Genomic DNA, 72,089 nt, shown 5'->3' on the forward strand with positions numbered 1-72,089 from the left:
GTGACATAATGTGTAACACCCGAGTCAGTGAACCACTTGTCAGTAATAGATAAAACTCTCATTGCTATAAGAGAGTTGACATGTGTTGTGTCATTAGTTTCACAATCATCGGACAGATTGGTTCCTACAGGAGAACTCACAAAGGGATTGTAACATTCATCAGAAGTCTTAGTAGAAAATTTACAAACATTGGCTTGACCATCAGTATTGTTCTTAGAACATTGGGATGACTCATTCTTGAAATTCTTATCAAAGCGATACCAGCATCGCTCAACCAGATGGCCCAGCTTACCACACAGTTGGCATTGATGTCGAGGACGGTCTTTGTACCGATTGCTAGGCTGATTCGTCCCTTGGCTATTAGAAGCCTCATAACTTTGAGCATTATTTTCGGCAGAACTCTTGTGGCTAGCCATGTTTATATTGGTTGACACCTTCACAGGTTCCCTAATGTAAGATTTTATATCAATAAGCACAGAGGTTACAATATCAAACGTATATGGTTCTCAACTCACTATTATAGCTGCCACAAACGGTTCAAATTCAAGATCATTAAGAAAAGTAACAATTTGATCAATCTCAGACACAACACTCCCACTTGTGTTCAACAAATCAAAGATCTCTTTGAGCTGTGTGCAAAACTTACAAACGGATAGGTCACCTTTTTAAGCGATCGAAGCCTATCGTGCAACATCATGATCTAGTCGTTAGATTGGAATACATGCGAAGAAACGTGTTCTAAATCTGAGTAGAAGTCTATGCCCCTATCAGTTGAGGTAAGAACGAGGGACTAATGGTGGATAGCAACCAAGAAGCAAGAGAAATGTCTTGGTTCTTATGAACACGATACGCTGGATTTACAATCATCATTCTCATCGACCGTCATCTACAGAGGAAAATGAGTCAATTCATCTAGGAGGTTCTCCAATTCATGGCCTCGTATCATCAAAATGACTTGTTGCTTATGGAGAAGGAAGTTGTGATCATCCAACCTAATGTTGACATATTTGTTGGCAAAAGAACTCTCTACTGAATGACTGTTGATCGGAGACTCAGGTATGAAGAAGACATAAAGACAGAGAAATTCACCATAGGTACATAGATCTTCAGACATCTGATACCATGATAAAACGAAGAAACAAATTACAGAGAGACTATACACAATAAGGAAGAGTAAACATTTAAGCTTATGAAGAAATAAAGACTTCATTCTGTGCATGAACCATATGGAGAAGGGAAATCTATTGTGCTACAACTGTCATGCATCAAACAAAACATTAAAAGCAATATAGGCCAAAGATGTCACACCCCTAGTTTTAATCTAATTAATTTAAATTTATTTAATTAATTAAATGAGGACTGATTTGAAAGATCTTGAAAAGATTAGGGGCAATTTTTAAAATTCTCAAAAGTTAAGGAACCCAAGCTTGAATTTTCTTGTAACACCCTACACTGGTACGACACACAATCAGCCGATTTAAGGTGCTACACGGAACTACCGAAGTGGCTAACCAACTTTAAACTTATTTTCTCATGCTTTAAAACATTATAACTAACCATAATATAAAGTGAAATATATTAAAAATCTTTTCACTGAGGAGCTCAAAAATAAAATATTTACACTTCAAGAATATTACAAACCAACTTGACTAAATCTACGACTCAACTGGACAATAATGTTTACAAATATGCATGCCTAAATAAAACGATGAGACGTACATCTGATCTGCACTGGATTGGTCTGGACCTTAGTCTATCTACTGCTTCCCAACTGCTTGATCTACTAACTTGCCCACAGAAATATCTGAAGTAGCTCAGCGCCACACTAACGGCTAAAACATACTAACTTTAATTCACTGAAAGGATTAAACATTCAAGTCTACTTTTTTTTCTATCTGGTCTACTGATCTGTTTTGTACTGCTTTAGTGAGTATACTTGTATACTCATTATCTACTCTATGGTAGACATCATGGTGTGGTTGAGGGTTCTGCATCTCGGAGCTCACATACCCCTCTAGTTTACCGAGAATGTAGCCTTCGGAATCTCTGAATTGGACACCACATTCTCGACTAACCCACTCATTGAGTGTTGGACCTTGCTCCCAAACTAGTCAACTTAAATTGCCTTGCGCACTCCCTAAGGATATATCCGGACTGAATCTATATATTTTCAACTCTACTATCTTTTCTAAAGGAACTTGGGTGTCCTGGTCATTTTCCCGAGCATTCAAACAAGGCTAGTCTTATTTCACCCTACTTTATTCTCGTTTATACATTTGAAATTAAACATTAATAAATGTTCTCACTTGTAGTCTTATTTGAGAGAAATTATAAGCTTTTGGGAAACCTCACTTACCTCTATATTTTCTCTTGACTTAAAGTCCATTTCTCAACCTTGGTATCAATACTGACCTTACAATATCGATACCCTCGTTTGCCTCTACACTTACTCGTGCTTTAAAGCTCAAACCATACCCTTGTTATCGATACTGGCCTTACAGTATCAATATCCTCTCTGCAGTATCGATACCCTTCCTAAGGTATCGATACCCCTACAACTATTTCATCCATTTCACCCTTCCTGACATTTTGGCCAAAACATACTGAAAGTATTGATACTAGCCCAAGAGTATCAATACTCATGTAGAAGTTTCGATACTTTATATAAGTATTGATACTTTTAAACATTCTGTTCTGCCCAGTTTCGAAACTTTCTTGGAGTTTCGAAACTATGACCCAAAGTTTTGATACTCTTGAAAGAGTATTAATAAATTTATCCAGAAACTCACGAACTTTCCCAAAACGAAGAACATGTATCGATATTATCCTTATAATATCGATACTCTACCTGCAAAAGTCATAAAACAAGTACGAAAAACTCTATTTCTCAATCCCAAAGACCTTAGTGAGGTCCCCAAACATACTTAAAGTTTTATGTGAATACAAGGAACATAAATAAAGTTTTATATCATGTTTATAACATCAAATGAACAATCTACCATGAAAATTGCTAAACATGATTTAAACTTAACTTTCTAACATATCTTAGCTTTTTTATGATCTAACTTGGTATTAGAAATCTATAAGTCTGTTACCTTATTGTCTTGGCTTCTAAAACACCTCTTGAATCAACTAGGAGCCACCCTACTTTTAAGAAAAACCCATTTTGAAATCAAAATCTAAAACTCACAAAATAGAGCTTGAAACAAAGCTTGAAGGATTAAGAGAAACATTCTCACCTTAGCTTAGCAACCCCACACTTAGAACTCTTAATATCTCAACTTTGAAGGAATAAGAAAAAAAGGAATTATAGAAGAAAGAATACTTCTTGGTGAGAAGGTAATGGGGGTGGTTCATGTATAAAATATAAAAATGAATTGGTTTTTAGCTTTTAGTTTTAACTATAGGCAAACTACATTATTTGTCCCCCAACTTCTAAATCATAAAACTCATATCACTTAAACATAATTCCCTTGGGCCTCAACTTAAGCCCACTAACACTAAACTTGGTCCAACTAATTTATAAAGTCATTTGGGCTTAACTTTTGGTTTTGGGTTGACCCGAACTACTAACCCGGGATTTGGGGTGATACATTGTCCCTCCTCTTCAGCCAAAAAAAGAAAGGAAATTGTGAGATATTTTATTATGTGAGGTTGAGGGGATTCGAGCCCCTAACTAAAAGTATGGTTTCCCTAACCCTATCATTTAGGCTAGGACACTATTTAATTTTTTATTATAAAATTCCCCTTTTAAATATTTCCCAAAATTAATTTGAGCCAAATCCCTAGAAATCAAAATTTCCCCAAAGCTTAAACCATTTTTTGCTGCTCGACCTTGCCATCATTTCTATCGTCACCTCGATCGTTGTGTTTATCACTGCCATCACTGTCATCACTGACGCATTCGCCGCCACTGTCCAAGTAAAACCCAAATGGCCCTTCACTGAGATTCATCATCATTTTCTGTGAATCGATGTTCGAAGTGTTCATAAAGAAAACCATCGACCGACGCTTTGTTTCATCGTTTTCGACCAATTTAGGCATCGATTAGTTTCATCGCCTCCACCACTGGACTGCTTAGTATCTTCTGATCGAAACCCAACCAGTGGGTCACATCACCGTTGTCTCCACCATCTGTCATGTAACACCCCTGACCCGTACCCGACCCAGATATGAATCTAATGTGTCACATTTGACTTTTCAAAACATACGAAATTCACAAATAGGAACAAATTAAAATTTGTTGTCTCAATAAAAATAAAGAAAATATAAATCATTCGAATAGGATAATCATTTTACATAAAATCTTAATAATTTACATAGATATCCAAATGAAAGAGTTTACAAAATCGATCAGTGCATTTCAAATTAAAAGTATAATACATGCCAATAGTTTACAAAATTAACCCAAAAACCTACATTTAATTTGTCTTGATCTGATCTTCCGGTGATATGCTATCCTCTACAACTCAGTTGTCTAATCTCTTCAAACCTAAGCATGAGAAAAATCACACGCTAAGTCGATGACTTAGTGAGGCAATACTAACAGTGCTAACTTAGTATCAGAAATCTTATTTTTTTTATTCAAAATAGTTCACAAAGAATTCTCTTTAATTCTCATATCAAAAGTATAAATATAAATAGTTTCACTTTATATTTCTTTATTTTAAATGCTCAAGGTATACTACTGAAAACGCTAGGTATTTGAGTACATTGAGGTTGTGAACTAATGTTGTCACCACAGCTCATAATTTGCACCGAAGTGCCACATATTTGTCCCGAAGGACCACATAAGACCCTCGACTCTTGGCATGCCAACTATACCTTTAATCCTCATACATATACTTTGGTCTATTAATCACATAATGATGCTCAAACATTATTTAAAATGTTTCTTATTCACATAGTTTCTCTCTCATAGAGTTTGTTCATATTCATTGATTCAAAGTTCACATTTCCATGTTCATATGATCATAAAACATAACTAGTATAAAGTAAATGGAATAAAACATTGAAATATAACAGAAAATAAATATAAAGTTTTCGATCGAAAACACAGAGATTGGCTTATCGCAAGCCTTTCTCAATACTGTTACAAAACCGAGAAGTTGCACTCACTTTTTCCTCACAGAAGTTCTAATCCAAATTTTTGACACCTTTCGATTTGATATTGAATATGTCAAGTCGTCGGAAATTGAATACGATCAATCACTATACAAAACAATCGAATATCAATATCATTCTTCATATCGATTATATCAAATCATAATAACTTAGAATGCAAGAAACCCTACATTTCCATTTCATGTTTAGAAGTATCGGTACTACTATAACAGTACCGATACTTTCCTTCAAGGGTATCGATACCTCCTCATGGTACCAAAGTAACATTCAATGTTCAAGGGTATCGATACCTCCTCAAGGTATCGATACCAATTTGGCATTCGATTTTCAAGGGTATCGATGCCATCCTTCGGGTATCGATACTGTAAATACTACCTTTACAGTATCGATACCCCTTCAACAGGTATCGATACTACCCTTAATAATTTCCCATATTTTACCGTTGAAGTATCGGTACTGTTCTAATGGTACCGATACTCAAAGCCCATAATTGTCATTTTCACCTCAGAAATCACCCAAAAACCTTCCTATATGCCTAATATCATCACTCCAAAAGCCTTAAAACTCACTATTATACTTCCACACCAACTTGTATTCAATTACTACTCCCAAACATACAAAATTTCACTAAAACACTTATATCTAAAAATCATACCATGGTATCAACCAAGCTCTTATGCATTTCTAACACCCCTAAACCTTTAATTAGTCAATTTACAAGTCAAATATCATATTAAAACTTCAAAAACTACTCCATATCAAAATATTTCATTTCAAAACCCATTTTACAAAATCCTTTCAATTTCACTTATCTTGTTGTTTTAATCTTATATAAGCTTTACTTAAGTTTATATAACACCCCTACTTCCATTACCAAACCAAAAATTAAAGGAAACAATCAAGATTCAGATTCTTACCTTTAAAGATGGAGCTCACGTGGAAGAAGAAGAAAACAAGGAAGAGTTACCAGACCCTTCTCCCTTTTTACCACATACTTATCCAATAATAAAACAATTAAAATAGCATTCCCTATAATTTACCATTTTTCCCTTGTTAAACATCCATATTTGTTATAATACCCAACACAAAATTCCTCTATAAATCTTTGAATTATCAAATTATTCTAATTCAACCACTGAGTTTAGAAGTTCTTACATTTTGATCACTGACCCAATGATTGGGTTGTTACACGTCATTAAGGGTAAGTTGATTCATATTTTTTTTATCATTTTACGTAGTTTTGGCTAGATATTTTATATGTTTTGGGTTGATTTTGATGAGTGATTGAATGAGGAGTAATCGACAGTTTCCCCTGAACCTAACACCAATGCACGCTCCGTCCTTACGTGTGATGCTTCTCGGTCAGCCTGAATATTCTAGAAATTGAGTCAACCGAACTCGAACCAAATCGATTCAACCCAAATCGGCCTAAGCAAGTCGAATTCGGTTTGAACTATTGCCTTTGATCGAACCGTTGACTTTGAATGGCATTGACATTGACGAAAAATTAAAATTTTCTGAAAAATCATATTTTACTTTTTTCAACGTCTTGAGTCCGAACTTACAATCCGTTTTTCCAAATTCTAACCCGAAAGTCCCTTAATCGAGGGTAAACCCTCAATATGTATATATATCTAATTATTTTATTTAAGTGATATTAATTTAAGGACAATGGCTTATTTATGTTATTGATTATTGAAGGTACTCGAGACTCTCCTCAATTTAAGTGATTATTGATCCGTCCGACCGCGTGAGCTTGTGATTACTCGTATAGTTATGTAAACCCTATAAATATATAGATTTACATATTTCTTCAATAGTAACCCATATTCGTTATGATTTGGGTTCGAACACTAATTTTTTAGGTGTGTTCCTTGTGTGCTATATACTTGTTTTACCTGTTCTAAAATATGATAGGTTACCTGAATTGATTTATAAATGTTTTACTTGATCGATATCATGGTTTCCTGATTTACTGGTTATGAACTATGTTTGTCCGATACATGCTCTTTAGTTATCTGTTTTTACTAGAAAATATAATATGCCTGATTTATGGATCATGAAACTACTGTTTACTATCTGAATTGTTTTATTGGATACTGTCTGGGTAGGATTCTGAAGCATGTAGGTTCAGCTCTGATCAAGTTAGTAAATCCTTATGGACCTAATGTGATCCTTAGGTAGGCTCTTAGGTCTCAAGGTACTCCCTTAGTTTCACTCATACGCCCAATAATCCTAGGGTAAGTCCTTATGGATGCAGTTATGGGAACTGCATATAGTGTACGGTTATAGGGTAAATAAATGCTTTTGCTAAAAAATTTACTATCACTTTTATGAAATTTTTACTGAACTATTTTCTGAAATTACCAGTATGATTTATCATGCACTTATTGGAATACACTGAGCTCTCTAGCTCACTCCACAAACTTTTTCCCCTTTCAAATATTATTGGGTAGGCACCCCAGACTAGGCATTTGGAGGATCGACACATTACGTACTATACCTTTTGTTGTAATGTTTTCATCTTTCGAACTACCTTTATTTTGGTGGCATGTGCCTATATTTTCTTATACTTGTTTTACAACATATTTTGTTCTACTATTGATGTGTTGTTGATTGCTACACTTGATGTTATTTGATATTTATTTTACTTATGATTTTCATGTTTTAAAATCGTTTTGGATATATTATTATTTTAAAGTATCGAAGAATGTTTTAGAAATTTAACGTAATTCATTAGACTTAATTGTAACACATAAGTTGAATCTAGAGGGTTAAAAAAAGATGATTAAGGCCTTTTATTGATGTGTTGATTGCTACACTTGATGTTATTTGATATTTATTTTACTTATGATTTTCATGTTTTAAAATCGTTTTGGATATATTATTATTTTAAAGTATCGAAGAATGTTTTAGAAATTTAACGTAATTCATTAGACTTAATTGTAACACATAAGTTGAATCTAGAGGGTTAAAAAAAAGATGATTAAGGCCTTTTACTCTTAGGCACTTTTATATAACCTCACTCTAGTTTTATGGGTATCACTATGAGTTTGTTCCCACATAAGCTAGCTAGGCATAACAGTTTCAACAAACGCCAACAACCTTTAACAGCAAAACCGTAACATGCTTGACCTTCAATATTTACTCTGCTTCAACCAGCCGTCAACAAGATTTTGACTAACTATTTAAAATATCAAAACGAAATAAAAATATAAGTTTAAGTATTATTTAAAAAGAATATATCAAAATGAAATAAAAATATAAATTTAAGTATGATTTAAGTAGAATGGTAAGAATAGTTGGATGGTTAAATAAGTATTTTATGTTAATGTTTTCTACTTTCACGATTTTTTCCTTTGAATAGTTGGATGGTTAAATAAGTATTTTATGTTAATGTTTTCTACTTTCACGATTTTTTCCTTTCTATAATGGAAGAACAGTTCATCACTGAGCTTTAACGACTGACCACTGAAGGGATGAAAAGAGAGATCAGTTTTGTTTTCCACCATAATTGATCCATAAGAGGGGAAAAATGGCTTCTTTAATGAAGAAGAAGAAATCCAGTTTAATTATTCAACTTTCAAAAGCAAATCTCTCCTTGTTTCTCTTCGTTGCTCACAAATCATCAACCCCATCTCCTCTAACCCCCGAAATTGACAGAGTCACTAGAATAATCAACGACCATCCCTTCCCTGAGAAACCACTCCAACCGACCCTTCTACGGAAAATCCCACCGGTTTCCCTTTCTCAACCTTTCGTTGAAAACGTTCTCGGTCGACTCTTCGCTGCACACTCAAATGGAATAAAAGCATTGGAGTTCTTCAATTATTCAATCCACCATTCCCAGCTCGCTCCCAGCGTGGATGCTTTCGAGAAAACGCTCCATATCCTCACACGGATGCGCTATTTCGATAAAGCTTGGGAATTGATGATGGATATGAAGCGTTCCCACCCTTCTTTGCTTACCCTTAAATCGATGAGCATTATGTTAGCCAAAATTGCTAAATTCCAATCCTATGAAGATACCCTCGAAGCATTCAAGAGGATGGAGACAGAGGTTTTTGCCGGGAGGGATTTTGGTACCGATGAGTTCAATGTTCTGCTTCGAGCTTTTTGCTCGGAGAGGGAGATGAAAGAAGCAAGATAGGTTTTCCAGAAGATACCATGACTATTTTGCTCTTGGGATTCAAGGAATCTGGCGATGTTACTGCAATGGAACCCTTTTACCACGAGATGGTTCGAAGAGGTTTTAAGCCGAACTGTATGACGTACAACATTCGAATCGATGCTTACTATAAGAAGGGATGTTTGGGGGATGGTTTACGGCTTCTTGAAGAAATGGAACGCCTCCATTGCCTGCCAACACTCGAGACAATCACTACTCTGATTCACGGGGCTGGTGTTGGTTGAAATATTACGAAGGCGAGGCAGCTGTTCGATGAAATTCCTAAGAGAAACTTACAGCATGATACCGGAGCTTATAATGCCATGATCAGTTCCCTTATTAGGTCCAGAGATATAAATTCCGCAATGGAATTGATGGACGAGATGGAGCAAAAGCAGATAAAGTCCGATGGCGTTACGTATCACACGATGTTCTTAGGAACGATGAAGGCGAGTGGCATAGAGGGTGTTTGCGAGCTTACGATAAAATGAGCAAGAGAAATTTCGTTCCCAAGAGCCGGACAGTGGTGATGCTAATGAAGTTCTTTTGTGAGAACCAGCATCTGCAGCAGGGTTTACATTTGTGGGATTATTTAGTGCAGAAAGGGCAGTGTCGATAATTTGATTTTTTTAGGTATCCAATTGGAAGGCTGTAGGCTATTTGACTGTCTCGTAGCAAAAAAGCTGAGATGAAAGGGAAAGAAAGTTGGAAACTTTACTCTGTTAATAAGGTTACGAATCAAGAATGGGTTTCTCGTTCTATTGGTTTAGAGCTTCATCAAGGCAATAGTATCTTTGCAGCAAGTAGAAAAGTTTGAGTTTTTCCTGAAGAGCATGGACAAGTGGAGAAATCGTAAGTTTCATTAATATTTCTAGAGTAGGCTCGGCCCAATACATCTGCCACATGGGCGACGGCCCAGGGCAGTATGTTTGGGGGCAATTTTTTAGGGTTTAATTTTTATGTTACACGGTTTTACTCGCCTAAACCATTTGATTTTTGTAACACCCCAATCCGTATCCGACCCGAATACGAGTTCGATATGTCACATTGGCTTTTTAAAACAATATTATTACAAAATAACAAAACGTTTGAACTTATATTAAGAAAATACGATAATATACCGTTGAATTATGTTCGTTATAACAAATTTAAGGAAAATACGTTTTTATGAACAGTAATATATTGTATGAACAGTACTGTGAACAATAATGAACAGTATCAAATACTAAAATTTTCCAGAATATTACAGGGATATCGATACCCTGTTACAGTGTATCGATACCCTTGCTACAACAATTTTGTCCACTTATATAAAACTCATAAAATTTAAACTTTCATTACTATATATTTACCATTTACATAAATACGTTTAAAATATTCCAAAACTCGATCAGATCACATATACTTAATTTAACGACTTTGTTTACATGTCAAACTATTTATCACATAATAATACATACTATTTAAGTTTCTTCTGATCTGGTAGTTGTAGAAGTAATGTTGTCCCAGTTGTCTAACCTTGCTTATCTATCTTCTCAGATCCTACGTGTGAAACACTCACACGCTAAGTCATCGACTTAGTGAGGCATAATAATAATGACAATGAAATATAATGATAATGCCGTCATGAGATGAAGTGTGACAAAATTACATATTTAATCCATGCAAGTTACATAACCATATATCTTACCTGTAATCTCATCAAATTAACCATCATGAATTCATATAATAAGTTCATTGGCCCATGATATAATACTGAGAACCTGAGGTATGTGAGTACCGTGAGGTTGTGCACTATGTTGTCACCACAACTCGTATAAATTTGCACCGAAGTGCCACGTAGAATTTATCCCGAAGGACCACGTAGAAATGCACCGTAGTGCCATATAAGATTTGTCCATAAGAACCATATAAAAATTCCTTAAGAATCATATACATATACCAAGGATCAAGTAGGTGTCTCAAAAGACCTCATACATGTTCCAAAGAATACATATATGTCCCGAAGGACCGCGTAAACCCTCTACTCTTGGCATGCCAACTATACCTATAGTTCTCATCTACATAACATGGGCTTTTACAATTCACATAGTTTATATCGCGTAGACATATAACTTCTTACCTTATCACATGGCTCATATAAACTTTTCATACATATTCACTTAGATCATTTTCACATAATGCATATGATATGATTCATGTCATTTATCATAATATGAAATGTAATCATGTACCAATGATATTGGAACTAGACTTATAACAAGTCTAGAGTTTAATAGGTTATGATAACCATGCTATTCATATGCACTCACCTATATTTCTTTGCCTTTCCCTCGATCAATCTTACTTGCCAATTGTTCCGGAACTCGTTTAGGCTCTGTATCTACAAAAATATAATTTTCAATATGATTATCATAAGCCTAAACCTTATACTTCGATGCTATTAACTTAAACAAATTTAATGAATCAATATTCAATTTTTCCTTTAGGGGTATCGATACACCCCTTGAGGTATCGGTACCCTTACTGCATTCTGTTATTTTTTGTTCAAGAGGGTATCGGTACACATACATAGGGTATCGATACACTCTGCTCAAAACAGGCTTTTTTACCCCGAAAATTCATCTACACTATACCCAAATTTTCATGTATACAACCCTTATTATGCTATTAAACTCATCTATAACAACTTTAACTAATTTCTATCATTCTAATACTTTATAATCTCCCATATTTCATCCAAATTCTTAAAGCTAAGAATCATACCGAATTTTCCATGTTATCCAAACTTAATTCTAACGCTTATAACTTCTTATTCTCATAGATGACAAGTCAAATTCAACCTACAAATTCGTTTAAACCATCTTATCCAAAATTTCACTTATCCACTTCTTATTTTTAATCTTTCATAACTTACAAATCTTTGATTTTCTATAACCCTTTTCATCTCCATCATGTTTCCTAAGTCTTCCTTAACCAAAACCATACTTAAATTTCAAGGATTAACTAAAAGAAATCCAACTTACCTTGGCTTGGTTGCTTCACGTTGGAAAGAGAAGAAGATGAAGATGAGAAATATCTGGAACTATGTTTCCCCAATTATGATTCACGTGGGTTTATAAAATACCCACCATAATTATTTAATTATTACCCCTTGTTCAATGACCCTTTTACCCTTTTACCCTTTTACTCTTCCTTCATTTATTAATTCATCCTACACCAACATCTTTCAATTATTTCCTTCACTTTTCAATTTATCTAATCTGGTCATTGAATTTTTAAAATTTCACACTTTGGTCACTAACTCGGTATTGAGGATGTTACAATTTTTAGTTGGTTTGATCGCCAAAAAAAGCTTAAAATCGATCAAATTGTAAGCTATTTATCTTTTTTTCTTTTTGAACAAATCGATCACAGAGTGTAGTTCGTTTTTGTCATTTTTTTTCTATTGGGAAAGAAAGAGGCAAGGTAATGAAAATTTGATTTCCCCCCCTCAATTTTTATTAGTATGGAAACGGTTTCTTTTGATTGATATTCGGGTTATGTTTTTTTTTCGTTGATTTGCTTGTGTAAGTTGGAATTTGACGTTGATTAACTTTCTAGGGTTTTGTAAAAACTTACAATTACTAAAAATTGATGAATGAGAATGATTACTTGATTAGAGCTAAGATTGAAGCAATTTTAATTCACTTTTGCGTGTTTTACTTTGTTTTTATTCAGATTTTTTTTCCTGTTTGACCTTTTTAAAGATCATTACTTGTTTAGTTGGAACTGGAATAGATCACAGATGTTTGTGCATTTTCATGTTTTACTTTTTGAGAAGTTACCAGTGGTTAGACAATGATTGGGATCTAATAAGATATTTAGATACATGTGCATTGAGATTATATACATTAATTATATGCTATACCTCTTTTAGAATACTGAATAAGACATTCAGAATGAGAGAATCACTAGTTACTTGGAAATTAAATTGAGCTTGTTTAATAGATGTATGGAATTGGTGGAAGGGAAGAATAGAGTTAAAAGTGATGGCATTTTATTTTATGTTGTTGTTTTGTGTTCTAAGTAGAAGGGAGAATTTTTCTCATTGCCTTTGATATTTGCTTATTCTAGTTTGAAGTTCAGTATATAATTTTATATATTTATATCGATTTTCTTTCAATTTGGAAGTTAGAGTTTTCAATTGTCCAAATGTAAGAAGGAAATCATATGTGGCAAACTTAGTTTGATGAAAAAAAATAATGGCTAAATATTTTCGTTCAAGACATTTTTTAAAGTGATTCCTTCTGATTATTTTGATTTCATAATTAATTTTCCAGATCAGTTGATTGTGAGAAAGAACAAGTAAACAACATAAACTTCGGTCACCGGTCAAGTTGTATCTTTCCTTGCTAATATATATGTTTTATTGTTTACTTGCTACTATATTTGTTTTATTGATTATTTTTAAATATGTTACCTCGAAAACAACCATCGGGTGCCCAAAATAGAAAACGAAAAAACAAGAACAAGAAACGGCTAATTCTTTACATGAGTCTTTAGATAGATTTATTGTTAGACCGATTAAACCTTCTAATAATCCGATTGGAAATTCCAATGATTCACCTAATGATTCGGTTGATAATTCTAAAGATTGTGAGAATAATGAATTTGTTGATAAAGATAAATCAAGTGATTTTAATATTTTTTATCCTAGAGTGTGGGATGACTTAGATTCAAAAATGAAAGATTTACTTATAGAAAAAGGGCCTAGAGAAATTGAACCTAATACAATTTTCCAAAAGATGCACATGATAGACATTTTTCTTGTGATTTTTTTATTCGTAAATTAAGAAATGGTGATTCTTGTGATAGAAAATGGTTAGTGTATTCAAAAGAACTTGATAAAGTTTTTTGTTTTTGTTGTAAGTTATTTAAACCTATCGGACTAAAAGTAATTTGGCAATTGAATGAATAAATGATTGGATACATTTAGGTGAAAGATTAAAACAACATGAAAATTGTTCCGATCATATGATTAATTTAAGAACTTGGACTGAAACACAAATTAGGTTAAATAAAAATGAAACAATTGATAAAGAGTTACAAGAAATGATAAAAAAAATATATTGAACATTGGAAAGAAGTGATGGTTAGAATTATTGATGTTGTGAAATGTTTAGCAAAAAATAATTTGGCTTTTTGTGGCACAAATGAAAAAATTTATGAAAACTCAAATGGTAATTTTTTAGGTATACTTGAAAAGATTGCTGAGTTTGATCCTGTGGTGAAAGAACATTTTCGATTAATTCAATACAAGGAAACACATAATCATTATCTTAGTCATAAAATTCAAAATGAATTAATCGAAATGTTGACATCGGATGTAAAAAGTGCAATTATTAAAAAGATTAAAGATGCAAAATATTTTTCTATAATTCTTGATTGCACTCCGGATGTAAGTCACAAAGAACAAATGACTTTAATTATAAGATGTGTGGATGTGACAAGTGTTCCAATAAAAGTAGAAGAATTTTTTTAGAGTTTTTAATTGTAGAAGAAACATACGGTCTAAAACTTTTTAATATTTTACAAGATTCTCTAAAATCTCTTGATTTGGATATTAATTATGTTCATGGTCAAGGGTATGATAATGGAGGTAATATGAAAGGAAAACACAATGGTGTACAAAAACGATTGCTTTATATAAATCGTAGAGCTTTTTATATGCCATGTGGGTGTCATAGTTTAAATTTAGTTTTGTGTGATATGGCAAATTCTTGCCACAAGGCAAATATTTTTATGGTACATGTCAAACAATTTATAATGTTTTGTCTAGTTCCATAAAAAGATAGAGTGTTTTACTTGAATTTATAAATGAACTAACACTTAAATCATTATCTGCTACTCGTTGGGAAAGTCATATTGAAAGTGTTAAAGCAATAAAAACTCAATTCTCTCAAATAAGAGAAGCTTTAATAAGATTAGCCGAAATTAGTGATGATGGAAAAGTGTGTCGAGATGTCGAATCACTAGTAAATGGTTAACTTTCTAGTTTTGAATTTATTTTAAGTTTAGTTATATGCCATGAAATTTTGTTTAGAATTAATTTGGTTAGTAAGAAATTACAATTCAAAGATATGCTTCTTAATGTTGCGGTTAAAAACTTAGAGGGGTTAATTAATAACTTTGAATAATATAGGAAAATTGGGTTTGACAATACTATTAATGAAGCTAAAGAAATAACATATAATATTGGAGTTGAACCTCAATTTCCTAAAAAATGTATTTTCTTATAAAAAAAACAATTTGATGAAATTCCAAATACCGAAAGAGAACAACAATCTTCTCAAGAACCATTTCGAAAGGATTATTTTATTATTCTTGTAGATATGGCTCTTGTTCAATTGAAAAGTATATTTGAACAAATGCAACATTTCGAGTCTATATTTGGTTTTTTGTTTGATGGTTCAAAGTTAATTCCATTACTTGATGACAAACTAAAAAAATGTTGTTTAAATCTTGACTGACAAATGGTGAAGAATTTGATATTGATGGAAAAGATTTATTTATGGAGTTGCAAATTTTGCAGAAAATGTTGCCGGATGAAGCACACAAAGGTGAAAGTCCATGAACATATAATGGAATTTGCAAGAAGAATGGATATGTTCCCTAATGTGTTGATAGCATATAAAATTTTGTTGACGGTATCGGTTACGGTTGCTTCCGCGGAAAAAAGTTTTTCAAAATTGAAGCTCTTGAAATCCTATCTTCGAAGTACGATGACTCAAGATATATTAAACGGATTAGCAATTCTAAGCATCGAAAGTCAATTTTTACAAAGTCTTGATTATCGTAAAATAATAGAGGTTTTTGCTTAAAAAATGCACGAAGACATTGTTTTAGGTGATATTTGTAGCCTTATAGGTTTGGTTTGTATCAGTATTGATATTGTTTAACTATAATTTCTATTACATTTTTGTTTTAAAAAATTATTTATGTTTTGTCTTATTCTGTACAAGTATAGAGGTATAAAATTATTATGTTTGTTGAGTTTTCATAGATTTCCAGTTTCATAAGAATTTATTTGATTGCATACCGTTTAGCATTCCTTTCTTTGTTTTCTTCTGCACGCATCATATCAGAAGCTTCTTCACGAATTCTGCAATTAATTCGATGTCTGCATGATGCTTGCTTAATTTGGAACCCAAAGCAAGCTTTATTTATTTACAAAGAACCCAATGCATTGTTAATTGAGATTGAAATCATTATCTGTAGGCGAAGGCAGCAATCAATCAACAAGAAGAGGCATTCTGCTTGATGATGCTAGTGGTGATTTGGGCAATTTCCACGGTCACTCCAAGTCTCTTCAGGATTACTCTAGGGACTTATCTGATAAAAGTTATATAATATCTCTTGCTTGTAATTATAGAATTTTTATTTACGCTCTGAATTTGGTTTTTTTGGATTTCCTTTTAATAATTCATTAGATTTCCAATTGTTTACATTGTTTTCAACTCCGTTAAAATCTTCCCTCTTGTTTATTTCAAAAATGCAGGGCATCACTAAGGGAGGAAGCACTTTCATCGATTCTCAAGGCTTTAACTGTCAACATAGAGCAAAATTTTGTTGACCGAAAGTAAACATTATTTAGAAGCCCAAAACTTCATTCTCGAGAAGAATCTAATTGTGGTTGCTAAAACCTACGGTTTGAAATTTCTTTTTCTATAAATCATATAAACCAGGTAATTTCTCACTATTATTATCATCTTGTTGCAGCTTTGTAACACTAGTATATCAATGCCTGCATTGCATTAAAAAGGGTTCTCCCAAGGAGATGAAGCAAGCAGCACATATTATCGGTAGGTTCATCCTTCAGGATAGTTTAAATATTTGTCAATGTCATTTTATCTCACTTTGAACCTTAGCTTACAGTTTTGATACATGTTCTTGTAGGATTGTCTTCAATGATTACTACTTCTGCTGATAAGGTGCACGAAGCATATGATTATGTACCGACTGCACTTTCTCAAGGAGAACTTAAAGCTAAGTTTAATACCTTGGAGGTAATACGAGTGTATGCTATGATGATATGAAGTCAAAGTTAATATGATAATTAATTGCTATTTGATTTTCTGGATACCTCTTTCATGATTATGCTTAATGGACTTCTGATATAAGTTTCTTCTTCCGTGCAGATTCTTGGCTGTTTGGCTGTTGTTACCTTTTTTGGCGCAAGCAATTCAGATGAGACTGAACAAGCAATGAAGTTGCTTTGGGACTTCATTAATCCTGACCCTGGTCATAGTGTATGAATATCAACTAAAACTCTTACTGTTTCCTTTGGCTGCTAACCTAAGCTATTTGTGTTCATATGTTTTGTAATTTTCTTAGTCAATTCTTAAACTTAATTAACCGTAAATTGGAGACTAGAAGGATTGAGTTTCTTTTACGTCTCATCAGATTGAAAGGAAATATTCTCCAGCTATTCTTTCTTCTTCTTTCTACTATTGATGGATGGAGACTGAGTCACAAAACTTGGAATGGGTGAGTCTTTTAATTAAAAAGTTCACGTATTTTGGATGTAGTTTGATGGTTTAATGAAACAGTTGCGCACGTTAAATTTTCCTAAAAGTGCTTTTTCCCATGGGCGTATCATATCGTTATTGTATAACTAGGGTTTTCAAGAAGAAAAGCTTTTATTTTATTCACATTTTCCGTACAAGAGGATACATTAGGGTGTCTTATACAAGAGTAGATAAGAGTCCTAGATAAGTTAGAAGTTATCTTTTCTACAAACTAGGATATTAGAATTAGAGAATTGGATGGGCATGGAACCCGAACTCGACGGATTTCAACCCAATTCGATGGGGTCAAGATTTTAAAAACATCGGGTTCAGGTCGGATTCGGGTTTAGGGTGAAAAATACCAGACCCAACCCGAAAACATATAATTTTATCTTATATATTTAGGAATAATTACAATAATACCCTCTATATATTATTTTTCAATTAAATTAATGTTTTTATTGAATAAAAATAATATTTTTATTCAGAACGGGTCGGGTTCAGATTTTATCTCAAAAAGTCGGGTCGAGTGAAGGGTATATATTTTTCGGGTCGGGTCGGGTTGGGTGAAGGATGTAGAATTTTCGGGTCGGGTCCTGTTGGTCGAAACCTGACCCATGCCCATCCCTAGTTAGAGATAAGTTAGGAAACTAGAGTTAAATCGTAACACAACTCACACTCCCCCTCAAGCTGGGGAGTAAATATTTTAAAGACCCAGCTTGGATATATTTTCGTCGAAAGTAATCCTTGGAAGTACTTTGGTCAAGACATCGACTAACTGATTTTGTGAATAGACATAATTTAGTTTCACTGTTTCGCCATTCACTTTCTCTGCAATAAAGTATCTGTCGATCTCCACATGTTTTGATCTGTTGTGATGTACTGAATTCTTAGCAATGCTTATTATTGATTTACTGTCCCTCTGAAGCTCAAAGTGGTTGTTTTCGCACATATTTAGTTCGGTTAAAAGCCTTTTTAACCAAACACTTTCACAGATCCCGAGTGCTATTGCCCGATATTATGCTTTTGCACTGCTCCGGAAACTATGGCTTGTTTCTTGCTTCTCTAAGTCACCAAATGTTCCCAAACAAACGAACTATGACCCGTAGTTGACCTTCTATCAGTTAATTCTCCAGCCCAGCTTGGATCTGAGAAAATCTTTACAGTTCTATCTTCATGTTTTTTGAAAATCAACCTATGTCCCAGTGTCATCTTGAAATATCTCAAAATTTGATTTGTTGCCTCCAAATGTTCTTCTTTAGGATCATTCATGCATTTTGGCTCACAATGCTAACGAAGAATGCGATGTCTAGCCTAGTTAAGGATATATACATAAGCTTACCAACTAACCTTTGATGTTGATCCTTGTTTACCGGATTTCCATCTTTTCTTAACTTCAGATTCACTTCCATAGGAGTTTCCGAGGGCTTGCAACCGATCATTCCAGTCTTAGAAAGTAAGTCTAGAATGTACTTTCTTTGATTTATGACAATTTCTTCTCTTGATTTTGCCACTTCCATGCCCAAAAATTATCTCAAGGTCCCCAAGTCCTTAGTTTCGAATTCCTTTTCTAGTAACGTCTTCAATTTCTCGATTTCTACTAAGTCAACACCCGTGATGATGATGTCATCAACGTAGACAATCAAGGTCATTTTTTCTTGTCTGGAGCAGTTTTTACAAATAGAATGTGATCAAACTAACATTTTCTATAGTTGTCTTGCAAAAATACATTCGTGAATCTTTCAAACCAAGCCTGAGGAGTTTGTTTTAGACCATATAAGTACTTCAATAACTTGCATACTCGCTAATTTCCAGATAAAATTTTTACCTCTGGTAAAACTCGCATGTAAACCTCTTCTTCAAGATTGTCTTTGAGGAAAAAAATTTTGACATCTAGATGATGAAGCATCTAATCCTTATTTATAACCAAGGATAATAGTACTCGAACCGAATTGAGTTCTACAACCGGAAAAAAGTCTCTTGATAGTCTACTCCATGAGTCTGAATAAACCCCTTTGTCATAAGCCTAGTCTTATACCTCTCAACACTGCCATCTGCCTTGTATTTCACAATAAATATCCATTTGCAGCTAATTGGTTTATATTCTTTAGGATGATTGATAATAACCCAGGTTTTGTTGTTTGCAAGGGCCGAAAGTTCTTCTACTGCCTGCTTCCACTCATGATTTTTAATGTTTTTTCTATGGTCTTTGGAATGCGAATACAATCAACCTGAGTTGTAAATATCTTAAAACCAGATATTAGTTTACCATAAGTAATAAATATATTGATAGGATGAGTTGTACATCGTCGTACTCTCTTTCTTTGAGCAATCGTTAACTCACTAGTATCAATCATCACATCCCTTGTCAAGGAATTTTAACCTAGTTTTGGCTTTTGACAATGCATAGGTTGCGTAGTGATCTATAGGACATGTTTGGATCGTCATTTGTAGTTAAAGAGATCGGTTTGGGAAATAAGGAGTGTCATATATAGTCTTGGTGTTTTAGGAGATTTAGTTGGATTAGCGGTCTAGTTTTCAACATCTGATGTGGTGGTGTTAGGTGGTGTTTTAGTGATGTCAAGTGATGGTTGAGTAGTGGTAGGTTCAGTAAGAGATAGATTGATGGGTAGTTTAGTATTAATCGGAAAAAGTTGAAATTCATACCCACTCTCTCTGTATTTCATCTTTTGAGAAGAACGATTTATGTTCTTGGAATGTAACATCCATAGAAGTGAAGAACATTTTGGTAGAAGGAAAGCAGCATCGATAACCTTTCTGATGAGATGTGTACCTCACAAAGACACACCAGATTGCTCGAGGATCAAGTTTAGATTTAGTGTGGTTATGATCATGGAAAAAGATTGTATAACCAAGGACACAAAGAGGAACAGATGTGGTGAAAAGTTATGATCATTGATTTAGTGTGCTCTAATACTACGTAGAATTAGGGTTTTCAAGAACAACTTTTATTTTACTCAGATTTTCCGTGAATTACAAGATGATACATTAGGGTTTTTTTATATAAGAGTATATAAGAGTCCTATATAGGTTAGAAGTTATCTTTTCTACAAACTAGGATATTAAAGTTAGAGATAAGGAAGATTTAATTGTAACACAACTCTCAGTATTTTGCAGTCTTAACAAAATTCTCCTTTTCTCAAACTAAAAGTGTAATTCTGGTGCAGGGCAATTTCATTCTTCTCAGACCTACTAGACACAACAACGATAAATTTGTGTGTACAACAGCTTGTGAGGCCCTGGCTTTAATATTCGAAACCAAGTGTCTAGAGAAAATTTCAACTGAAACCAAGGATTCTCGTCATGAAGGTGATACATCTAGCAGAATACATCCAAACAAGGAACTGAATGACAGTATTATAAAAAAGCTCAGAAGCATGATTGAAACAAGCAATGAAAGTATTCCTGATCAAGCTTCAAATACAGGGTTCAGTTCTACCTCAGATGCTTTAAATTTTCTAGGGGTACTGATCTTCTTTGTTTTATGCACATATTTAATTCATTGTATCGTAAGCTGTTACAATAACGTTAATAACTTTCAGGATGGGAAATGTTTAAATAACCATGTGGCAATAGGTGGGCAGAAACTCACTTTATCAACATGGTCTCAAGTGATACAGGTAATTTAATTTCTTCAAATCTCTTTGATAATTGTTTTAATAATTCATTTTGTGCATATCTTGAGAAGAAGCTAAACTTATTCCTGCTTCTGAGTGCAGCTACAGTTTATTAAGAAGTTTCTAGGGAAAGATGGATTTACCAAGTGTAGACACTCGTTTTTGTCTAAATCGAAAAATATTATTAAATATTATTATTATTATTATTATTATTATTATTATTATTATTATTTAAAACCACTACCACCTTCACCCACTTCCAATTAAACAAATCTTCCACTAACTCCACCCATACCACTATCCATCAAATCATCCACTAAATATTTAAAAAATACTCCACTAAACCCACTAAACATTAATAAAGCCCCCACTTATTCACTATACCCACCATATCTCATAACCCATAAAACCACATGCAATTGAGGAAGAAAGAGGAAGCCATACGTGGAGGGGAGGTCATACGTGGAGGAAAAAGAAAATTGAAGGAAAAGAAAAAAAGCTTCTGTGATTCTGCCAGATTTTTCACTGGTGATCGGGATCTCCGATCAATATTTCGAATGGTGAAAAATTATGCAAGGCCAACACCAACAACATACTAAAAAATCAGGACAATCGGACGGTGGACGGCGGTGGATCGGAGAAAAGAAATCCGAACGGTTTTTGGCCTTTTTGCGATGATCGGGAACTACTATCAATGTTCCGAACATTGAAAAGTTGCACAAGGCCAACAAGAACAACATATGAAAAATCAGGACGATCGAACTGTGAATGAAGGTGGATCGAATAAACTTAATCCAAATGGTTTTTGGCCATTTTACGACGAACGGAGATGATTTACGCAAAAACGACTCTAGATCCAAGATGAAGAGGCCAAGACGGACTTCTCGGTGAAATTTGGTAACCATCGGCCACCGGTGACGGTGGTGGCACGGCGGCACGACGACGATCGACGGTGGCGGCGTGGTGGTGCGGCGACGGTGGCCGGCGAGTCATTTATGATACATGTTATATATTTTTGGTATAATTTCTATTTAGTTTCTGAACTTTTATGCATGTTTTTCATTCCAGCACATGAATCTTTGTGTTTTTTCTGATTTTAACACTTTAGTTTATGTTACTTTATTTTAGTCACTTAAGTTTATGCTTTTGCTATTTATGTCCTTTAAATTTCTGTTTTAGCTGTTTTAGCCTTGTAAGTTTCTGTTTTTACCATTTTAATCCTTTAAGTTCATATTTTTGCTAGATCTATTATTCGAGTAAATAATTTCTTTAATTAATTTTGAAGCAAGTTTATCAATATTTAATAAATGGATTATATTTTAACTTGATATTTGATTCAGGATTTCTACCATTACGACAACGTGTAAGCGAAACAGAACCAATTTTGGGCGATGTGGGGGTGCTAATCCTTCCCCACGTGTAACCGATTCTCGAACCCGTTTTAATCGAATCTTTGGTAAACGCATACCAACTTTTGTCTTAAAAAATGATTTTTCTTAAAATTGTTTTTAAAAGACGTTTTTAGGTATTCGACCTACCTAACCCAAAGGTTGATGGTGACTATCCAATTTTATCCAACTTAATTCAAAATTACCCATTTTCCAAAATTAAAAAGTCGTAGTTGTTTTTAAAATAATATTTAATTGTTCCGCCTAAAAAATGGTTATGACGGCTTGGCGACTCTGCTGGGGATTATTTTTAGAGAGTCGGGCTGAAAGTTGCTTACACATTGTCGTTTGGTGGAAATTATGAGTTCTAGTCTTTAGTTAACCTATGATTCATTTATTGGAGTTTGTAATTGCTTCATTTTTTTGTTATACTAACATTTTGATTTTTGCTTTCAAATATGTCCAAGTTTTTATCGAGTGGTTTCGTTTTCCTTTTGAGTCAAAGGGTTAAATGTTCCTCCTTACACATATCACAGGCATTTGCATAACATAAGCTCTATACCTGAGGTTCGAACCCTTTCTAAGTGGGGGTGAAAGCGACGCCTTTGTGAGAATTTATTCTCCGTGCTGGCCTATCAAGTAACCTTCGGGAGTCATATACCTTATGTCTTTGTGTGAATTTATTCACCGTGCGAGCATAAGAGAATGTATCACCTCGAATTGAACTCGATCCGTTTAAGCATATAATGGGTGAGGATCGAGGGTTTGACAGCCCAATGGGGCACCGACATCAAGGACAATTCGAGTACCTTTTCCTCATAGAGTTGAAACCATGCATATAGTGAACCGTAGAACGGTCACTATATGTATAGTCATACCGAACCTCTATCCGTCAGTAGGTAGCCAAATTAAGTGTACATAAAGGAGGATCATTTCTGAACCTTTTCTTTTGCTTTAAATTTTATTGAATGACAGCATGCGAACTAGATACCATGCGGTTAGGATTAATTTCTTGTAAATACATCTTTGTGGGTAGAAAACATGTTTGGGTAGGATTACTATCTAATAAAAGTATGCTCGGGTAGATATCATGACTGGTAGGTGTTATATTCATCTTTGAATGACATTTTTATCTGTACCAATTATCTTACATGTATTAACTAATTTCACTTTTTTTGTTTGAGTACACTAACTTATCTCCCTTCTTTGGTTTGTGTCATTTTTTTCATTATTCTCTGCATTGCATTTGCATTATCATAATATAATGCAAGAGGTGTTGATCCACAAAAACGTGTTTGTTAAACATGAATAGTTTGCATTAATAGACAAAGGGGTTGTAATACAAGAGGTGAAAAAGCATATAGGTCCAGTTAGGGTCAGGAAGACAATCTGCAAGACCATTCAACCAAGAAGACATGGTACCCACAATTGAAGAGTATACCACTCTGTTGCATTATAAAGGACTCAAAATAAACCGAGTTTACACCGAGCACATCAAAAGTCAACCTTTTGAAATGGCAAAATTTGCAGGGGCAAGACGAGAAGAAGGCTACTAACCTGGAGAGTCCCTTCAAAGACAACAGTGGCAAAACAATAGCTGAAATTGGAGGCCATTGTTGACGAATTCAAGAAGTAAGCAAGTAAGGTTCAGATACTTCTTTCGATGGAGGGCTCCAATGATGTATTCGTTGGGAACAAGTTTAACAAAAGATGAATGCCAGAGATGTAGTCATTCAAGACTTCCTGGAATAAGTGCAAAAAGCAGCTCAACACTTGCACAGTTTAACCAGAGAAGCTGGAGCGGTTCGACAGTGTATTCAACTGGCGACAGACAAAGGCAGAGGACTAGTTAACCTGTTAGAAGCCTTTCGGAGGCTAGAGGATTTATTCAGAATATACCTTTGATATTTTTGTCTCTTAAAAGATAAAACACTTTTGTCCCCAATAAGGATTATTTATAATAACATACATGTTTTCGGATCAATGCCTCGAACATTTCATGCATTTTTGCATTTTGCACCTACATTTTATTTTTATGCATTTTCATAAACATGAAATTTCTTCATGGAGGATTCGATGAAGTGGTCCTAATCACGTGACAGCACATGGAATCAAGATTTGAACAATTAAAGAAAAAAACTGAAATTAGTACAGTGGAAGTTTGTTCAACAGGTTGTAGGATTGAATCTTCTAGGATGATCTAAGAGAATAGTTCTCATTCCCTACGGTTTATGATGTTGAAGCTGTGTGCAGTTACCACATAGGAAGCTCCATATATTCCTCTGAGAACTGTAAGGCACTAAAGCGCAAGATCCAAAACCTGATTGATTCAGGTGCATGGACAATCAAAGAAGAGGGCATTGCATCTACCATTTGCACTGAAAGCATTGTTTTGTTTGAACGCGTTTTTGATCTTTCATGTTTGCTTAATCTTTAAAACGACTGAATTTATGCTACCTTCTTAGGTGGAATAATTGAACGAGTTTTAATCTTTAGTTCTTCGAATATTAAATAAATTAAATATTCTTTTAATTCTTCAAGAATTATAGATTTTTTACATATGGGAAGATCAGACCTTTCTTATCTTGTCAAAAAAATTCATCGATTTTTTTTACCCAGAATAATTCATGGAGATACAAAGTCATACCGATACCTTTGAGTTAATAAAGTCACACCTTCGTCTTTTTAGACGCAAAACTGACATCTTTATACCAATAAAACCTAAGGCATTGAGTTGTTCACTTGAGCATGAACCTTCCTACCATAAGACACAACATGGGGCATCTGTCATCAACTTCCTGAAGATGAACCTAAACAATTGAGATATGTTGGAAGAAAGAAGCAAAAAAGAGAATTACTTCGAAATAATTCTATCATGCATTAATTACATTATTTTCATGTGAATAAAACTTAATCCTGAAAATCTATCCCCCTGGGGATACCTCTTCTGTGAAGACTTTTGTGTATGAGATGATGAACGGCTTTGTTTCATTTATCCATTTATATATATATATATATATATATCCTTTGTTGTCCCATTTTGAGCTTATAATATTTTTCTTATGATTCAACCCTAACCAAGGACATCAATCCAGAGGAGATATCAAAAGGTGAATCAAGTGCCAAGTGTGAAAATCCAATTAAAACAAAGAGAAAAAAGGAAAGAAGAAAAAGAAACAAAAAACAATGGAAAAGAAGGAAAAGAAAAAGGGACGAGAATCGACTCAAATGATACATCGAGCATCAAACTATGAGATTGATCAAGCACAGTTATTCCAGGATCACTTCACTCGAAGATCATAGAGCATTAAGAGAGAGACACATACGAGTAGATTCAAACTGAGCAAGACAGGATTGAAGGCATCAGAATGAATTGATCCTTGGTTCAATACCCTGAAACACTTGTTTGGGCCTATTTATCCTTTTCTTTCATAACCATGAATCATGGCCTACATTACATGCCTTAAAAAGTCCCTTCTAATCATACATGGATTTCTAAACAGAATAGACTATCTTCATATTTCATCCTGCCCATCAGGATTAATTTTTATTTACAAAAAGTTTTCTAAAATCTTTAATGCATGATAGAGAAAAATAACAAATGGGGGTTCAAGACTTAAATTCTAAATGACATTTTAAAACCAAAAGAGGATTCGAGTTGAAAACCTGAAAAGGCGGCTCGAATATAAAAATGGTGCAGCTGAGGCGATTGCACAAATTCTTTGATAAGGCATTGCACAATCCGAGTGTGACCATGGGAGTTGGGAGCCGGAGAACACTTCCAGTGGAGAAGCATACAAGCTACCCCATCAAATCAGTAAACATCAAAGAAATAAGAAGGCCAAACCATTGACCAAACACAATAACCTGAGACTTTTTTATCCTTTCCTTACTTAACCATTTCCCAAAGATAGCTTTGATATTGACACTAGTCAAATAGCTATAATTTATTTAAGAATTAACAGTGTAATTAATTATTTGATGTCCAATGAACTCTAGTTTTATGATTCGTCTCAATTATGAAACCGAGAGAGGGGCAATATTTTCAAAACTTTTTTATCAAACATTTTTCAAAACTCTTATAATTGATATTTTCAGATCTCGAAAATAAAAGAAAAACACTTTTCAAACAAGGCAATCTCTCTAAAGGGCATCATCGAAATCGGTCATATCCTGGGAATTCAATATCCTGGTACGAATTATTAGATCTTCTGAAGGTATTTCCTCCATATGCAAGAACAAGCAGACAAAGCACAAGACTCCGCCTAGGAGATAAAACAAGAGTTAATTCGTATTGCATGCATCTTAGACATACTTAAAAGCATCACATTCATCATTTTTTGCACACATAATTTTCTGCAGCTTTTAGAGCCAATTTAAACTTCACAGCGAATGATATTGGACTCAACAAACAACTTTCCAGCTTTCAGAGCCAATTTCAACTTTACAACGAAGGATATTGGACTCAACAAATAACTTTCCAGTTTCATTAAGAGTCAATTTCAACTTTACAGCGAAGGATATTGGACTCGAAACGACACCATTTACTCGAGATTGGATTTCAACTTCACAACGAAGGATATCCAACTCAAAAACAATAAATTGGATTTCACCTTCACGATGAATGATATCCAATTCGAGGCTCGACTTTATAACGAATGAACCATCCTCGATTTCAACTTCACGACGAAGGATATCGTGTCCACCATAAAGAACGATCAGACTATCGATCGCCACTGAGATTGTTTCTCTCGAAACAAAGTGTCGTCTCGCTAGAGATTGCTTTTCTTGAAAAATAAAATTTTGACTCGCTTGAGACAATCTCATTTAATACAGAGGATTTATCTCACTTGAGATTGTTTCCCTTGAAACAAATTTTGTCTCCCTTAAGACATTTTCTCTTGAAACATAAACTTTGAAAAATGTTTCCCTTAAAATGAATTTTGTCTCTCTTGAGATAGTTTCCCTTGGAACGAATTTCGTCTCTCTTGAGTTAGTTTCCCTTGCAACAAATTTTATCTCCCTTGAGACAGTTTCTCTTGAAACATAAACTTTGAAAACATTTCCCTTGAAACACAAAATCTTTGAATCAGTTCCCCTTGAAACAAGTTTTGTCTCTCTTGAGACAGTTTCCCTTGAAACACCCACATTTGAGATTGTTTCCCTTGAAACATGTTTTGTCTCTCTTGAGACAGTTTCTCTTGAAACACCAATCTTTGAGATTGTTTCCCTTGAAAAAAGTTTTAGTTTCCCTTGAGATCGTTTCTCATGAAACAACAACCAAACTTTGAGATGTTTCTCTTAAAACAAATCCTATTTTCTTTGAGATTGTTTCTCATGAAACAACAAATATCTTTGAGATTGTTCCCCTTGCAACAGATTTTGTCTCTTTTGAGATAGTTTCTCTTGAAGCATCATCTATAAGTCGGCTTCTCTTGAAATCGTGTTGCCATCCCTAATGATGGTCTGCCATCCTCATCACATAGGAAGCATGTCATCACCCGACCTGATCTCTTCATCAAGTAGGAGCCATGTCAACCTTAGATAACCAACCGTCCTCATCACGTAGGAACCGTGTTATCACCCTTAGATGACCTACCGTCCTCATCACCTAACAACCGTGTCATCACCCGACCTGACCTCCTCATCACGTAGGAGCCGTGTCAACCCTTAAAAGATCCAAACTCTTTAAGTCTCCAAAACAGATAAGAGAACTGGACAAAAACTGGTTGTCTTTTTCGCCTTTACCCTATTCTTATTAACACAAGAATGTGCAAAGAGGGGCAGCTATAGACACCCGTTTTTCTCCGGGTTGAAAAAATATCATTAAATATTATTATTATTACTATTATTATTATTATTATTATTTAAAACCACTACCACCCTCACCCACTTCCAATTAAACAAATCCTCCACTAACTCCACCCATACCACTATCCACCAAATCATCTACTAAATATTAAAACAATACTCCACTAAAACCCACTAAACATTAAATAAAGCCCCCACTTATTCCACTATACCCACCATATCTCATAACCCATAAAACCACATGCAATTGAGGAAGAAAGAGGAAGCCATACGTGGAGGGGAGGTCATACGTGGAGGAGAAAGAAAATTAAAGGAAACGAAAAAAAAAACTTATGTGATTCTGTCGGATTTTTCACCGGCGATCGGGATCTCCGATCAACATTCCGAATGGTGAAAATTTGCGCAAGGCCAACACCAAAAACATACTGAAAAATCAGGACGATCGGACGGTGGACGACGGTGGATCAGAGAAAAGAAATCCGAACGGTTTTTAGCCTTTTTACGATGATTGGGAGCTCCGATCAATGTTCTGAACGATGAAAAAACGCACAAAGCCAACAAGAACAACATACTGAAAAATAAAGACGATCAGACGGTGGATGGAGGCGGATTGGAGAAACTTAAACTGAACAGTTTTTGGCCTTTTTACGACGAACGGCTCCGAACGGTTTTTGGCCTTTTTACGACAAACGGAGATGATTCACGCAAAACCGACTCTAGATCCAAGATGAAGAGGCCAAGTCGGACTTCCCGGTGAAATTTGGTAACCATCAGCCACCGATGAAGGTGGTGGCACAGCGGCACGACGACGGTCGGCGATGGTGGAGCGATGATGCGACGGCGGTGGTCGGCGAGTCATTTATGATACATGTTATGTATTTTTGGTATAATTTATGTTTAGTCCTTGAACTTTTATGCATATTTTTCATTCCAGCACATGAATCTTTGTGTTTTTCTGATTTTAACACTTTAGTTTTGTTATTTTATTTTAGTCACTTAAGTTTCTGCTTTTGTTATTTATGTCCTTTAAATTTCTATTTTAGCCTTGTAAGTTTTTGTTTTTACCATTTTAACCCTTTAAGTTCATATTTTTGCTAGATCTATTATTCGAGTAAAATAATTTCTTTAATTAATTAATTTGAAGGAAGTTTATCAATATTTAATAAATGGATCATATTTTAACTTGATATTTGATTCAAGATTTCCACCATTACGACAACGTATAATCGAAACAATACCAATTTTGGGCGATGTGGGGGTGCTAATCCTTCCCCATGTGTAACCGATTCCCGAACCCGTTTTAATCGAATCTTTAGTAAATGCAGACCAACTTTTGTCTTAAAAAACAATTTTTCTTAAAAAAATTTTAAAAGACGTTTTTAGGTATTCGACCTACCTAACCCAAATGTTGATGGCGACTCTATCCAATTTAATTCAAAATTACATATTTTCCAAAATTAAAAGTCGTAATTATTTTTAAAATAATATTTAATTGTTTCGCCTAAAAACGGTTACGACACCAAGCATATGATGGTAGGGTTAATGATCTTAATTGGTTAGCATTTTTATGTTTTTCACTTTTATTATTTAACGTACTTGTTCTTTAAACAGGAAAATGGAACTTCCATAATGTATTTGGTTTTATCCCAAAAAGAAGGAACCGTTCAGGCAAAACGCTATACGTACCTGAAAGAGAAGAGGTTAGATTACGAGTTTTCATTTTAATGGTTCATGCACCACCATGTGCATGTGTAATACTTTTGCTTTAATATTCACCATTCTAATTCCTGCTAATTTTACAGGTTTCTATTCGTTTTTTCCAACCTACAGTTCCTAGGCACCAGGATTGCTCGCTGCTACCATTCGTAAGCAGAGAAGAAAAGCAGCTAGAAAAGGTAGCTTCTATTACTCTGATGTATTCGCCTGTTAAAAGAAAATTCATGTCGATATCGACATGTAATGGATGAAAATGTTGAGTTGTGTGCTTTGTTTTAATCAAATCTTCTAACTCCCTTGCAGAAAAAGACCATGTCTCCCAATCCCGCTTGAGCAAAGCAAGGACACAATTACTGAGAAAGCAGCGGCAGTTATTGTCGAAGGTAACCTCGTTTTGCTTAACGGCCACTTGATAAAAGTCGGTCACTATGAAATAGAACTTGATTACGAGAAAAGGAAAATCTTACAATGTCAAGAAAATCTATGATCATCAGCTCCAAAGTCAATAATTAGATTTGTTTATTGATGAAACCTTAATCACGCTGTTTTTCATTAAACAAATCATCTGTCTTTTTAACTGCGTTTGAGTATGGTCTTATTTTACATGCAGGAGAGAGATGGATTGCTTTGATTCTGCCTGATGAATTCAGGTAGTGCTGATGTAGTTCATATATTGCAACCTGTTTCAAATGATATTCTTGACTCTGACAGTTATTTTCTCCTTTTTTTTCAATTTATATAGAAAGTAATATCTAATAAATTCTCATCCCAAGTATAAATAATCGCAAGCAATGCCTTCTGTTTTTACTTTTTACCAAAAGAAAAATGAATTGTCCTATTTATTGTGGCTCCATTTCCATAACCGTCTCACTTGTACTGTCTGGGCTAGATTTATTAATAGACGGTCCATATTGCTCCACTTGTATGGACATGTCCTAAAATAATAATCACAATATTTCCACGTGCCTATATAAAAAATCATCAAGATTTTATTTTAATAAATTAAGGTGTAACATTCAACTCATACTGTCAAATTCAATCAATTATTAGTATGGAAATTTTAATACATATAAATTTTGTGGTTGTTTGTTGTTAGCAGTGTAACCATTTCCCCAGACAATTAAGTGAAGCTACCAGTCAACTTGATTTTATTTGAAATTTTAGTTTAACTAACTCATACTAGAATTCAATTTGATTTGACATCAAAATTCAACAACCAAAATATTGAAAATTCTATTACATGTACTATATCGTAACAAACCATTAAAATAACGAATCAAAATATACCACTAATTGAATTGTCCTTATTAAACGCCACTAGTTGAATTGTCCTTATTAAACGTACCACTAGTTGAATTGTCCTTATTAAATAAATATTGAAAAGCACAAATTATAGTTTTATACCTAAATTATCATTTTTTATTTAATTTTAGTATTTAGACTTCAATTTTTTTTTAAATCATTCACAGTAATGCTTATGTAGCACGGAATATCAATTTTTTTATTTTATTATTATTACATCACTTTTTTTATTTGTCATATTTTTTAATTAATTTTATTCAACCAATTAGGTGGTATCATATGTCACCACCTATAGGTTAAAAAGTTATAAATCAATGTTACTCCTAGTATGAATTGATCTTGAGTATCTTACATGAGAAACAATTACTCAACCATTGAGCTAAACTAGTAATTTGATTATATTTCAGTACATTTTAAATTTAACTTATATAACAATATCAGCAAAAAAATCAATATTTTTCGATGATTAAAAGATTCAAATTTGAGACATTTTAAATTAATCACTAAAAGCTTAGTCACTCAACTATAGTGTGATTTTTTATTATACTGAATTTTATACTTAATTATATCATTATTAAATTAAAAGTTAATTTTCACTTTATTTAGAAATAAAAATTAATTAAATAATTCATATATTTTTATAAAAAATATATGAAATAATTATAAAAAATGTATATTTATAATATTATAAAAATATTTATTTATTTTTTAAAATTCATTTATTTATTTGAAAATTTTTATTTTTAAATTGCCTATTTAATTTTAAATTTAAGGTAAATTATAGTTTACTCTCCAACTATAACTTTAGTTCTGTGCAATATTATTAAAATTAAATAGATAATTTAAAAATAATAATATTTTAAATAAATAATATAATATAATTTTCAAAAATAAATAAATATTTTCATAATATTATAAATAAATATTTTAGAATAATTTAATATAAATTTTATAAATAAATAAAAGTAATTATTTATTTTCAAATAAAGTGAAAAAGTACTCTTTAACTTAAGAATGATATATGCAAGTATTAAGTTTTATATAATAAAAATAGATTCGCGTTATACTTGAATGACTAAAGTTTCGATTATTAATTTAAAGTGCCGCATATTTAAATTTTATAATCATGGAAAAATATTGATTTTGTAGTGATATTATTAAATAAGTTAAATACATAATATGATAAAATTATTATAAATTACTAGCTTAATTCAATGGTTGAGTGTCTTACATTTCATTTAAGTTGCCTAGGTTTAATTCATGCTAAGAGCAATAATAGTTTCTTTTATTTTATTCTCATAATTAGTGACACATGTTATTATTTAATTGGTTGAATAAAATTAATTAAAAATATTGAAGTATAAATAAAAAAATGATGTGAAAATTAAATAAATTAAATAAATTAACATGTCATGTCACATCATATTATCATTAATGTTTTTTTAAAAAAGCTTAAAATTTAAGTACTAAAACAAAATAAAAATGATAATGTAAGTATTAAACATGTAATTTATCATTTTGATATTTATTTAATAAAGATAATTTAACTAGTTGTATATTTTGATACATCATTCTAGTAGTTCGTAAAATATAAGAAATATTCATTATTCCTTTAAAATGGATATTTAACTGCATTTTTTCTTCTCTCGTCTACTTTAATTTGAAACATCTTTAAAATAAATCATGTTTAAATCACATACTTTATCCATAGTCAAAACTGACACAAGCATTTGTTGATAAAAATGGAATCTGAAGGCAAAATGAATTAAACATTATTGGCGTGTTTTTTTTTAAAAAAAAAGCATGACCCATATATATATACATGGGATAGAATTTATTGATAGAGTATAAATTTTCTAAATTTAAATTTTTTTAATATAAAAGGGGACTAGGAGGAAGACTATAAATCTGACATCCGAGCGGGATGGATCGTAGGATGAGTAGAGCAGTATTTTCCATAAAATTTTAAAATTATTATATATTTTAAATTTTTTGTATATTTTTTTATTAAAAATATATTTTAAATTGTTGTGTTGTAAAAAAATAGTCACCATTCTGTTCTCCCGGGTGATTGTAAATTGGCATATAAGACATGAAAATTGTCATCTCTAGAAAATTCATGTTGTCACCAATATTCTGGTCTCCTGTAGGATTGTAAAATTCGGATTTATATGCTTCAAGCTCATTATCAACCAATTCATTGTGTGTTGAGCTGTCACCCATTACTGGCTCCTTTTCCCATGTGGCCATAGGTATTGCTGGAATATCTCCCTACGCAAACGACTAAGGGCTTGACAACTGTTGTGTTGCTACATCTTCATTGTGAGATGATGTCGCTTCACTCAGAGATGTGCCTACTCCACTCGTACATAATTCACTGCTATCACCATATTTATTTTTATAGTTGTAGCATTCATCCCGTTGTTCGATCGTTGTCAAGTACAGTATTTCATTCGCATTATAATAGATCAAGTACCCTGAATTATCTCAATCAAAATCGTCATGTTCAATAGGAGTACGACATGGCAATAATAAAGATCTGTCATTCCACATGACAATATAATAAGCATATATGACTTTCTAATTACGTTCGAACCTACCCCGTCTATCTACATCATGAAGATGATCATAATTCACTGGAATTTATGGAATGGGATGGTGGAAGTCAAACTCCCTCAACACCCTATCTGCAAATTAAAACTCGACAACATAAAAGTAAATCATTGGTGTAACAGTACAGCAGAAGGTAGAATCCACCATCAAATAATCAAGTACATCTTAATATATGTCATCATTGTTGTATAATCTCCAAATAAACTGTAAATATTTTAAATAAACGACTACACACCAAACTAAATTATAAATAAATTATATATAAAATTAGCTTTTCATTCATATATATATATATATATAATCTTTGTAGTACAAATCAATCCTCGATCTACATACCCTGACATTGTTGTGCACTAATCTCGTGTATTGTTTTTTCGTACACCATCTGCAAACAAATAATATGTGAAACTAACAAATAATATGCGAAATATATTTTAAACTAAAGTAATAAATTTTAAATTAGAATCAAAATATTACCTTGCAACAAGAGGAAAACCAGTCAAACTTGGAGTAGTTGGTGTAAAAAATGTCAGTCGTTGTCAAACCCACGCTTGCAATAATAGTAGGCATCCATTAACGTTCTTTCTTTTTTTTACCATTTTATAATAAGGATGCCTTGCACAACTCACGATATAAGAACGCTAATATTGTCAAACTCCAACTATATTCAACAACTTCCCAAGCCTCATCCATAAATTGGAGATACTTTGTGTGAACCAGATTACCAGAACTATCCAACATCAGTATCCTCCAATGAGTTGCATAAGATATGCTCGAGCTTCACGCTTAATCTCCTCTATCGTACTATAATAGGTGATTTTAAATTCCTTCTCCAACCAATTGATTCTCATACGATAACATTTCATATTTTCCTCATATGGCACCTTCCCAATATATTTTAAGCAAACTGCTCAACATTGAGATCGGTATAAGCTACCAATGGCTTTCCATTTATCGGGCATCGATTTGCATAAACACGTCTTCTAGAGTAATGGTGCATTCTCTCCATGGCAAATGAAAAGTATGAGTTTCCGGTCTCCACCTTTTAATTAATGCAGTAATCAATCCCGACGCTCTTCCTACTCTTGTTTTGGTCGATCGTGGAGGTACCCTTTTCCTAGATTTTCATAATTTTAATTATTTTTGTTGGGTTCACTTATTTTTATAATTATTTTTTCTTGTTTTAGCTTGCTCAGTTTACTTGGAATGATGTCCTTTTCCCTTTTTATCCTATTTTTTTTTCTGAAATTTAGGGTTGAATTTTTACCTCTTACTTTTTTCCCCTTAATTAGGGTGTAGTTTAAGTTTGATTGGTCTTATAATTAACAATGGATTACCCTTTGTTTGATTTGGGATGGCATGCCTATATTTTCTCTTTTGTAATAGGCTGCATGAATAGATCTTGATGTTTATTAAATTAATACATTCTCTGATAGATGTGAGGAAATAAATTCACTTTTATGTGGCCAGTACTCGGTGATGATATCTCGATACTTTGATGCAATTTGGCCTTTAATGTATGTTCTTATTATTTTCCCAGCCTGCTTCTTTGCTTTGAAGGTCTGGAATGTGCAGAAGGCCGGTGCTTCCGCTGTTCTTGTAACCCCCTAGACCCGGCCTACGCGTCTCGACTAAGTCTAGTGGATCACATTATGATTATTAAAGATATTTTTCGAAACCGTTATTCCATCAATATAAAATCACATTATAAATAACATGAAATTATAATTAAATTATACTATCAAAATCCAACTCGTAAATATAGTACGGATAAGTAATAAATTAATTTAAAACATGTCTTCAATTTCAAAATCACAATAAACCGAACAGTAATAGCAAAAGAGTCATTATAAAATCCGATATTTTAAAATAAGGTCAATGTCACCAAAATAAAGTCAACTTGCAAAATAAAAACATTACAATCTGATTTACTTCAAGAGATATGTTGATCCTCCAAGTGCTCGAACCGAGGTATCTAACCAACAGTATCTGAAAGGGGAAAAAACATTTTCGAAAGGTGAGCTAGGCTCACTGTGTCCCAACATTTCCATAAAATCACAATAGGTACAAATCATAGTCCAGTAAATCTCATAAATTCATAAAAGAGTTTAACTTTTGAAAATCATAGTTTAAACCCTTATCTGGTACACCATCAGTAGTTCCCAAAATTATTTTCCATATAGCTTACTTTATGCACATAGCAAAAAGAAAGCCGACTTAAGGATAGGCTATGAAGCTTGTATCCTTAAGCCCAAGTCAATAAGTCCATATAGCTTACCCTAAGCACACAGCAAAGGAAAGCCGACCTAATGAAACATCTTGGGGCCCTCAAGAGTCACATTAGGCCCATTTAGCTTGATCAGAGCTATTCCATCGTAATTCAATTCCAAAATTCAATTGCACCGTGACATAAATTCCATAAATCCAAAAACATGGTAATCATATACCATTTCAAAACAAAAATTAGATAGCAGTCATATTCCATAAATTGTCACATTAAATTGGTGCATCCATAAAACAATAACCAATGAATTCGGTGTACCACATATTAAAACCAATAAAACAGTTTAGTAATAAGTAGGGAACACACCTCGACAATAGGTTCAAATAGCAAATCTACTTATTGTTGGTTTCACCACGCTCTGCTACAGTTTTCGAACGGGTGAATACTGGCACACGTGGTTTAATTGATCTAAAAGAGCTGGGTCGAGCTGTCGAACGATCCGAAGAGTCTCTTGTACCTTCAAATAATAATAATTTATCAGTCTCAATTCCTATTTAATTGTTCAAAGCTAAACTTCTTAAGTATATAAGCCATTTTCGGGTTTGACTATCAATTTGGGATATTTCAAGTCTGAATTTGGCCAAATGGATTGCGGAATCGGAATCAAGACGTCGAAAAACATAAAGTATGACTTTCCGAAAATTTAAATTCTTGGTCGAAGTCAAAGTCAACCACTTTGACTGTCGATTTGGAGGCCTTCGGGTTCAAATTTGACAAAACGAACTTCGGAAACGGATTCGGGACGTCGAAAACCATCAGAATAGGTATACTCAGAAAAGATTAACGGTCGTTTAATGCTCGGTCAAAGCCATTTTAAGTTTTGGTCAAAGGAAGTCAACGGTCAACGGTCGGGTCGGGTCAACGGTCGGGTTGGGTTGGTCGGGTCGGGTTGGGTCAGTCGGTCAGGTCAGACCGGTTAAACCGGTTCAGACCGGTCAAAACGGTTCAGACCGGTCAAAACGATTCGAACCCGGTCAAAACGGTTGAAAACCGGTCAAACCAGTTTCCAGCAGCGTCCACTCTCCCTGTGGCGGCGCGTGTGGCGCGTGAGACCTCCTCCGGCGGAAATATCCCGAAAAAATTTCTAAAAATTATTTTGAGCGATTTCGAGATACTTACAACGATCGGTTCAAATTTTTGAACGGTGGAGAGCTCGATTTCAACTCGGCCGAATCTTTGACTACTCTACCTCCTCACGCGCCGCCGTCGACGGCGAACAAGGTTGACACCGACGGACTCGAAACGACATAAGGAACACGATGGTGCAGGAGGTGTCGTAAACGGAGCAACGATCGGCGGTGAATTTAAGATTTTCCCGGTAATAGAGCTAATAAAAACGTCAAGACTTTGACTGTAAATTCCTGACGTTTGGCAGCGTTTCACTTCAATTAAATTGAAGGGTTTGTTCCTCGCTCGATAATGAACACAATGGTGGTTTCAAAACGACGATCGGAATTCGGACGGCGTCTGGATCTGGGTCGAAAACGGACGTAGGGGAAAGTAAATTTGGGGTGGTGGTTTTCTGTTTTGAAACAGAAAACCACCCACGCATATAACATATATAACCAAAATTCACCTAATTTTATTGGGTAAATTCAGGGCTTAGTCCCTGAATTTTCTTTAACTCTAACACAAGCTCCAAATTTTAAAATCTTTCAATTTAGTCCCCAATTTTTGCCAATTTTTACAATTAACCTCCAATTTCAATTAAATATTATTTTTGTAAAAAAATTCGGGTTGTTACAATTCTCCCCCTTTACAAGAAATTTCGTCCTCGAAATTTACCTTATGAGAATAGTTGAGGAAACTGAGCCTCCATTGACTCCAATGTCTCCCAAGTAGCTTCTGAGGGGCCTTGATTACTCCATTGAACTTTGACCATTGAAATGCGCCTATTCCGAAGAACTCTCTCATCTCTTTCTAAGATATGAATGGGCTCTTCCTCATATGACAAATCAGGTCTCAGCTCTACTTCCTCAACCTGAATGATATGACTTGGATCTGGACGGTATCGCCTTAACATAAACACATGAAAAACTTCATGAATATGACTAAGATGGGAAGGCAACTCGAGCTGATAACCAACAGGTCCAACTTTCTTCAAAATATGATACGGCCCAATAAATCGCGGACTCAGTTTACCCTTACGTCCAAATCTCAATACTTTCTTCCAGGGTGAAACTTTTAAAAAGACCTGATCTCCAACCTCAAACTGTATATCTTTCCTTCTCTGATCTGCAAAAGATTTCTGCCTATCAAATGCCTCTTTCAGACGGTCACAGATCAATCTGACTGTGTCCTCTGTCTCCCGCACTAACTCAGGTCCCAAAGTTTTCCTATCACGCAACTCAGTCCAACAGATCGGAGTGCGACATTTACGCCCATAGAGTGCTTCATAGGGTGCCATACGAATGCTGGTATGATAACTGTTATTGTAAGCAAATTCAGCCAACGGCAAAAAGTTCTCCCAACTACCATGAAAATCGATTACGCAACCCCGCAACATATTCTCTAGAATCTGAATTACTCTCTCAGATTGACCATCAGTTTGTGGATGAAAGGATGTACTATAATCCAATCTTGTTCCCAAAGTCGTATGTAACACCTTCCAAAATCTCGAAGTAAATCTCGGATCTCGATCAGAAATAATAGACAATGGAACACCATGCAATCTGACAATCTCTGAAATATACAATCTTGCCAGCTTGTCCAAAGTATAATTTACTCTCACAGGAATGAAGTTGTAAGTCTGTCAACAATCACCCAAACTGAATCTTTTTTCAAAGGAGTCATAGGCAAGCCAGTAACAAAATCCATAGTAATACGCTCCCATTTCCATTCATGAATCTTGATAGGCTGTAACAAACCTGATGGATGTTGATGTTCTGCCTTAACTTGTTGACAAGTCAAACACCTAGCCACAAAATCAGATATGCCTTTCTTCATCCCAATCCAATGATACCTCTCTCTCAAATTCTGGTACATCTTATCTCCTCCGGGGTGCATAGCATATGGACTACTATGAGCCTCAGTAAGGATAGTCTACCTCAACTCAGCATCATTAGGCACACAATATCTACCTTTAAAGCATAAAACTTCATCCTGATCAATTGCGTAATCTGAGTTTGTCCCCTGCTCTACTTGCTCAAAGATGGAAAGCAAGGAGCTATCAAGGGGCTGCTTAGCCTTGATCTCATCAACCAAGGTCGGCTTAACTTGCAATTCTGCTAACAAAGTGCCATCGTCATATAAATTCATCTTGGCCATTAAAGACCTCAACTCCGATACCGTCTTTCGACTCAAAGCATCCGCTACAATGTTAGCTTTACCAGGGTGATAATCAATCACGCAATCATAATCCTTTAGAAGCTCTAACCAGCGACGCTGTCTCAAATTAAGCTCCTTCTGGGTCAGAAGATACTTTAAGCTCTTATGATCCGTGAAAATATAACACTTCTCTCCATAAAGATAGTGTCTCCAAATCTTCAAGGAAAAAATTACTGCTGCCAACTCTAAATTGTGAGTAGGATAGTTACACTCATGCAGTCGCAGCTGACGGGATGCATAAGCTACCACCTTACTTTCCTGCATTAAAACACAATCAAGTCATTAACGTGAAGCATCACTATACACTGTAAAATCCTTCCCGGACTCTGGTTGAATCAACACCGGTGCTTGAGTCAAAACCGCCTTTAATTTCTCAAAGCTCTCCTGTTGTGCCTCGCCCCAGTCAAACGGCACATTCTTCCTTAACAACTTTGTCAAAGGAGAAGCAATGATCGAGAAGCCCTCAACAAAACGTCGATAATAACCAGCCAAGCCCAAGAAACTGCGGATCTAAGATACGTTCTTAGGTCATTTCCAATTCATAATAGCCTCTATCTTGCTGGGATAGACCTGAACACCTCGCGCATAAATAATATGCCCCAGAAACGACACTTCTTGAAGCCAAAACTCACACTTGCTTAGTTTTGCATATAGACGATGCTCTCTCAAAGTCCGCAGAACGATCTTCAAATGCTCGTCATGCTCTGCCTCAGTACGAGAATAGATCAGAATATCGTCAATGAAGACCACCACAAATTGATCCAAATATGGTCGGAACACCCGATTCATCAAATCCATGAAAGATGCAGGAGCGTTCGTCAAACCAAAAGGCATCACTAAAAATTCATAATGACCATATCTAGAGCGAATGGTCGTTTTTGTAACATCAGATCCTTTAACTTTCAATTGATAATACCCCGAACGAAGATCAATCTTAGAGAATACAGTAGCTCCTCGCAATTGATCAAATAAGTCATCAATCCTGGGTAGTGGGTATTTATTCTTGACCGTCATCTTGTTCAATTTCCGATAGTCAATACATAATCTTAGCGACCCATCCTTCTTTTTCACGAACAGAACTGGAGCTCCCCATGGTGAAGTACTATTTCGGATAAATCCTCGATCGAATAATTCTTGCAATTGGACTTTCAACTCCTTAAGTTCCTTTAGAGCCATACGATAAGGTGCCATAGAAATAGGTGAAGATCCCGGATAAGTCTCAATCTCGAACTCTACCTCTCTATCAGGAGGTAACCCAGGCAACTCCTCCGGAAAAACATCAGGAAACTCGCTAACTGTACGAATCTCCTCGATCGTGGACAATGCACCTTTGGTGTTCAAAATACAAGCAATGAAGGTCTCATATCCCTTCTGGATCATACGATCAATTTCTATCGCTGAAACTATATTGGAGAGATAACCACGTCGTTTACCAATTAACACAACAGTCCGACCATCTGAAGTCTTCAGAGTAGCCCGCTTGTATTTGCAATCCAGCTTTACCTTGTGTTTATTCAACCAATCCATTCCAAGAATTAGATCGAACTCCTCTAAAGGAAGCTCCATAAGATCAGCGAGAAAAATTTCTCCCTGAACCTCGAGAGGACAACGCCGGAATACTTTATTCACTAATACTGCTTGTCCTACTAGACTTGTAACTGTAACAGTATTTTCAGTGTTCTCGATCGGAATCTGAAGGTTTCGAGATACTGAGCTCGATATATAGGAGTGGGTGGAGCCATTGTCCAATAGTGCAAAGTATGGAATGGAATAAATAGTAAATGTAACTGCAATAACCTCAGGCTCATCTCTGTCAACACGACGTCTAGTGGCATAAACCAAGGCTGGTTGTCTAGCCTCAGAAACTGTTGGCCCTCTACTTTGCTGAGGTCGGGCTCTACTGTCTGTCCTGAACACTGATCCTCGAGTCTTTCCTTGACTATGATCTCTAATTGGAGTCTGTACTGTAGTCTACGAACGCACAGGAGTCTGGGTAGCAGTCTGCTCAAATGAAGCTAGCTGAGAACAATCCCTCCGAAAATGACCACTAGATCCACACTGATAGCAAAGACTCATCTTCTTACGACACTCTCATGTGTCTTGTTTACCACAAAACTCACAGAGGAACCCATGATAATACGACGAGGAACCGCCTCGACTGCCAACTAACGGTGAGGATGCTGCAGGTCTGAAACGTGTATTGCTTCTCTGAGGGGCTGAAGTACGAGTCCTCTACCCGGACTGTGCTGATGACTCCATCGAGCCTGAAAATTTCTTAGATCGTTCCTGATCAACACGATCTCTACCAGAAGCTAAAACCTCTACCTCTTCAGCATCTTTGGCTCTGCCCACCAGCACATCAAATATTTCATCCTGATGGGTTACAACTTGCCTACGCAGCTCGTATCTGAGTCCAAGGGAAAATTTACGACATCGATCTCTCTCAGTAGGTACCATACTGAATCCATACTTCAGGAACTTCAAGAACTCGATCTCATACTCAGAAATAGTCATGTCTCCCTGAACCAAGTCTTGAAACTGTTGTCGTCTCTGAGCTAAGTAGCGCTCTCCCAGAAAACGACTCCGAAAGCGATCCTTAAATAAATTCCAGGTTAAACGATCGGTAGGAACACTACTGGTCACTGACTCCCACCAAGTGTAGGCATTACCATCTAACATTGCTACAGCACCCAGATATCTCTTAGTTGAGTCCAAACCCAACTGATCCATGCGTCTCTCTGTATCCTGGAGCCAATCCTCAGCTTCAGTAGGAGCTCCACCAATCTGTCCCCCAAAAGTTCTAACTCCATTGGCAATCAACGTCTGTGAAATAGGAACCTCAGATACAACACCAGTAGCTCTGACTGCTCCCTGTATTAACTGCAGAAACTGTCTACTAAAATTCTCATTCAATGCAACTCCAGTAGACTCTGACTCAATATCGGTCGCTCCTATGATCGGTGTAGTCATGCCAATACCATCGGTAGGTGGCATATTCGTTGGGGTCGTAGGAGCAGGATCACCTATCGGAGGTGGGGGATCTACTCGTATCTCATCAATCGGATCTGCAAATCTAGCCACTCGACCTCGTCCACGGCTAGTTCGACGACCACGTCTAGCACTCATTTTGGTAGATCTCGAGATTACTACAGAAGATAAACTTAAGGTTAGATAAGCACTTGGAGTCTCGAACATAGTTAAAATCTTAATAACTTTGTGACATGGCCTTAGTAACTCGTTTTGTAAAATATTTCAAAACCGTATTTTCAATGTGGACTCATACACAGTCCGAGGGTTAAAAACCAAAAGCTCTGATACCAATAAATGTAACCCCCTAGACCCGGCCTATGCTTCTCGACTAAGTCTAGTGGATCACATTATGATTATTAAAGACATTTTCCGAAACCGTTATTCCATCAATATAAAATCACATTATAAATAACATGAAATTATAATTAAATTATACTATCAAAATCCAACTCGTAAATATAGTACCAATAAGTAATAAATTAATTTAAAACATGTCTTCAAATTCAAAATCACAATAAACTGAACAGTAATAGCAAAAGAGTCATCATTATAAAATCTGATATTTTAAAATAAGGTCCATGTCACCAAAATAAAGTCAACTTGCAAAATAAAAACATTACAATCTGATTTACTTCAAGAGATATATTGATCCTCTAAGTGCTCGAACCGAGGTATCTAACCAACAGTATCTGAAAGGGGGAAAAATATTTTCGAAAGGTGAGCTAGGCTCAGTGTGTCCCAACATTTCCATAAAATCACAATAAGTACAAATCATAGTCCAGTAAATTTCACAAATTCATAAAAGAGTTTAACTTTTGAAAATCATAGTTTAAACCCTTTTCTGGTACACCATCAGTAGTTCCCAAAATTATTTTCCATATAGCTTACTTTATGCACATAGCAAAAAGAAAGCCGACTTAAGGATGGGCTATGAAGCTTGTATCCTTAAGCCCAAGTCAATAAGTCCATATAGCTTACCCTAAGCACACAGTAAAGGAAAGCCGACCTAATGAAACATCTTGGGGCCCTCAAGAGTCACATTAGGCCCATTTAGCTTGATCAGAGCTATTCCATCGTAATTCAATTCCAAAATTCAATTGCACCGTGACATAAATTCCATAAATCCAAAAACATGGTAATCATATACCATTTCAAAACAAAAATTAGATAGCAGCCATATTCCATAAATTGTCACATTAAATTGGTGCATCCATAAAACAATAACCAATGAATTCGGTGTACCACATATTAAAACCATTAAAACAGTTCAGTAATAAGTAGGGAACACACCTCGACAATAGGTTCAAATAGCAAATCTACTGATTGCTGGTTTCACAACGCTCTGCGACAGTTTTCGAACGGGTGAATACTGGCACACGTGGTTTAACTGATCTAGAAGAGCTGGGTCGAGCTGTCGAACGATCCGAAGAGTCTCTTGTACCTTCAAACAGTAATAATTTATCAGTCCCAAATCCTATTTAATTGTTCAAAGCTAAACTTCTTAAGTATATAAGCATTTTTTGGGTTTGACTGTCAATTTGGGGTATTTTGAGTCTGAATTTGGCCAAATGGATTGCGGAATCGGAATCAAGACGTCAAAAAATATAAAGTATGACTTTCCGAAAATTCAAATTCTTGGTCAAAGTCAAAGTCAACCACTTTGATCGTCGATTTGGAGGCCTTCGGGTTCGAATTTGACGAAACGGACTTCGGAAACGGATTCGGACGTCGAAAACTATCAGAATAGGTATACTCGAAAAAGATTAACGGTCGTTTAATGCTCGGTCAAAGCCATTTTAAGTTTTGGTCAAAGGAAGTCAACGGTCAACGGTCGGGTCGGGTCAACGGTCGGGTTGGGACGGTCGGGTCGGGTCAGACCGGTCAAACCAGTTCAGACCGGGCAAAACGATTCGAACCGGGCAAAACGATTCGAACCGGTCAAAACCAGTTGAAAACCGATCACACCGGTTTCCAGCAGCGTCCACTCTCCCTGCGGCGGCGCGTGTGGCGCGTGAGACCTCCTCCGGGGCCCTAAAAATCCCGAAAAATTTTCTAAAAATTATTTTGAGCGATTTCGAGATACTTACAACGATCGGTTCAAATTTTTGAACGGCGGAAAGCTCGATTTCAACTCGGCCGAATCTTTGACTGCTCCACCTCCTCACGCGCCGCCGTCGACGGTGAACAAGGTTGACACCGGCGGACTCCAAACGACACAAGGAACACGATGGTGCAGGAGGTGTCGTAAACGGAGCAACGATCGGCGGTGAATTTAAGATTTTCCCGGTAATAGAGCTAATAAAAACGTCAAGACTTTGACTGTAAATTCCCGACGTTTGGTAGCGTTTAACTTCAATTAAATTGAAGGGTTTGTTCCTCGCTCGATGATGAACACAACGGTGGTTTCAAAATGACGATCGGAATTCGGACGGCGTCTGGATTTGGGTCGGAAACGGACGTAGGGGAAAGGAAATTTGGGGTGGTGGTTTTCTGTTTCAAAACAGAAAACCACCCACGCATATAACATATATAACCAAAATTCACCTAATTTTATTGGGTAAATTCAGGGCTTAGTCCTTGAATTTTCTTTAACTCTAACACAAGCTCCAAATTTTAAAATCTTTCAATTTAGTCCCCAAATTTTGCCAATTTTTACAATTAACCTCCAATTTCAATTAAATATTATTTTTGTAAAAAAATTCGGGTTGTTACAGTTCTTGTTGCGGATGATATGGAAAAACCTTTAATAACTATGGACACCCCCGAAGAGGATAGTTCATCTGCCAGATACATTGAAAATATAACATTTCCGTCTGCCCTTACTCAGAAAACTTTTGGTGAAGTTCTAAAGAAGGCAATCAGTGGTGGGGATATGGTCAATATTAATCTCGTCTGGCGTGAGTCTGTTCCGCACCCTGATGATCGTGTGGAGTATGAGTTATGGTCCAACAGCAATAATGAATGTGGAGTTAAATGTGATATGCTGATGGAGTTTTTGAAGGATTTCAAGGGTGCTGCTCAGATACTTGAGAAAGGTGGCTATACTCAATTCACACCCCATTATATAACTTGGTACTGCCCTGAGGCTTTCACCATCAGCAAACAGGTGCAAATCTCAATGTATCAACCATGGGAGATATTGTGCACCCGATCCCGAACAAGATTTTAGCTCGGGTTATGAGGGGAAAGACGTCGTGATTGAAAACTTAAGGCAGCTATGTGTTTTCAGAGTTGCAAATGAGTCCAACAAGGCTTGGTTGTAGTGGGACTATGTGACAGATTTTCAAATAAGATGCTCTATGAAGAAAAAAAAAATATAACAAGGAATGTGTCGACGAGGTTATAAAATCTCTTGGTAAATAGTTAACTGAAAAAATCCTATATCTCACTTATATGTTCTGCTAATAGTACCCTCAAGAATCAAAATATTACTAGAAACTAGTTATGATTGATTATGATATTCTCATACTATTCATCCAGGGCTTGACGTTAAAAAGATCGATAACTGTATTAGAGACCCTAATGATGATGCCGATAATCCTGTTCTGAAAGAAGAACAAGATGCCCAAGTAATTATGTTATTCTTAGATATTTATGTTTTCTACTTTTGGTTTTATGTATTTCTTGTCATCCTTGACGTTTCTGGAGCTCTTAATTGTTGGTCAAAGAAGGCCAAAAGCAGCCGGCGGCTGCTTTCAAAATCAAGTGGGGGGCTGCTTATTTTTTTAATATTTTGTAATAGGGTTAATTACAAAATTGAATCATTGAACTTTAGGGTATTTACAAAGATTAGTCCCTAAGTTTCAACTATAAATACCCTAGCTCATTTAGCTTCAAAATCATCCCAAAATCTTCTAGTTCTCTCTCAAGTGTGTTGTGTAAACACCTGTAAATTTTCTCTTAGTAAAAGATCTGCAGCAGCCCGGAGACGTAAGCACAATTGGCTGAACTCCGTTATCAATTTCGAGTATTATTTTTCCGCTTTTATTTCGCATTCTCACTAATCTGGTTATAGGAAAATTACTCGTACTCGGTTTATTTCCTAACAACTGGTAATCAGAGCTTTTGGTTGTGAATTTTTTCAATTTTCTGCGAGGTTACTATTCATTACTATTCACGTGAATAGTGAATTTCGTGAATAGTGAAATTCGGTCGGCGATACGAGTTTGTCGACGGAGGTGTTCTAATACACGGCGGTTCGCAGAAATTGTCAGAAACGATCCAAACGAAGCCAGATTCGAGTGGGAGCGATGGCTGCAGACGAAGGGAATGTGAAAATTGAAAAGTTCGATGGTGCGGACTTTGGCTTTTGGAAGATGCAGATTGAAGATTTTATGTACCAGAAAAATCTATATCAACCTCTTTTAGGAAAGCAACCAGAGGGCATGAAGAATGAAGACTGGGCTCTTCTCGACAGACAAGCCCTCGGAGTTATCCGACTGACGTTATCCCTCAATGTTGCTTTCAACATAGCAAAGGAAAAGGCCACGACGGGTCTTATGGCGGCTCTCTCTAGTATGTATGAGAAGCCATCAGCCTCAAACAAAGTTCATTTGATGAGGCGATTATTCAATTTGCGGATGACAGAAGGGGCATCGGTGGCACAACACCTAAATGAACTCAACACAATCACAACCCAATTGAGTTCAGTGGAAATTGAATTCGATGATGAAGTTCGAGCTTTAATTCTCTTATCATCTCTACCAGACAGTTGGAATGCTACTGTTACAGCAGTCAGCAGTTCGTCGGGAAACAGCAAATTAAAATTCGACGATGTTCGGGATCTGGTACTGAGCGAAGAAATTCGACGAAGAGAATCGGGTGAAGCATCAACCTCCTCAGCCTTGCACACGGAGTCTAGAGGGAGAACTTCGAAAAGAAATTCAAATTGTGGCAGATCCAAATCCAGACGGGGAAAATCAAGAACAGTAAATAAATATTTTACCTGTTATAATTGCGGCAAGAAGGGTCACTTCAAAAGAGATTGCCGAGCACCGAAGAAAACTACTGGCGCACAGGAATCTACCAACGTGACAGAGGAGACAAGTGATGCCATGATTCTAAGCGTCAACAGTCCGATTGAATCATGGATCTTGGATTCAGGGGCATCTTTCCACTCCACCCCATGCCAAGAAATCATGGAGAACTATGTCAGTGGTGATTTTGGGAAGGTTCATCTTTCTGATGATGAAACCTTAAAGATCGTCGGAAAAGGAGACATCTGACTAAAGCTGCCAAACCAGACCACCTGGAAGCTGACAGGAGTGAGACATATTCCTGGCCTCAAAAGAAATCTGATTTCTATTGGACAGCTTGATGGAGAAGGATATAGCACAACCTTTTCAGGCTGTGAATGGAAGATTACCAAAGGAGCACTCGTCATTGCGCGTGGTAAGAAGACTGGTACTCTCTATGTAACCTCAAGTTTAGAGAATATCATTGAAGTAGCAGAAACTGATGGAAAATCAAACCTATGGCACCAAAGGCTTGGCCATATGAGCGAGAAAGGAATGAAGATACTTCTGTCAAAAGGGAAGCTGCCGGATCTAAAGAATGTAGATGTCGGACTATGCGAGGATTGCATCTTTGGCAAACAAAAGAAAGTCAGTTTTGCAAAGAAGGAAGGTGTGGGTTTATTTTCTGAAGAAGAAATCAGAAGTCTTTGATACCTTCAGAAAATGGAAGGCCATGGTGGAAAATGAGACTGGTTTGAAAGTCAAGCGGTTGAGGTCTGACAATGGAGGAGAGTACAGAGATAGTAGATTCAGAGATTTCTGCGCAAACAATGGGATCAAGATGGAGACAACAGTTCCCATAACACCGTAGTAGAATGGCGTAGCAGAGCGCATGAACAGAACTCTGAATGAACGTGCCAGAAGCATGAAGATACATGCCGGATTGCCCAAATTTCTATGGGCTGAAGCTATCAACACTGCAGCTTACCTGATCAACCATGGACCCTCAGTTCCTTTGGATGGCGGAATACCAGAGGAAGCTTGGAGCAAGAAAGAAATAAACCTTTCACACTTAAGAGTGTTTGGTTGTATTTCTTATGTACACATAAACTCTGCTGAAAGAAGTAAACTTGATCCCAAGTCCAACAAATGCGTCTTTGTTGGTTACGGTGGTGATGAGTTCGGTTACCAGTTTTGGGACTATGAAAATCGAAAGATCATCAGAAGCAAAGATGTCATTTTCAATGAAAATGTGATGTACAAAGACAGGTCAACCGCAGAATCAAGTAATACGGAAGCTGAAACAAATGAATTTGCTGAGTTCGAGGAGATTTCTGGAAATGATGTTCAGATCAGTCCTGAAGCAGTTCAAGAGGAAGAACCAGGCACACCAGAACTGAGACGCTCCTCCAGAATTCCTAAACCAACCCAACGGTATTCGCCTTCTTTGCACTACTTGTTGCTGACTGACAATGGTGAACCAAAGTGCTATGATAAAGCAATGCAGGTGGAGGATTCAGTCAAGTGGGAGTCTTCAATGAAAGATGAGATGGACTCGCTTATGTCAAATCAGACGTAGGAAGTAGCTGAATTACCACCAGACAAGAGAGCGCTCCATAACAAGTGGATTTACAGGATCAAAGAAGAGCACGATGGGAGCAAACGCTACAAAGCAAGATTGGTAGTCAAAGGTTTTCAGCAAAAAGAATGTATTGACTACAATGAAATTTTCTCTCCAGTCGTAAAACTGTCTACAATCAGACTGGTGTTGAAAATTGTAGCTGCAGAGAATTTACATCTTGAGCAGTTAGATGTAAAGACAGCTTTCCTTCATGGTGATTTGGAGGAAGAAATCTATATGAGGCAACCAGAAGGCTTCATAGAAGCGGACAAGAAAAACCTGGTATGCAGGTTGAAGAAGAGCTTGTATGGTTTAAAACAAGCTCCTAGACAGTGGTACAAGAAGTTTGATAGTTTCATGAGTAGCAGTGGTTTTATCAGATGCCAAGCAGATCATTGTTGCTACATTAAGAGGTTCGACAACAGCTTCATTATTTTATTATTGTACGTGGATGACATGCTCGTTGCAGGCTCAGATATGCAAGAGATTATAAACTTGAAGCAAAAATTGTCGAAGCAGTTTGCTATGAAGGATCTGGGCGCTGCAAAGCAGATTCTTGGGATGAGGATCAAAAGAGACACAAAGTCGGGGACTTTGATGTTATCACAGACTGAGTACATCAACAAAGTACTCTCCAGGTTCAACATGCAAAATGCTAAACCAGTAAGTACACCTTTAGGTGTTCATTTCAGACTCTCCAAAGACCAATCACCAAAGACGGAGGAAGAACGTGCACACATGGTGAAGATGCCGTATGCCTCAGCAATTGGAAGTCTGATGTATGCCATGGTTTGTACCAGACCAGATATTGCTCATGCAGTGGGAGCTGTTAGGAGGTACATGAATAATCCGGGCAAGATACACTGGGAAGCAGTCAAATGGATCCTCAGATATCTGTGGGGTACCACAAACAAAGCACTTTGTTTCAAAGGTGGAGATACGATATTGACAGGATATGTAGATGCTGACTTAGCTGGAAATGTCGACATCAGAAGAAGCACTACAGGGTATGTCTATACTCTAGGAGGAACCGCAGTGAGTTGGGTTTCTCAACTACAGAAGATAGTTGCTCTCTCCACAACTGAAGCAGAATATTTCGCTGTTACGGAAGCCAGCAAGGAGATGGTTTGGCTCCAAAGTTTCTTGGAAGAGTTAGGCAAGAAACAAGAAAACAATGTCTTGTATTGCGACAGTCAAAGTGCTATTCATCTAGCAAAGAATCCGTCTTTTCATTCCAGGACGAAGCACATACAATTGAGATATCATTTTATCTGGTCTCTTCTGGAAGATGGGATTTTGAAACTTGAAAAGATCAGTGGAGCTCAAAATCCGGCAGATATGTTGACAAAGACGGTGACCACGGGCAAACTGAAGTTGTGTTCAACTTCAGTTGGCATGCTAGAATAACAAGACTAGAAATGTTGCTGCATCGATCGAGGTGTGAAGACAGATTGAAATCAATCTTCAAGTGGGAGATTGTTGGTCAAAGAAGACCAAAAGCAGCCGGCGGCTGCTTCCAAAATCAAGTGGGGGGGCTGCTTATTTTTTTAATATTTTGTAATAGGGTTAATTACAAAATTGAATCATTGAACTTTAGAGTATTTACAAAGATTAGTCCCTAAGTTTCAACTATAAATACCCTAGCTCATTTAGCTTCAAAATCATCCCAAAATCTTCTAGTTCTCTCTCAAGTGTGTTGTGTAAACACCTGTAAATTTTCTCTTAGTAAAAGATCTGCAGCAGCCCGGAGACGTAAGCACAATTGGCTGAACTCTGTTATCAATTTCGGGTATTATTTTTCCGCTTTTATTTCGCATTCTCACTAATCTGGTTATAGGAAAATTACTCGTACTCGGTTTATTTCCTAACATTAATTGTGGAAGACTGTATACTAAAACAAAACATTTTCTGTAGGTGGTAAAAGGATCCAGGGGTGATGTTACCATATTGCCTACCCTTGTTGTCAACAATCGACAATATAGAGGTTTGCATTCATGCCTATATTTCAAAGATACAATTTCGGTTCTTTCCTTTCTGACATATCTGTGTACAGGAAAGCTGGCCAAAGGTGCTGTTCTAAAGGCCATCTGTTCTGGTTTTGAAGAGAACACCGAACCAGCTGTATGTTTGAGCGGTGGTACGTTTTTATTGTATTTTCGTACAAGCAAAATATTTTAGTCTGTTTCTGCTAAGGGGCTAGCGTAGAATGTAGTCTCCGGCTTCCAAGAGAAAATTGTGTGACCAAAATTACCAAGGGGCAAGGCTAGTCTCTTAGAATTCCTGAGCCTGCTCTGTGAAGATGCGACTAATCTAGCAGTTCAACTTACAACTGGTTATTTGAAACAAAAATGATGGTGGGTTCCTCTGTTTCAGATGTGGAGACGAATGAATGCTTGGATAACAATGGTGGTTGTTGGCAAGATAAAGCAGCCAATCTCACAGCTTGCAAGGTACAAATTAAAACATTTTGGATAGAGATTCTGTATGTACTTACAACAGGATTAACGCCTTTCTCTATATTTATATGCTCAGGATACTTTTAGAGGTAGAGTCTGTGAATGTCCATTGGTTGATGCTGTGCAATTCAAAGGAGATGGTTATACTCACTGTGAAGGCGAGGATTGAGATTCATTGTTGATAATTTCATTTTCCAGGATTTAGCTTTTACTTCAAAGATACTTTTGAAATATAAAATTAGGGTCTTTCTTATGATGCCTGGTGTTTGTATTTATGTCTCGGTTTGAAGCCCGTCATTAACTTTTATTTATGCTTGTTATATGTTAGATAGAGAGAAGACAACTTCATTGAACATGGACTTGTTACCTGTTTTTATTTTCAGTCAAATCTTATATCTGCATAATCTTCTTTCACAATGCTATTTTCTTTTTGCCATTAAGCTAGTGGACCTGGAAGGTGCAATATTAACAATGGAGGTTGTTGGCATAAATCACAGGACGGCCATTCATACTCTGCTTGTTTGGTTAGTTTCTAAGCTCCTACTATTATTTTCTTTACCATCCTTTTGAAAATAATTTAAATTCTAAACGATGCTTTGAACAGGATAACGGAATTAAATGCCGGTGTCCTCCTGGGTTTAAAGGTGATGGTTTCAAAAGTTGCGAAGGTGAGTTCCCCAATGATTAAATATATGTTTTGAGATGTTATTAGGAACTCAAACTAATACGTTCGAATTCAGTAAAATAGATAGAAGCTTTGTGTATCTGGAGGGGATTAAGTTATTTAATGTTTCTGCCATTCGTTGTCTTGCAGATGTCGATGAATGCAAAGAGAAGAAAGCCTGTCAGTGCCCTGAATGCAGCTGCAAAAATTCCTGGGGAAGCTATGAGTGCACTTGCAGCGGAGATCTTTTGTATATGAGGGACCATGATACCTGCATAAGTGAGTTTTAGGATTTGTCCGGAACCTATTTCCTTTCTAGTATATAATATATGGTTAATGTTTTGATGTTGATTCCTTTCTCTATCACAGGTAAGACTGGTACTGAAGTAAGATCGGCATGGGCTGCTGTTTGGGTCATTTTAATCGGCTTGGGGATGGCTGACGGTGGTGCATATCTTGTTTACAAATATAGATTAAGAGTAAGTTAGTGAATTATATCAACCCTTGGAGTGCATTGAATCCTCTAGCATATATTGTGTTTCTTCTTATAATGTTGTCCTGTTTTGTTACTTTTTGCAGTCATACATGGACTCCGAAATCCGAGCTATAATGGCGCAGGACATGCCTCTGGATAGTCAAAGCGAAGTTCCAAACGTAAGTGAAGATTGTGCTTGAACGAAAACTTGAATACGTAGGTGGTCGATGTGGTTGTTGTTATACCCTTGATTCATCTGGATTTCAGGCATGGATGTTATTGATATGTAAAAGTATCTGGGACAATAAACAGGTTGGGATTAGAAGTTGGTCTTTGTTCCTTGGTGATTTAAGACCATAACATGTTGAGAATAGGGGATGACTTGGGGCAATGGTCTAAGAAATTTGATTTACAAATTCTAAATCCCCAGGATCTTTGCATGTGGCAATTGTGTAATGTATTTAAGCCAATTAGTCCTTTTTGACAGCCACTGGAGGTTTTGAATTAAAAAAGCCATTGAAAATACTGAACGACTGAAGGATGGGAAGTTTTTGGATTAAAATATGGAAATCTCATATTTAAGGCATTCACCCTAAACAAACCAGCAAGAATCCTACACGTTCAAAGTAACCAACGTCGTACCATCATCAAGTCCAATGCCCATTCCATTGTAAGCAATGGGTGCATACATCCATAAATCATCGGAACTCAACATCTGCAAATTTCCCCAGAAAAAACAAGAAAAATCAGTTCTGCAGAATGGAGATTATAATGATCATCTTTTCTGTTTTTTCTTACCTTGATTTGGAGCTGCAATGGCTCCCGTTGGCTCCAATTTTTTCCCTTGGAAATCCTTTTGGAGAAATGGGTTTTCGGTTCTAAGTGTTTGCTGTCATATAAAAATACATGTATATAAGGTATGTATGTATATATGCATGTACAACTCAGATGTACTAAAATAATGCAACGATTAGCAGGTACCTTAAACACCCGGAACCATGTTGTGAAGACGAGTGTTCTATGGCCTTCGTAAAATTTTACCTGGAATGGAACCACACACTCTGTCCTTCGGATACTTTTGTCTCGGAATCCGAACAATAGTTCACGAATCTCTCTGTGTAATTGATAGTCATTAGTAGAAGTGAGCAAAATTCGACTCAACTCTAAAAATTGATTTTTCAACTCAACTCAAATTAATTTCGATTTGTAATTTCATAAACTCGACTCGAAAAATATTTTAAGTTCAAATCAAATTGTAAAATACAACTCGGATAACTCAAAATTTATAGTAATTGGTGGATTGAATTTTAAGTTTGAGAATTCTTCGACTCTATATGATATATGTATATTACATATAAAAAATACGAAAAATATGTGTATTGTATACGATTATAAAAATCATTTAAATTGGAATCAAATAATATCATAACATTATAAATATTTACAATCAAATTTAAACAGAAACTCAAAAATTTGACTCGAATCGAATTTTATAAACTCGAATCCAAAAAAATTCATATCTACTTCGAGTTATAAATTAGAACTTGTCAACTCAAATAACTCGAATTTTTTTTGCTCAACTCAACTCGACTAGATCGAATGTTCACCCCTAAGCAGAATCGTATCTTTTACGTCCGTCTTAACGTTAGGACAAATGCATCATTTTATGTAATAACAAAAATTAGTAATTATAATACAGGTTTTAAAAGTATGATGATCAAAGTAAGAATGTCCTAAAAGTTCGATGAACATCAATATAATTTACCTAAGAATTTAAGTACTAAACTAAGATAAAATGATGTTTTGAGAAATCAAATAAACAATTAAATCATAACTAAAACATAATATTTTGTTGACATGAATATTATTTTATTAATAATAGTATTATTACAAGTATTAGTTTTGTTGTTTAGGAGACATGGATATAGTTGCATTCCACTTCGATATTAAGGGATGATTATTCACGAATAATAACAATTCTTTTATCGTTGAAATTATTCGGTTTGTGTAAATATTTTTAACTTAAACAATTGATAATATTTATATTGTGAATTTACAATAATTCTCGATTAACTCATGCATTATCTAAGTCAACCTTTTAATATAATAGCAAGGGAGAGGACAAAAAGCAATTATTTAATAAACTTCGAAAGCTAAACTTCCAAAAGAAATTATCTGAAAATTTGTTTATATTCATTATCATTTTTCCATAAAAATCTCATCGTTTTATGGAAAAATATTTAATTAATTAACAAATCACATTTAAAATCTTAATTCTTTTCTTTTTCCTAAAAAAACTCCATCCGAGAATACTTTACAAATCTCATCGTTTTAAGAAAAAAAAAACTCCATCCAATATAGAAATGATATACAATTAGAGATATGTTCGATTTGTTTATGTTCACGAAAAAGTTCATTTATATCGATGTCAGACATTCGTGGTGCTCGAACCTGAGACCTTAAGGAATACAACAATTTCTTTACCATTGAGGTCGCTCCGTTTGTGCTTTTTTTTTTACATTTTAGATATTGGTGAAGGTATAGATTAAATTGAACAAAGAGTAAACTTTGAAGTTCAAATTATGAAATCTAAGGGGCTTAAAGACTAGTGGTATTATTTCATAATTTCGACGAACATTAAACAAACAAGTTGACAAACACAAAAACGAACATGATCATGATCATGACGCTAAACGAACATGTTGACAAATATATAAACAAACATGTTTGCAAACGCTAACCAAACCAAACAGGAACATCTTAAAAAAATAACAAACATACATGAACACGACATCAAAAAATTTAAACGAACTCGAACCGAATATGAACATCTTCAAAAATAAACAAACGATCACAAACACAATATTATCCGTTCAAATCCGATACATTTACACCCCTACATACAGTAGCAGGACTTGAAGTTTTCATGTAATTCCCAGCTGAACTAAGACAATCTATGTCCACCATTTTTGATACAGTAAGTTTAGAAGGAGCAGCTATAGCTGAGTATCCACTATTAATGTATCTGAAGCAAATACAGTAATGAAGCTTAAATTGTATATCTGTTAAAAAGGAACTTGAATTGTATTAATGCTAAAAAGGGCACTACAAAAGGAACTTTTTTTAATAAATATAAAGTAAATATAAAATAATATATGTTTAAATATTTTTAATTATTTGGTCATGAACGTCAATATTCTTGATAATTGTGGTGCTTAAATTTGGGAGTTCAAGAGAAAATAATTAGTTCTTTAACCGCCTAAATTGTTTGGTTTGTGCTGAATTTGTTTTGGATTTTTTTTTATGCATTTTATTTGAGTCTAAGTAGATTTCAACTGATTTTTTTTTATTAAATTATGTTAGATCAAATCTAATTTGAATGAGATAAATTGAATTTTGAGTAGTAGATCTAAGATACAGCCAATATGCAATGTATGTAACAGATTATAATATTTTTGCATCATATTGTACCCGTGATCACCGAATTGCTTGAAATGTCGTAAACTTGTCCATTGCATAATGTCGTAACCGTCCCTCGGATGGGCCGGGAATCGGACTTCGATTTAAATAAAACATGTTAAAGCCGCCACCGATCATTTATTTTTTAGAAAAAATTTAGGTTGACCGGACACCTTAATTTACCATCTTACTTTATCTATATTTTACCATAAATATGTCGGATTCGAGACTCGATTACAGTCAATGAAGGATTAGCACCCTTGTACTGGCCTTTCAGCATCAATTTAATTTTCCAGTTGTCTTAATTGTAAAAATTAAAAGTTAAATTAAAATTAAATTTAAAATCCAATCCAAATTACATGCCTTTGATCGATTAAAATTCCCCTAAAAAAGTCAAAAATAAAATGTTAGATCGTAAAATAAAATAAACAAATGTTAAATAAAAAGAAAGAATTTAAAAAGGTTAAATTAAGAAATAAGAATAAAAACTAAGTTACGATAAAAAATAAAGAATAATAAAGTGAAATAATAGTAAAAGAGAAATAAATAAAAAATGAAGAAAATGTTAAATAAAAAATTGAAGAAAATATTAATTTCTAAAAGAAATAAAAAGGAAAGAAATATTAAATTTTAGAAGAAATAAAAATAATAATTAAAAAAATGAAAAAAGTGTTAAAGGATCAAATTTGAACAAATTAAAATTTAAGGACCAAATTGATGCTAAAAATGAGCGGCAAGAGAAAAACAAAAATGTAAGGGGGCTAAATTGTGAAATGTAAGAAATTTAAACAGGGATTAAATTGAATAAATTCAAAATTCAAAGGTAAATTCATAACAGTTGACCAAAATGAACTATGCATCAAACCTTTAGGGACGGTGGAAATAATTTAAAAATATTGTAATTACACCAAGGTCCCCCTATAAATACCCCTAAAATAACAAAGATATCATTCAATCCCATTTTTTTAAAAAAAACACTCCCTCTCTTCTAAACTCTTTCCCATCTCTCTTATAGCCGACTGAAAACCGGTGACCAACTGTCGTCCAAAACCGTCGACCGCCGCTTCGGCCACCACCCACAGTGGTCGAAGCATCCTATCCTAGTCCGTTCGAAGGCCCTTTCAACCTCAAGCTAATCTTACCGACCAAATCATCAAATAAAGCCCCTCTTGACGTAGATATAAGTCGAAACTGTTCGGCTGCCTCACCTTTTTATCGACGGTGCCTCGAGTTCTGGTGGTCGTTCGTCTCCTGGTCTCCCTTCCCTCGAAAAACTAAGTAGCCCTCTCGTTTTCTCGATTTTTTGTAGGTTTCCTCTTCGAAAACTGACCCCTCTTCTTTTTGTTTGTAGGATTTTATAGGTGATTTGGGGTTCAATTTCTCTCCCATCGATCCCGAGATCCTTGGGATTTGATTGTTAACGAGGGATTTGTTTCCCACGTCGTTTCGATCTTTGATGTTTTATTGTGATTTGTCGTTGAAAATGAATCTTGTTATGATTTGTTTTCTTGCTTGTTCTTTTGGGTTCGGTTTGCATGTTACTGAAATCATGGGGAAACGATTTGTTTCCTTAGTGTTAACTTGTTTGCGTGTTTGTCGCCATCTTTGGGAGATTCGGTTTCTGATTCATTGTGGGCTTCGAACACTACCGTGGGAAAGTCAGTACGTGGCCTTCACGTGCCGTTTGGGAGGTTCTCGATGTTTCCTGGATCATCTGGGATTTGATCTTGGCAGTTGGATTAGTTGCAATCTAATGGTCCAAATTTGGCTGTGTAGCAATACACCATTAAGGGTTTTAAAACCCTTGATTTGCAAACAAACCCCAAACCAAATTTCACATTCCCACTTTGACCATCACATTTTGCAAACAATTTTCTTGTAAGCTTTCACATGCAACCGTATTTATTCATTGCTAGTGATTATGTGATGAATGATCTCATCACACTACAGCAAAACTGATATGTAGCGGTGTTTTTAGCGGCGTTTTTAGCGGCATTTGGAGAGAAAATATCACAAAAGTTAAACATATAGCAGCGTTCACAATCGTAGTGCCACAAATTGATACTTTAGCGCCGTTTGTTGTAAAAATGCTACAATAGATTTGACATTTAGCGGCGTTTTTATAAAAAAAATGCCGCAATAGGGTGGTTTATTACTGCGTTTGTTAACCAACGCCGCAATAGATCGATAAATTAGCGGCGTTGATACCATAAACGCCGTAATAAATTAACATATAGTGGCGTTTTAGCCAAAACGCCGTAATAGATCGGTAAATTAGCGGCGTTTATACCACAAACGCCGCAATAGATTACACATATAGTGGCATTTATTCTTAAAATGACGCAATAGTGATAATAAATAGTGTCATTTTTAAATAAACGCCGCAATAGTTTTAATCAATAGTGGCGTTTTTTAACAAATGCCACAATAGTGTAATCAATAGTGGCGTTTTTTTGTATAAACACCGTAAAATGTTAAATATATATTCCTTTTTTTCTCCTACCTGAACCCTAAAATCAATTAAACTCTTCTTCCCTCAAAGCTTCTTCTTTGGAACAACAATAGCTCTCAAACGATTCCTACCGACGTCGTCGTTTGTATGTCCCGGCGACCAAATCGGGCCTCTCACCGACGAACTATAAACACAACTGCACGGTTTAATCCCTCTTATCATTAATGATCTTTTTCATTTTTTTGATCTTCTGAAAATGGGGAAAACCCAAAAAGCTAACGTATTTGAGAAAAAGAGAGCAGATGTTGCCTTGAGTAAGAGAAATTATCGTCGACGGAATGTCTAAGTGGCGTATTTGCTCTGATGACGGAATGTCTTAATTAAAATGTATGGTTGTTGTTAATATGTAAAATCAACTAATGTTTCTCCATATAATGTTTATATATATATCAGTCAATTTAGTTGATGTACATTAGAAATGAAATATGTAAAATCAACTAATATTATCTAAATAAAAGGTAATTAGCGGCGTTTATATCCAGAAACGACGCTATAGGTACGTACTTTAGTGGCGTTTTTATACAAACGTCGCTATATACTAGTACTTTAGTGGCGTTTCTATACAAACGCCACTACATACTCATAATTTAGTGGCGTTTTGAATCTAAACGCTGCTATAAACTCGTACTTTAGTGGCGTTTTGAACGAAAACGCCGCTAAAGACTCGTACTTTAGCAGCGTTTTTATATAAACGCCGCTATAGACTAGTACTTTAGTGGCGAATTTATACAAATGCCGGTATAGACTCGTACCCTTAGTGGCGTTTTTAGATAAACGCCGCAATAGATATAATATTTTGTGGCGTTTTTTAAGATAAACACCGTAATAGATATAATATTTTGCGGCGTAAAAACGCCGCTATAGGCTATGGCAGTAACGACTCAGTAGAATTTTCAATTAGTGGCGTTTGTAAACCAAACGCCGCAAAGTATTATAAAAACCCCAAAATCAAATTTCTTGCCTGAGCCCTAATTTCGTTCTCACCATCGTTCAGCCAAGCGTTCTGGATCCCCTTTCAGTGTCATTTCAGCAACTCCGCCTTGCCCTCCATCATCGGTTCATTTTCTTTCTTCCGTAGCCACAAGCAGCCAGAGACCCATAGCCAACCAAACCAACACCATTACATTTACGCCAGGTACTCTCTAAATCTCTTCTTTGCAGTGAAATAAAAATGGGTATTGATATACCATCATATGTTTAGGATTTCTCATGCATTTATGTAATGAAATTTTGAGTTTAAACATGCAATGTTTGGTTCTCCGTTACGGACGTATGATCTCCATTTAATGTTTTGAATGTATGTTTGAGTATAAACATTTTGACTGCTTGGACTGGGTTGGACTACTATCCAAGAAAATAGAGTTTAACATTCTGTCAGGAACCTCTCATAATTTCAACTTCATTGACGACAACTAAATGCCGATTGTTTCTGGAGATAAATGAATGGACAGTTGATTGTTTGAGCGATTTTATTTGTTTCATGATGTCGTTTGGTAGTCAGGAAAGAAATATGTCCATTTTGAGGTTCGATGCTAGGAAATTAGAATTGATTGGACTGTGTTGCATTTAGAATTTTATTTTTCTTAAGTAGAACACTATTTAAATGTTATTATTATTTGAAACATTCATCGATTCCAAGAAACAACTCGATGCAAGCCGAGCCAACCACGTATAACAGTGCACTCATTGTTGGCCTCCTTTCGAGTTTGGTCACCACATCTTCTACAGTTAGGTCCTTCACTTGAGAAGTAGTCAGAGAATGTAATCATTATCACATATTTATTTTGTGTACTATATTGGTATTCCTTGGTTTTCCTCCAAACTTTAGCGTTTAGGTAGTTCATTTTACAGGGCTGAACTCGTTTAGTTGCCTGCACTGACTGCACTATGTTAATTTCTTACAATGTTTGATTCATTTTCGGAAACGAACATCATCAAGATAGTCTTGTCTCAACTCTCCCCGTAATATATTAATTTACTCATCTTAATTCTACTTAATCTATTAATTTACTCATTTTGGGTAGAAATTAAGACAGCCGCTGCCTCTACCTATTTTGTGGACCTTAGAACACGAAAAGAATAAATAAATAAACATAAGTGGCTGTCATATTTGGTAGTTCGATCCAAGGACCACCATGCCCAAATTCATATATATTCACATACCATAATAGATATTTAAAAGTACAAGTACCATATTTTGTCAAATTACAAATATCACATCAGAAATTTATAACACTATATAAATCGTATTGAACATCGATCAAAATATATATACTAAATACGATATCATTTTAAAAATATATTTGTTATATCTCTGAATTCAGAGATATAAATCAGGCATAAATTCTCTCACTAGTTAGGATCATATTTGAAAGAATTCTCTCACATAAAAAAAATTCTCGATCAAAAACCTTTTACAAAACCGTGATAAACCTAATAGATTTCTCTATTTCAAACCCAATTAATATCGACTGCATCGAGTTGTCTGGCCTATTGACATGCACATATGCATATAGACATGTCTACTTCCTCATTTTAGTATTCCAAGTAATTGTTGTTATTGATGCTAGTTGGTGTTGACGCCATAGACTAAATAAAGTTGAATAGACTATGTCATGTCAGCTTCAATTCTAAACTAAAGGATAATGTGAACTTTGTTATAATGAGCCAACTGAGAGAATATATGAAACTCAAATCTAGTGCATGAATTAAAAACCTCAAATGCATACAAGAATTAACTTAATGTTGTTGTTCCCTTTCCTTGGTCTGTACACGAGCAGAAAAGAACTATAAATTTAAAAATTGAGCTTGCATTTGTGCTAAAAACCAATATACATATAAACGGTACCATAAGAAACTTCCATTGCTCTTACTCACCTTCCGATGAGGAAAAATAATAAGGTTTAGCATTTTGTTTACCAAACAAAATTGTTGCCAAATGTGTTGAAGGATTTTAGTATGCAAGGAATTCTGTATTTTTTTATATATGTATTTTGTTCTTCGTATTTCTTGTTTTCCCAATATTCTGCATCGAATCAGTTGAGTAACCTACAAGCTTTTTTGCAGATAACGGGTGGACTTCCCCTTGTCAAGCTCATACTTGTTGAGTGGTTCAAAGTCGATAAAGGCATAGATAAAAGTGCACTGCATCCAAAGTCTGAAGTTCATGTATTGTTATGCATCCAAAGTTAGCATGAAGTTCACTTTTTAGCTTACTGATTTCATCAAAGTAATCTCTTGTTATGATAATGTCACCAACATAAACGATAAGGATAACATTGTTACCTTTTGACGAAACCTTCTAGAACAATGTGTGATCTAATAGCACTGACCGTATCCGTAGTTAATTACACCTTTGTTAGACCTTTCAAACCATGTACGACAAGATTGTTTTAGGTCATACAATGACTTATGTTTTAGGTATATTCCATTTGACCGGATAACTCTGCAAACTATGACTTATTGGCTAGCTAAATTCAAATAGGTTATGAAAGAATTGATATATTCCAGTAATTGCTATGTAATGAATATGAAACATATACACCTTTGGACTATTGGGTTGGGTGACATTATATTAATAGGATTACGAACCTGGAAATATTAAATAACTGAAGAGAAAGCATAACATGTGAAACCTAACATAAAATAAATGGCATGAACTCGAAAGCCCACATGTAATTATGAACTGAACTTTCCTATTGTTACGAAACAATTTAGTTTATTTCTCGCCAGAGATTATTCATTTTTCATTTAACCAGTTCCTTTTTTAAATGTTATGAACCTAAATTTAAGAAATTTTGGTTTTCATTTAAAGGTTAAAATTAGTTCTTTATTTCTTTATTCATTTATCATTTAACCATTTCTTTAGTTATTTATTCATTTTTCATCATGTTATCAAGGTTAAAATTAGTTCTTTAATTTTCAATCTCTGAGAATTTTGTGTACCCTTTCTGCATAAGTTCAATATATATAAAAGTTACTGGGAATTGGAGTATAGTGTATAATATTGGCATGTGAAGTAGTAGATTATGTAGGAGCATGAAATGATCGAGCATGAAATATTAGGAGCAAAAGAGTATTGTTATCAGCTTAAAAAATGTTTATCAATTTAAAAGTTCTATAATTTTGGAGTCATTAGTTATATACTATGTTTAAGTATTATGGACTATATCTGATAGTTTAATGCTTTTGTTTATGTTCTAAATTTATTTATAATATTATCAATTAATATTTGAATTTGAAACTCCAGAAATACGAAATGGATAAGAGTTGGATGGATTTCTCAAGGGTAAGCGTCGAATATCGAAATGAGGTCGAAAAATTTCTAAATTTAGCTTTTCTGAATGCAAGCCAAGAGAATATGATTCTTTGCCCTTGTAAGAATTGTGTTAACATTAACTGGCACATTCGTGAAGTTGTGTACGAGCATCTAGTTATTTTTGGATTTGTTCGGGGGTATAGAAAATGGATCTTTCATGGAGAGTTTGTATCAGATAGATATGCTTCCATGAGTTATTCGACTTATCCTGCTCCTTCTCACCATCCAACTTTTAGAGAAGATGACATGGAAGGGATATTACGAGATGCATTTAATATGCACACTCATCAGCCGTATGTTACAGAAAATTATTGTCAGAATGATGTTAATGATTTCATTGAGATGGGAAGAATTAGAAGTGTTGAAGAGCCAAATGGAGAAGCGGCAAAGTTTTACAAGTTGCTGAATGAAATGAATGAACAACTTTATGAGGGATCAAAGTTTTCAAAGCTTTCTTTCTGCATTCGTCTTTTCCACTTAAAATGCCTGGGAGGGTAGACTGATAACTCCTTTACGCAATTGTTGGAGTTACAAGGAGAAGTGTTTCATTTTGCAAAAATACCTCAATCATGCAAAGATATGAAGAAAATGATAAAAGATTTGGGTCTTGGATATGACAAAATTCATAGTTGTCCGAATGATTATATGTTATATTGGGTGATCGAAAAAATCAGGACTCTTGTCATATATGTGGAAAATCTCGATGGATGATTAGGGAGGAAGAAAATGTTACTGAGGATGAAGCTAAAGCACGATCAAGAAAGAAACCGATTAAGATTCTACGATATTTTCCTCTCATACCTAAGCTACAAAGATTGTTTATGTCCTCCAAGACTGCTGAGTCTATGAGGTGGCATCATGATGGCAGAACCGATGATGGATTATTACGGCATCCAGCGGATTCTTTAGCTTGGAAGTCATTTGACAACAAGTATCCAAGTTTTGCGAGAGATCCTTGAAATGTCAGGCTCGGTCTTGCAACTGATGGGTTTAATCCATTTAAAATCATGAGTACTTCGTATAGTACTTGGCCTATTGTACTTGTTCCATACAATTTTCCTCCTTGGATTTGCATGAAACAATTATCTTTCATATTATCCATGATAATCCCTGGCGAGAAAGGCCTCGAAAATTATATTGATATTTACATGCAACCACTAATTACAGAGTTGAAACAGTTATGGGAAGGGGTCGAAATGTATGATGTGTTGACGAAGGAGAACTTTAATTTACGCGCGACTTTATTATGGACAATTAATGATTTTCCCGCATATGCAAATTTATCGGGTTGGAGTACCAAAGGTCGTTACGCTTGTCCTTGTTGTGCTGTAGAAATATGTTCGAAGTGGTTGGTTAATGGAAAGAAGTTCTCTTATATGGGACATTGTCGGTGGTTACCTGATAATCATAGATTTATAAGTCAAAAGAATATGTTTGATGGTGATGAAGAGTTTCGAAATGCTCCTGACCAAACAACCATCTCTCAAATATTCAGAATGTTGAAAAATATCAATTTTACTTATGGAAAAATGAATCAACCAAGTAGTGCACGATCAAAGAAAAAGGCAAAGCAAGTCAATGAAGAGGTTGAAATTTACGAACAAACTAATGATGAGTCTGATGAAGAGGATGGTCCAAACGAGGTAGACTTGTGGAAAAAGAGGAGTATATTTTTCGAGTTGTCTTATTGGAAAAAGTAGATTTTGAGACATAATCTTGATGTAATACATATTGAAAAGAATGTTTGTGAGAATATTATCGGGACCATTCTGAATGATGGCAGAAAATCTAAATATAATCTTAAGAGTCGACTTGACTTAGTGGACATGGGAATTCGACATGATCTTCATCCGCAATTACGTCTAAATGGAAGAAATTTCTTACCGCCTTCTATTTTTTCTCTTTCGAAGAAAGAAAAAGAGGTGTTTTGCACGGTGTTGAAGGATATAAATGTAACATCCTCAATACCGGGTTGGTGATCAAATTGTAAAGTTTCAGAATTTGATGACTAAAGTAGAAGAATGAAATAATTCAATGATTATTTGAATATATATTGAAGGTTATTTAGTAATTATTAAAGGAAATTAAGGGTTAAATGGTCATTTGATCATTCAAGGAATGATATACACGTGAAAAGGGGAGAGAACTCTCCAGAGTGCTCTTCTCCTTTCTTCTTCTTCATACGTGGGAGAGCAAGCCAAAGGTAAGTTTCTTTGTTTGTAAATGAATTGTTGATTTTAAGGTTGGGTTTTGATTATTAGATGATAACTAAGCTTAAGGAAAGCTTAAATCATCTTAAAAACAAATGATGGAGGGGTTAAGAGAGATTAAAGATTTGGAGTTTTTATATGAAACTTTGGAAAAGAATTGATAAGTAGAAATTGAAGTTAAATTTGACTTGTCAATGGTTAAATTAAGAGATTTGGAGTGATAGAATTTGATTTTGAACATATAGAAAATTTGATATGATTTTTGGAATTACAAATGGAAGATAGGATTTTGAGGTTTAAGATGAAATAAATGAATATAGATTGGTTTAAGTATGTGTACTAGAGTTAAGAATGAAAAGGAGATGATATATGAAGTGTTTGAGTGAAAATGAAGTAATTTTCGGGTTGAAAATATGATTTCTGGGCAAGGGGAATCGGTACCCATTCAAGGGGAACCGATACCCCTTCAAACGATAGAATTCCAGAATGTCTGGAGGGAATCGATACCCCCATAGGGGGAACCGATTCCCCCTAAAGGAAAATTGGGAATATGGATTTAATAAGTTTGTTTAAGTTGCTAGTATTCAATTACAAGGTGTAGGTATCTAATGATTACCTCGAAATGTACATTTATGTAGATTCTACGCATAAAGAATTCCGGAACGTTTGGCAAGTAAGATCGATCAAGGGGGAAAGATAAGAGATTGGAATTGACTAGTGAGGCCAGGTGAGTGCATATTAATTAGTTTATGGTGCTAAATGGAAACAAGACTTGCGACAAGTCTATTTCCTCTGTTAGAATGCATGAATATATGATTATACGTATATGTGTTAACATGCTTTTGAATGTAATGTTACGAGAAGTATGTGCTATGTAATGTATATATATGAACATATGTGAAACTGAACTATGTGACTGCATGAGAAAGATATGAGCCATACGACATGATATATGTGAACATGAGAAAACAAAGTATAAGATATGAACTATGTGATCCTATGAGAATATGAAAAGAAGCTATGTGACTACATGTATATGTGAAAGAAGCTATGAGCTTATATGGCATGTGATATGAAAGTGTATATGTGAAATGATATGAAATATATATGTGAAAACAAGTATATGTTATGAGATAAGATCTATGTGATTACATGCAACATATGATATTAGATATATGTTTACACGTACATGTGATACGTGACTGAAAAGAAAAGCTATGTGGTTATAAGAGAAAGAATATGAATAAGTAATGTGAACTGTTATAAATGATAATGCCCATGTTATGTGATATGAGAGCTAGGGGTATAGTTGGCATGCCAAGGGTCGAGGGTTTACCTATGTTCTTCGGGACATATGGACTGTTTACCTATGTTCTTCGGGACATATGGACTGTTTACCTATGTTCTTCGGAACATACAGACTGTTTACCTATGTCCTTCGGGACATATGGACTGATTACCTAGGTTCTTCGGAATCTATGGACTGGTCCTTCGGGACATTGATCGAGCTGTGGTGACAGCATATGTGTGCACAACCTCAATGTACTCACATACCTTAAGTTCTCACTAGTGTACATGGGCTAATAAAGTGATTAAACAAGCATACTGAATGTGATATGTATACGATGGGTTTATAAGTGGTTTGAAATGTGTTACGTGAACCATATGATGTTGTGTGTGTATAGTGTTTGATTGAAAAGGTTAACAATAAAAGTATGTGATTACATGATGAACTGTTAATGATGAATTATGTGTTTGTATGTATTTATTGTAATTAATCTGATATGATTTTATATGATACGAAGAATGCATGGAATTGGTATAACATGATAGAACAGAACATGCATGTATTGATATATGTTATGAAGTGCATTATAAGTCGTTATGCCTCACTAAGTCTTCGACTTAGCGTGTGATTGTTTCACACGTAGGTTTCGAGAAGAGTAAAGAGTAATGCGGAGCAAGACAGGTCAGTTTTCCTTACCAAATGTCAGATCAGAAAATGTATGTACCGTTTACAGAGTGTAGTTGGCATGTAGTCTAAAGATATAAATGGTATGAACTCTGATATCTGTTGTATGGATTTTGAGGTTTAAGATGAAATAAATGAATATAGATTGGTTTAAGTATGTGTACTAAAGTTAAGAATGAAAAGGAGATGATATATGAAGTGTTTGAGTGAAAATGAAGTAATTTTCGGGTTGAAAATATGATTTCTGGGCAAGGGGAATTTGTACCCATTCAAGGGGAACCGATATCCCTTCAAACGATAGAATTCCAGAATGTCTGGAGGGAATCGATACCCCCATAGGGGGGAACCAATTCCCCCTAAAGGAAAATTGGGAATATGGATTTAATAAGTTTGTTTAAGTTGCTAGTATTCAATTACAAGGTGTAGGTATCTAATGATTACCTCGAAATGTACATTTATGTAGATTCTACGCATAAAGAATTCCGGAACGTTTGGCAAGTAAGATCGATCAAGGGGGAAAGATAAGAGATTGGAATTGACTAGTGAGGCCAGGTGAGTGCATATTAATTAGTTTATGGTGCTAAATGGAAACAAGACTTGCGACAAGTCTATTTCCTCTGTTAGAATGCATGAATATATGATTATACGTATATGTGTTAACATGCTTTTGAATGTAATGTTACGAGAAGTATGTGCTATGTAATGTATATATATGAACATATGTGAAACTGAACTATGTGACTGCATGAGAAAGATATGAGCCATACGACATGATATATGTGAACATGAGAAAACAAAGTATAAGATATGAACTATGTGATCCTATGAGAATATGAAAAGAAGCTATGTGACTACATGTATATGTGAAAGAAGCTATGAGCTTATATGGCATGTGATATGAAAGTGTATATGTGAAATGATATGAAATATATATGTGAAAACAAGTATATGTTATGAGATAAGATCTATGTGATTACATGCAACATATGATATTAGATATATGTTTACACGTACATGTGATACGTGACTGAAAAGAAAAGCTATGTGGTTATAAGAGAAAGAATATGAATAAGTAATGTGAACTGTTATAAATGATAATGCCCATGTTATGTGATATGAGAGCTAGGGGTATAGTTGGCATGCCAAGGGTCGAGGGTTTACCTATGTTCTTCGGGACATATGGACTGTTTACCTATGTTCTTCGGGACATATGGACTGTTTACCTATGTTCTTCGGAACATACAGACTGTTTACCTATGTCCTTCGGGACATATGGACTGATTACCTAGGTTCTTCGGAATCTATGGACTGGTCCTTCGGGACATTGATCGAGCTGTGGTGACAGCATATGTGTGCACAACCTCAATGTACTCACATACCTTAAGTTCTCACTAGTGTACATGGGCTAATAAAGTGATTAAACAAGCATACTGAATGTGATATGTATACGATGGGTTTATAAGTGGTTTGAAATGTGTTACGTGAACCATATGATGTTGTGTGTGTATAGTGTTTGATTGAAAAGGTTAACAATAAAAGTATGTGATTACATGATGAACTGTTAATGATGAATTATGTGTTTGTATGTATTTATTGTAATTAATCTGATATGATTTTATATGATACGAAGAATGCATGGAATTGGTATAACATGATAGAACAGAACATGCATGTATTGATATATGTTATGAAGTGCATTATAAGTTGTTATGCCTCACTAAGTCTTCGACTTAGCGTGTGATTGTTTCACACGTAGGTTTCGAGAAGAGTAAAGAGTAATGCGGAGCAAGACAGGTCAGTTTTCCTTACCAAATGTCAGATCAGAAAATGTATGTACCGTTTACAGAGTGTAGTTGGCATGTAGTCTAAAGATATAAATGGTATGAACTCTGATATCTGTTGTAAACGTTTTGAAATAATTTAAATGTTATCAAAGTTTTTAAATTACTCACTATTTTATACGAATAAATGTTTGAAAAGTCAATGTGTCACTTCGGAATCGTGTCCGGGTCGGATACGGGTTGGGGTGTTACATTTAATGGTATCAGAGCTAAGGTTTAGCCGATTCTCGGCATAAACCGAAGTCCAAAGTGTCATAAAAGGTGTACATGCCAACATAGATTGAAAATTTTCTGATCTGATTGTGTAAGGAGTATGTTGTCTTGCTAATAGAATAAGAATAGTTTAATACAGTAGAAATCCGATCGTGATAATTTCGAAGTAAGTGAAAGGTGATATTCCTGATTGTGATAGCTATTCACTTGCCCTGGCCAGGCAGGATGAAGAGCGGACACCTCAGGAAATGCCTAGTAAGATCAAAAGTTGATTTCAGAAAGATGAAATCATATTTGAATAATGATAGAAAATTTTCATCGTTTGGAATCGGAAAAAACGATGTAGAGTAGTTTTGCTATTATGTGAATAAGATAGAAGATGGTGAACTGGTGTCACCATAAGAATGTTAAAAAGATCTAATGACGTGATGATTACGTATAGAAGAACTCAAGGATAAGTGCATCAGTGACAAGTGTATAAGATGTATATGTCAGAGCTTATGAGTTTGAAACGAAGTGATAATATTGCGCATAAACAAGAGTATGTTTATGATAAGGGTTTACAGTTAAGATGGAAAGAGTTAGCATTGGCTAACTAGAGTATGTGATAAAAATGTACTGGAATTATAAGATTATAAGATATTGTCAGGATATGATAACCAGATCTGCAATGGATCTGGATACAGTTGCATATTTGGATCATAGTAATGTGGTATAGTAAAGGAAAAGGAAGTAAGAATTTGTATATTTAAGTAAAGCTGAGGATTGATAAGAAGAGTTTGAGAATGTGTATATTGATGATCAGATTATAAGACACAGGAAGTCAGAATGTTGAGTTTGAGCAAAAGAAATTTCAGGATGTATGAGAATAGAGGTGAAATTGATAAGTTGAGTAAGCGAATTTTAAGATAATTTAGATTGGAAAGAATGTATATGATTGGTATAAGAGGGCTTGTTCCCTAGACTGAACCAAAGTTATTATCTAGCTGTCAGAGTAAAGGTGCTAGAGTTATAAGATTGGAGGAAAGATATAGTGGAGTTAATTGATTATGATATGAATTTGAATATAATTGTATATTCTGAGCAGATAGCTATGATGTAGAAACAGAGATAAGTATTTGCATGGAACCTTCAGGAAGGAAAATACAAGTATAAGAAATGATAAAGAATGAAGTTATGTATAAGAAAGGGGTTATCAGAGTAATGAGGATGCAATGAAGATTGGTACATAAAGATGAGTATAAGTGATAAGACAAGAGTGTGAATATGAAAGGAAATATATGATTTATGTATAAGGAATAAGGAGTAAAGAAATGAAAGGGATTGATTTAAAAGAATCAGATACGATAAGTATGGAAGTACAGAGGACAGTTTTGATATAGAGGGATGAGATGAATGTTACTGTCAACGTGATGAGTGACATTATATAGAATTTTAGAAAGGTCAAAGGAAAAATGCATAGTCGAATGAGAGAAAAGACAACAATGGATTGGTATTACTGGTTATTGTTTATATGATAAGCAACAGAAGATGAATGTATAAACGAAAAAGATAGTTAGAAAACTTAAGGATTGGAAAGTAAGTTTCCGATGATGACAAGAAAGAATAAGTCAGGGAAGCAACATAAGAACATTAGAAGATATGTTCTTACTAAGATGTTCAGTGAAAATTCGAGGACGAATTTTCTTATAAGGAGGGGAGATTTGTAACATCCTCAATACCGGGTTGGTGATCAAATTGTAAAGTTTCAGAATTTGATGACTAAAGTAGAAGAATGAAATAATTCAATGATTATTTGAATATATATTGAAGGTTATTTAGTAATTATTAAAGGAAATTAAGGGTTAAATGGTCATTTGATCATTCAAGGAATGATATACACGTGAAAAGGGGAGAGAACTCTCCAGAGTGCTCTTCTCCTTTCTTCTTCTTCATACGTGGGAGAGCAAGCCAAAGGTAAGTTTCTTTGTTTGTAAATGAATTGTTGATTTTAAGGTTGGGTTTTGATTATTAGATGATAACTAAGCTTAAGGAAAGCTTAAATCATCTTAAAAACAAATGATGGAGGGGTTAAGAGAGATTAAAGATTTGGAGTTTTTATATGAAACTTTGGAAAAGAATTGATAAGTAGAAATTGAAGTTAAATTTGACTTGTCAATGGTTAAATTAAGAGATTTGGAGTGATAGAATTTGATTTTGAACATATAGAAAATTTGATATGATTTTTGGAATTACAAATGGAAGATAGGATTTTGAGGTTTAAGATGAAATAAATGAATATAGATTGGTTTAAGTATGTGTACTAAAGTTAAGAATGAAAAGGAGATGATATATGAAGTGTTTGAGTGAAAATGAAGTAATTTTCGGGTTGAAAATATGATTTCTGGGCAAGGGGAATTTGTACCCATTCAAGGGGAACCGATATCCCTTCAAACGATAGAAT

General features: G+C 35.0%; 3 protein-coding genes, 1 long non-coding RNA gene and 1 pseudogene across 4 annotated transcripts; all 5 read left to right on the forward strand.

Annotated features, from left to right (window-relative positions):
• The first annotated feature begins 8,659 nt into the window (after nucleotides 1-8,659).
• Nucleotides 8,660-9,427, forward strand: LOC120144785 (pentatricopeptide repeat-containing protein At3g61360-like). Its single transcript, XM_039158758.1, has one exon. It carries the CDS (start codon nucleotides 8,660-8,662, stop codon nucleotides 9,272-9,274), a length of 615 nt encoding a protein of 204 aa, XP_039014689.1. The 3' UTR covers nucleotides 9,275-9,427.
• LOC120144786 (pentatricopeptide repeat-containing protein At3g61360-like) lies at nucleotides 9,292-9,911 on the forward strand. The gene is made up of 2 exons (XM_039158759.1): nucleotides 9,292-9,528; nucleotides 9,636-9,911. The coding sequence occupies exons 1-2, from the start codon at nucleotides 9,292-9,294 to the stop codon at nucleotides 9,909-9,911; spliced, it is 513 nt and encodes a 170-aa protein (XP_039014690.1).
• On the forward strand, nucleotides 9,891-21,595 carry LOC120144787. The gene is made up of 9 exons (XM_039158760.1): nucleotides 9,891-10,147; nucleotides 16,556-16,676; nucleotides 16,833-16,913; nucleotides 17,054-17,136; nucleotides 17,231-17,340; nucleotides 17,473-17,583; nucleotides 21,030-21,326; nucleotides 21,405-21,482; nucleotides 21,551-21,595. The coding sequence occupies exons 1-9, from the start codon at nucleotides 10,126-10,128 to the stop codon at nucleotides 21,593-21,595; spliced, it is 948 nt and encodes a 315-aa protein (XP_039014691.1). The 5' UTR covers nucleotides 9,891-10,125.
• Nucleotides 21,596-30,317: 8,722 nt separating this feature from the next.
• LOC120144650 lies at nucleotides 30,318-31,082 on the forward strand. Its single transcript, XR_005518054.1, has 4 exons — nucleotides 30,318-30,378; nucleotides 30,481-30,573; nucleotides 30,698-30,777; nucleotides 31,005-31,082. It is a non-coding gene; the product is annotated as an uncharacterized LOC120144650 (long non-coding RNA).
• Nucleotides 31,083-34,312: 3,230 nt separating this feature from the next.
• On the forward strand, nucleotides 34,313-53,355 carry LOC120144789 (annotated as a pseudogene).
• The last annotated feature ends 18,734 nt before the right edge of the window (nucleotides 53,356-72,089 follow it).

The sequence above is a fragment of the Hibiscus syriacus genome, unplaced genomic scaffold, assembly GCF_006381635.1.
Source record: "Hibiscus syriacus cultivar Baekdansim isolate YM2019G1 unplaced genomic scaffold, ASM638163v2 tig00110890_pilon, whole genome shotgun sequence".
Classification (NCBI taxonomy): domain Eukaryota; kingdom Viridiplantae; phylum Streptophyta; class Magnoliopsida; order Malvales; family Malvaceae; genus Hibiscus; species Hibiscus syriacus.

Excerpts from the sequence above, each read along its gene's own strand:
- LOC120144785 (XM_039158758.1), top strand. The coding sequence starts at position 8,660 with ATGGCTTCTTTAATGAAGAAGAAGAAATCCAGTTTAATTATTCAACTT.
- LOC120144786 (XM_039158759.1), top strand. The coding sequence starts at position 9,292 with ATGACTATTTTGCTCTTGGGATTCAAGGAATCTGGCGATGTTACTGCA. Across the intron at positions 9,529-9,635 it reads CTCTGATTCACGGGGCTGGT|GTCCAGAGATATAAATTCCG; the intron begins GTTGGTTGAAAT and ends TTCCCTTATTAG.
- LOC120144787 (XM_039158760.1), top strand. The coding sequence starts at position 10,126 with ATGGACAAGTGGAGAAATCGTA. Across the intron at positions 16,677-16,832 it reads AGGGACTTATCTGATAAAAG|GGCATCACTAAGGGAGGAAG; the intron begins TTATATAATATC and ends TCAAAAATGCAG. Across the intron at positions 17,341-17,472 it reads CTAAGTTTAATACCTTGGAG|ATTCTTGGCTGTTTGGCTGT; the intron begins GTAATACGAGTG and ends TCTTCCGTGCAG.